This window comes from Thamnophis elegans, chromosome 1 (assembly GCF_009769535.1).
Source record: "Thamnophis elegans isolate rThaEle1 chromosome 1, rThaEle1.pri, whole genome shotgun sequence".
In the NCBI taxonomy this organism is placed as follows: Eukaryota; Metazoa; Chordata; class Lepidosauria; order Squamata; family Colubridae; genus Thamnophis; species Thamnophis elegans.
The window spans coordinates 3,613,457-3,674,404 of record NC_045541.1 but is presented as its reverse complement, the minus strand read 5'-3'; the positions used below and the strand labels follow the sequence as shown (position 1 = coordinate 3,674,404).

The 60,948-nt window shown below is 42.3% G+C and overlaps 1 protein-coding gene across 1 annotated transcript; it reads left to right on the top strand.

The window, feature by feature from the left end:
* Window positions 1-209: 209 nt before the first annotated feature.
* On the top strand, window positions 210-50,749 carry PTH2R (parathyroid hormone 2 receptor). The gene is given in 17 exon segments (XM_032234018.1): window positions 210-380; window positions 681-792; window positions 5,404-5,517; window positions 5,613-5,734; window positions 7,438-7,535; window positions 13,241-13,317; window positions 13,320-13,426; window positions 15,555-15,579; window positions 15,582-15,608; window positions 15,611-15,706; window positions 17,935-17,995; window positions 31,920-31,986; window positions 38,067-38,161; window positions 40,905-41,043; window positions 44,449-44,519; window positions 50,363-50,661; window positions 50,664-50,749. Coding segments are annotated over 17 exon segments (1,767 nt in total).
* Window positions 50,750-60,948: the final 10,199 nt, after the last annotated feature.

The window sequence follows — 60,948 nt, the reverse complement described above, 5'->3', positions numbered from 1 at the left end:
CTGCACCATTCCAGACGGAGAATTTTAAGGGAAACTTGACTCTGATGTTGCTATTAGATCCAGACTGTTATATTTTACATTTTCTCATTTTTTAATAGCTAGAATATCATGGTAAAGGCTACTGGAAACACACACACACACACAAACACACACACACACACACACGACCGAGGCAGCAGTAGACATAGGAGCAAGATCAAGGAGAGGAAATGCCATGGCAAGACAAGAACTCGCTATCAGTCCCTGGAAAGGGTTTTATAAAGACTAAAACAGCAACCTCAGGAAACAAGAAATATGAGAAGCTGGAGAAGTACCAAGGCCGGAGAGATGTACGGGAGAGGATGTGGAAACTAAAGGCCAAAGTGGTTCTAGTAGCAGTAGTAGGCACACTTGAGGGTGCAACTCAACAGATACTATCTCTTTAAAAAGACCATGGGAGTTCTCTGTTCATTTCTGGCTTATAAATGTTTGTTTTAACAGCTTTTTAAAAAAATTATATGTGAATTTTCATCCCTTTTTTAAGAATCTGAAAGATGCCCTTCAAATTTGAAGCAACGTGTAAAGAAAAGCTAAGCTGTGTGTACAACCATTAAAAGCTTTTTTCTTCTTATTTCTATCCCTCTACCCAAAGAATTCTATTCATCGCTCACTTGATTTCCACACTGTTTTTTCTTTATTAGGAAGAATTGGATAATACTGTTACAATGGAGGATCAGATTTATCTCCTTCTGGAGGCCAAAGTTCAATGTGAACAAAATCTCACAGCTCAGGTACAAGAAGAAGAAGAAAGAGGTAAGGGTATTTTAGTCATTTAATTCTCTTCATATTCTGGCCAGGATTTTAAAAATTATTTTAAAATGTAGGCATGGATGGAATGCAAGGAAACATACCCTTAAAGGCTTCTGTGCTGAAAACATGGATGTTTTCATTACCCTCTTGTCTAAAAGGGGGCCTTTTACCAGGTTCGCCTGGTACATCAGTTGCGCCCCTTCCTGGATCAGGATGCTCTGTGCACAGTCACTCATGCCCTCGTCCTTTCTCGCCTGGACTACTGTAACGCTCTCTACATGGGGCTGCCCTTGAAGAGCACCCGGAAGCTTCAACTGGTCCAGAATGCGGCTGCGCGGGTTATCATGGGGGCACCCAGGTGCTCCCATTTTACACCCCTTTTAGGCGGCCTGCACTGGTTGCTGGTTGTCTTCCGGGTGCGATTCAAGGTACTAATTATGACCTTTAAAGCGCTCCATGGCTTAGGCCCAGGGTACCTGCGAGACCACCTACTGCCACCAGTAGCCTCCCATCGTCCAGTGCGATCCCACAGAGTTGGCCTCCTCAGGGTGCCATCGGCCGGACAGTGTTGGCTAGAGACCCCCAGGAGGAGAGCCTTCTCTGTGGGAGCCCCTTCCCTCTGGAGTGAGCTGCCCCCGGAGCTTCGTATAATCCCTGACCTCCGGTCCTTCCGACGCACCCTAAAAAGTTGGCTTTTCCAGCAAGCCAGCCTGGCCTGAACAAAACAAAATAAATTATTGATTACTGTTAATTTTAATTTGAATTCTTTTAAAAAAAATGTGTCATTGTCAATTTTAATTGGGTTTGGGATATCCTGTTTAATTTCTTCTTAACTTTTGTATTATATGTTTCTTTTAATGTTGTACGCCGCCCTGAGTCCTTGGGAGAAGGGCGGCATATAAATCTAATAAACCTAAACCTACAATTCAGGTACAAAGATTGTTTAAAGTTTGCTGATAGCAGGAAATCTCTTTGCCCCAACCATAATATTCTTCTGGCTGCCTACAGCACTGATGTCAAGTTTTAGTCTGGAATGAGCCACTGAACCCTGCACAGTTCAAGAATGATTCAGAAGAGACTTGGGACCTGGTGTAAACACCTTTCTGCTGCTCATGAATTTTTCAGGTTATTCTATACAAGACTGGAAAAAGTAAGGCTACTTTAAGGACTCAGCTTACAATCAGAAAACCTGATTATAAGTGAATCAAAGAAGGGACCACAGCAGAATCATAGCTTCAAACAGAAATTAGAAGGAATGACGGGCTACTTCGATGCAAAAATGCATCGCCAAAAGAAAAAGAGGGAAGAATAGATCTAAATGGATATCTTCCTCTTTCAACTTTGCCCTAAACCAGGGGTGTCAAACTTGTGGCCTGCAGTCTGGATGCATTACGCACTGGCCACCCCACCCCCATTTAAGCAAAAGTGGGGGGGAAGTCACAATATGTCACATGATGACAACGTGAGCTCTAAATAGTTACCTCCCTGCTGGGGTAGGAGAATCCAAGTCTCAACAGAAACACAACGGGAAAAAAAATCGAAAAAGCTATGTTCACTATAATTGCTGATTTAATAAAGCACAAGGAAAGATAGATAAACAAGAAAGAGAAATCAATTTAGATAGATGCCAGGCAGTGAAAGATCTGATCCTGAATTTTTTTTAAAAATCACTGCGATAGCAATGAATAATGCAATTTAGAAACACGAGAGAGCAAAATTTTCGTTTAGTAAAAGAGCTCCCCACACATTTAATTTCCAGATATAGTTCCCTTCTCCACCCCCTTTCTTCTCTGAAGTAATGAAACTGAGGAGACAAAATATATTTTGGTGTTTATTTTTCTGGCTGTGTTTTATCTTCAGCTGTGTGTATCAGTCATGTTGATGCTCCCTCTTCCCCTTCAAACATTGTCTGAGAGATCTGAATGCAGCTGGTGTGTTGGCTGCACTAAAATTACGTTAACTAGGATGGCACTGGGTGGCTCAGATCCAAGACTGCCTAGAGACATATGAGTGGCATGCACAGAAACAGAAATGTGCACTTCATGGAATGGTCACATGAACTCAGGAATCTTAACATAGCAATAGCAATAGCAGTTAGACTTATATACCGCTTCATAGGGCTTTCAGCCCTCTCTAAGCGGTTTACAGAGTCAGCATATCGCCCCCACAGTCTGGGTCCTCATTTCACCCACCTCGGAAGGATGGAAGGCTGAGTCAACCTTGAGCCGGTGAGATTAGAACCGCTGAACTGCAGATAACAGTCAGCTGAAGTGGCCTGCAGTACTGCACCCCTAACCACTGCGCCACCTCAGCTCTTGTCATCTAATATTTTAGCTAGAGCAGTGTCCTGCAGTTGTTTTCGCCCAAAACCAGTGCTTGCTTCCAGTTTTCGGCAAAAAATGCCCCACATTGAACAAGGGGTTTGCTTAACATCTGCAGTTTGCTTAATGACCACAGGTTCACTTAATGACCACGGTGATTTATTTAACAACTTCTACAAAAATTGGTCATAAAATCAAGTTGGTCACACAATGATCCACTTTAAGACTGTCACAACTTACAAACCATAAATGGAAGACTACTGTAAACTGAAGACTACTGGCCGTTATTTCTTAGTCTCCGAATATCTTTGGCCAATTACTTGCTCTCGGCCCAAATCAACAATTTCAGCAAGCCGATTGGATTCTCCGCATCCTCTCATCGTGTATAGATAAGCCTCGTTGTGAGAACTAAACAAGCACACTATAAAATACATGGACCTTGTAACTAAGCGAGAAGAATGCTAAAGAATAACAGCAACAACACCCAGATTAACCAGAGCTGTATTTGTCGGAATGCTGCATTTCGTACGGTGTGGGAGTAGCGGAAGAACGAATAAAGTAGTTGCTTCTTAAAAAGACAAGTAGTTGCTTCTTGCCCTTGCTGAATTCCTTGTCAGATTTAGGGAAAATGTGTGGAAACTACAAAGATGTTAGAATTTCCTTGAAAGTGTATGTTTATTTCCTTCTAAAGAAAGAGTCCTTTTTTTGGAGACTTTGGTCTAAACAAGGTTCTAATCTATTTTCAGAGATGGTATTCTCTGAACACTGACCATTCAATTTGGCACTGAGTCCCAGAGATTTAAGAGAGGGTTTTTTCCCCTAAAATCTGAGCTTAACTGAATGTGCTCTACATGGGGCAGCCCTTGAAGAGCATTCGGAGACTTCAACTCGTCCAGAATGCAGCCGCGCGAGCGATTGTGGGTGTACCTCGATACACCCACGTTACACCTATCCTCCGCGAGCTGCACTGGCTTCCGATCGGTCTCCAGATACGCTTCAAGGTGCTAGTTATCACTTATAAAGCCCTTCATGGTATTGGACCTGGGTACTTGAGAGACCGCCTGCTGCCAATTACCTCCCAAAGACCCATTAGATCACACAGGGTTGGCCTCCTCCGGGTTCCGTCTACTAGCCAATGCCATCTGGCTACTACCCGGGGGAGGGCCTTCTCTGTGGCAGCTCCGGCCCTTTGGAACGAACTCCCCGCAGAGATTCGGACCCTCACCTCTCTCCAGGCCTTCCGAAAAGCCGTTAAAACCTGGCTGTGTCGGCAGGCCTGGGGTTGATGAGCTCCCTTCCCCTCTCGACTTGTGTGGTTGTTGGCTATTTTAAATGCTTGTCTTGTACTTGTGTGTTCTCTTTCCCGCTTGAGTTGTTCGCCGCCCTGAGTCCCGCAGGGAATAGGGCAGCATATAAATAAAAAAAATCTCAATCTCAATCTCTCTCTGCCTCCCTTGAGTAGAGGAGTTGGTATTACATTACACAGAGTTCAAGCAGGAAGGATTTACTTGGTTGTTTTTATACATAGAGCCGAGGTGGCGCAGTGGTTAGGGTGCAGCACTGCAGGCCACTTCAGCTGACTGTTATCTGCAGTTCAGCAGTTCTAATCTCACTGGCTCAAGGTTGACTCAGCCTTCCATCCTTCTGAGGTGGGTGAAATGAGGACCCAGATTGTTGTTGGGGGCGATATGCTGACTCTGTAAACCGCTTAGAGAGGGCTGAAAGCCCCATGAAGCGGTATATAAGTCTAACTGCTCTTGCTATTGCTATTATATTGAATTTGGTGGGATTATTACTCCTAGTTAAGGTAGTCCAGGATTGTGGCTCTAGGACCTAAAAAAATCAGTTCATTCATAAGCAGTAGAGCTGACTTTGAAGTAGAGGGAAATCTTTAGCCCTCCTATTTCACAGAATGGTTGCACTGATGAAGTGATTCTCGGCAAAGTATAGAAATAAGAAATGTGGAAAATAAGCAAGATGGCGTGTTACTTTCCTTGTAGTTTTCAGTTGCAATGGCCTGCTACTACAACAGATAATATGGCTATTCTATAATAAACATACACAAGTGAGTATCACAATTATTCACCAAAATGAGCTAAAGTGCCTGTATTTTGTTCTCGTCTGTTCATAGTTTCAGTTTCTGAAGAGGAAAATATATTCTCTTATTCATCAGTAACATTTCCCAGCTAATTTGGGGAAAATATTCTAAAAAAAATAATAATGTGCTTTTTAGATGAAATTCTTCAAGCGGTTCCCTGGCGTCTCTAGACAACTACTTTCTTTCCTTTTTCAGCAGGAGAGGAGTGCTTTCCCGAATGGGATGGTGTCATCTGCTGGCCCAGGGGGTCAGCAGGAAAAACCTTAGCTGTGCCTTGTCCTTCTTATATCTATGATTTTAATCACCAAGGTATGCTCCTTTTCCTTTTGAATTATTGACCTTACATGGTATCAGGGAGAGAAGAACGGCATCAAACTAATGGAAATATCAATTCTTTCTTACAGGTATGGCCTTCCGACATTGCGATTCAAATGGAACATGGGCTTATGTGCTCAGTTTAAACCGAACATGGTCTAATTATTCTGAGTGCCTCCATTTCCTGCAAACAGAAATCAGTCTGCGAAAGGTATGGGCTCTTAATCCATATAAGGAGGGGAGAAACAAAAAGGGCTGTTGCAGAATAGCAATAGCAGTTAGACTTATATACCTCTTCATAGGGCTTTCAGCCCTCTCTAAGAGGTTTACAGAGTCAGCATATCGCCCTCACAGTCTGGGTCCTCATTTCACCCACCTCGGAAGGATGGAAGGCTGAGTCAACCCTGAGCCTTGGATGGATAGATAATAGATAAGATAGATATAGAAGATAGATAGATGATAGATAGATAGATAGATAGATAGATAGATAGATAGATAGATAGATAGATAGATAAATAGCAATAGCAATAGCAGTTAGACTTATATATCGCTTCATAGGGCTTTCAGCCCTCTCTAAGCGGTTTACAGAGTCAGCATATCGCCCCCACAATCCGGGTCCTCATTTTACCCACCTCGGAAGGATGGAAGGCTGAGTCAACCCTGAGCCGGTGAGATTAGAACCGCTGAACTGCAGATAGCAGTCAGCTGAAGTGCCTGCAGTACTGCACCCTAACCACTGCGCCACCTCGGCTCTCTGCAGTTAGACTTATATACTGCTTCATAGGGCTTTCAGCCCTCTCTAAGAGGTTTTCAGAGTCAGCATATCACCCCCACAGTCTGGGTCCTCATTTCACCCACCTCGGAAGGATGGAAGGCTGAGTCAACCCTGAGCCTTGGATGGATAGATAATAGATAAGATAGATATAGAAGATAGATAGATGATAGATAGATGATAGATAGATAGATAGATAGATAGATAGATAGATAGATAGATAGCAATAGCAATAGCAATAGCAGTTAGACTTATATACCGCTTCATAGGGCTTTCAGCCCTCTCTAAGCGGTTTACAGAGTCAGCATATTGCCCCCACAGTCTGGCTCCTCATTTCATCCACCTCGGAAGGATGGAAGGCTGAGTCAACCCTGAGCCTTGGATGGATAGATAATAGATAAGATAGATATAGAAGATAGATAGATGATAGATAGATAGATAGATAGATAGATAGATAGATAGATAGATAGATAGATAGATAGCAATAGCAATAGCAATAGCAGTTAGACTTATATACCGCTTCATAGGCTTTCAGCCCTCTCTAAGCGGTTTACAGAGTCAGCATATTGCCCCCCACAGTCTGGCTCCTCATTTCATCCACCTCGGAAGGATGGAAGGCTGAGTCAACCCTGAGCCGGTGAGATTTGAACCGCCGAACTGCAGAACTGCAGTCAGCTGAAGTAGCCTGCAGTGCTGCATTTAACCACTGCGCCACCTATATATTGAGCACCTATATATCTCTTATGACACACGATGCTATCCATAAATACGGGACACAAGGAATTTAACTGGTTAGATCTTCTTCTCCATGTCCCTTGGTCATGTTCTCTTTTGTTACAGAAGAGATCTGATGCTCAGAAAAACCAAATAGAAATTAGTTGTCTAACATGCTATTTCCTGAGAAACTTTGCCTTTATGTGGTTCTTTAGAATATGACATCTTTCAATGCGCCATTAGTAGACTAGCTCTGAACATGACAACTGTAGCTGCTGAGTGCGTCCCAGGTTCAGTTCAGTTCCGTAAAAAATACGTGCAAGAAATTATTGATTTTTAAGATGAAACAAATTGAAGATAAAGTCACAGCTAACAATTCTCTACCCGAGTAAAACTGATATTGAGACGTTCTGTTGTTGTTTCTTCAGAGGAAATTCTTTGAAGGTCTCTCTGTCATGTACACAGTGGGATACTCCATTTCCTTCTCCTCTTTGACTGTGGCTATTTTCATCATTAGCTTCTTCAGGTGAGATATTTACTGATCACTTTTGGCAAGCGGAGGTAGGCCAAAGGCTACGTTGTGTGCATTCACAACACACAAACACAAAGACACGTATCTCACCCTAATCCTCATACCACTATCTGGCTGGGTTTAGTCGTCATGTTGAACCAAAACGTGGCTTGCTTTACCTTGATACCAGACTTTGTACTTCTAAGTCATGATTTCTGAACATAATATTTGATGGTGATGGTTTAGAGTTTAGACCAGTAGTCTCCAACCTTGGCAACTTTAAGACCTGTGGATTTCAACTCCCAGAGTTCCTCAGCCAGCAAAGCTGGCTGAGGAACTCTGGGAGTTGAAGTCCACAAGTCTTAAAGTTGCCAAGGTTGGAGACCACTGGTTTAGAGACCATGTTTAAGGCAATCTATGGCTTCATATGATGCAAATCTGGTCTCTTTCTTCCTTTCATTTTATCAAAATATCGCATTTTGGAGAGAAAGAAACCAAAGCTTAAGCCATGTCTTGGAGCAAGCAGAGGTGGTACTGAGTGGGGACCTAATTAGATAACAGAGGGAGATGGGTGTGGTGGTAGAAATGGAAGGAGCAAAGAGGTATTTATTTTATTTTTATTTATAATATCTTTGTATTTATAAAGAAATTATATAGTAGTGTTTCATCCAGATCAGAGTACTAAGAAAATCTAGTGTTAGCTGTACAATTGAGTAGAGCAGAAAGGAATATTAAAAAGTAGAACGTGTGAGCTGGGCATCATCTCAAGCTTATCATGGTCTAAAGCCCAACGGGGAGATAGATAAGTCAGGGGAAGGGCCATAAACAGTGGGGATGAGATGCCTTGAGTGGGATGCACAGGGAGGCTTTCTGAGCTGATTTTGGCTTGCAGGCCACTGATTCATAATTATCTCTTTAAATGAAGTAATTCATTAAATCACCCCCCCCCCCCAATTCATCTGCAATTCATAGTCTTTCCGCTGACAGTGATAAATGAAACAGGATACTAAAATTGAGTTTCATGGCTTAGAATTAAAACCCGTAGCCAACAAAATATCTTCGATGGAAATGCATTTCTCTCTCTTACACACACGCACATATGTGCATGGTAAGTTACAATTTGGAACAGTAAAAAAAAGAACCAGTAAGAAGAAATGAATCAGTGTTTATAGCGAAAGCAATAGCACTTAGACTTAGAGTATATACCGCTTCACAGTGCTTTACAGCCCTCTCTAAGCGGTTTACAGAGTCAGCATATTGCCCCCAACAACAATCTGGGTCCTCATTTTACCCACCTTGGAAGGACGGAAGTCTGAGTGAGCTGGTGAGATTTGAACTGCCGAACTGCAACTTGCAGTTAGCTGAAGTAGCCTGCAGTCTAACCACTGCACCGCCTTGGCTCCTATGAAGATGAGAGCCGAGGTGGCGCAATGGGTAGAGTGCAGTACTGCAGGCCACTTCAGCTGACTGCTATCTGCAGTTCGGCGGTTCAAATCTCACCGGCTCAAGGTTGACTCAGCCTCCATCCTTCCGAGGTGGGTAAAATGAGGACACGGATTGTTGTTGGGGGCAATATGCTGACTCTGTAAACCACTTAGAGAGGCCTGAAAGCCCTATGAAGCGGTAGATAAGTCTTTTAAAAATATATTTTATTCATTTTCACATTCCATTTGCAATCACTTATATACAGGGTATTTACTATTAAAAAAGAAAAAAAAGAAAAAGGGAATAAAACGAACAAATAAAAAGGAAACACAACTCATCATTCACAACCCCACCTAACCCTTCCATCCTCCATACACCCCATCTACCCCCTCCAACTTTCCTTTCTCCCTCTAACACTCCCCTCCTACTTCCCTTTCCCCTCAAACCTTCCTTCTCCCCTTACTCCCCAGACACCCTCCTTACATTCCCCTTACTCCTTCCTTACTCCTCCCTCTTCTTTCCCTCTACCTCCCTCCTTGGTGTATGCCTTTATTCGAGTGTTGTTTGATCTGATAAAAAGTAAAATGAACCAAGGAAAAAAAATAAAAGAAAAAAAAGAACCAACCGTATATAAATACATTCTGTTCTTATTAAGACTATGTTAACACCCCCCCACCCCCCCCACAAATCCCCATCCCCAATCCTCCCGACTTCCCAGGGCCCACACCTGGCACTACCTTCTGTCTAAAATATCTTGTATACATATGGATTAAAAAATAAAGTAATATGTCAAAAGAAAGAAAAACAGAAAAAAAAAGAAGAGAGAAAAGAAAAGAGAAAAGAAAAAAGAAGAAAAGAAAAAAAAAGGAAACCACTCTTTGTGTTGATCTCAGCCCCCATCTTTATCTATGCTTAAATAGTATAAATCATTCTATCTATATTTTATTCTCGTCTCTTACTTCTTTGCTATTTACCCCAACCTTCTGTAGACTCTCCCGTTCCTCTTCCTAAACCTCATGATCCTTCCGATAAGATTTAAGCAACGTGGTTCATGCCACATATTCAAATATGACTTTACAGAAGAGTAATCAAACTTTCCCTTCTAGTAAAATTTAAACAGCGTAAATGATCTTTCTTAACCTCCTTTTCAAACAGTAATTCAAAATAATCTAGCCAAGCTTCCCTTCTTAGTAAAATTAAGCAGCGTAGATCAAATATTACTTTACACAGAATCAATTTCTATCTTAAGATAATTCCAACCGACTTTCTCTTCTAATAGGATTTAAATAACGTAGTTCATTCCACATGCATTTTACCCTCATCCCTTACTTGTCTGATATTTACCACTATCAAATTTATACTAGCATTTGTTTAAAATCTAACTCAAAGCAATTTCAACCAACTTTCCCTTCTAATAAAAGTTAAATAGCATGGATCATTCCACATATTCAAATAATACTTTCAGCAAGAGTCAGTTAACCTTCTGTTTTAAAATAGTCCCTTCTAACAAAGTTTTAAACACCATAAATCAGTCCGCATTCTTTTTACCCTTATCTTAAGATAATCCCAACCGGCTTTCTGTTCTAATAAGCCTTAAACAACGTAAATCATTCCACATATATTTTACCCTCATCCCTTGCTGTCTGATGTTTACCACTATCAAATTTATGCTAACGTTAATTTAAAATCTAGCTAAAAGTAGTTTCACCCAGCTTTCCCTTCTAATAAGAATTAGTCCGCTTTTTCTACCGGAGAGAGGTCTCAAACCCCCATTCAGTCCTCAACTTTGGCGAGTATTTTGAAATGTCTAAATTCTCGATCTCCGTTTTTCTGCTTCTCCGAGGGAGGAAGGGCTACCCCCTCCATCTTGCAGCCACATGGCCTGCCGTTTGCCTTCTCCTTCCACTTGTCTCTCCTCTCTTCCAAGCGAGTCAGGAAGTCCCGCCTTCAGAATCCTGCAATAGAAATCTTGAGCCTCCGAAACAGAGTTAAGACGAAATCTTGAATCTCAAATGTAACCGTGATGCCGGCAGGGGCCTCCCATCTGTATCGAATCTGTTGACTCCTAAGCTCCTTAGTTAAAAAGGTGTAGTCCCTTCTTGCTTTCAGCATCTGGAAAGGAATATCTTTGAAGACAATCAGGTCCTGGTCATCAACTCGGAGACTGTTATTATGAAACTTTTGCACAATCGCATTTCTAGATTCTTTTGTAGAAAAATGTATAATTATGTCCCTCGGGAGCTGTCGCTGTTCCGCTATCAATGAGTTCTGGCGATAGATTTTCCGAATCTGCCAATCAAAGTTAAGTCCCAGGCTTCCCACCGCATAGCTGAAGGCTTCAGCAAAGGTCTGTTTCAAATTCTCTTGCTCCTTTTCACGGAATCCTCTGACTCTTATTGCAAATGCATTCCTATTAAAATTTATCATCATGAGCTGTTCTTCATTGTCTCTAATTTTTGTTGTAAAATTTGAATATTGGTAGTCAATTAAAATTAGCCTTCTCCAAACTTTCCAATTTGTTCTCTATTTCAGCAGAGTAATCTGACAGGCAGACACGGCTGCAAACGTATTCGCCTTCATTTGATTAACTTTAGACTTTAAATCATCATATAGTTCCAATACAAATTCCTTAATTTCTTGTTTAAAGGCATTAAACATTTAAAGAAATATTCCTGTGTTAGAAATTCTCCAGTAGAGGGCATAGGAGACAAAGGCTGTGGTTCCAGTAAAATTCTTTAAATTCTTTAGACACATTTGTAGCAAGACGCTTCTTTGACCTGGGTGCCATAATAAATAAACAAGTAAGCAGCGCTTTGCTCCCCTCTATTTCCAAAGAAGAAGAGTTTATTTTGTTAAGGAGCGGTCTGCAGGAAGGTAAAACCAGCTAAGTACATCCACTATCAATCATCCACGGAGAGAAATCGCCATTTTGAAGTCCATTTAGACAAAGAAGTCTCTAAGACAAATGGTGCTGGTATTTAAGATAGTAATAAAAGCATAAATCTCACAGGGGTGGGACCCGCCCGTATCAATTCTAGCTTGAAAAAACTTTGTTTGTCCTGGGGGGGGCTAGCCTGTCTGGGGCTGCCAAAAAAAAAAAGGCAGCTGAGAAGAACTGGCTGGAGATAAAAGCTCTGCTCCGGCTGGATCTAATCTCTGTCCACAGCCAAAAAAAAAAGAAAAAGGCTGTGGCTTACGAATAGACCCTAGCCTACAGAGCTACTCCCTGCCCCTTTCTTAGCCAAAAAGGGGTGCTATCTATGATCTTATTTAGATATACAGACCAGATCTCTGAGGAGCTCGGTGGAGCCCTCCTCGGCAACAGGCCACGCCCCCCAGGAAGTCCGAAGCGGTAGATAAGTCTAACTGCTATTGCTAAGATGAAATCCTAGGATTTTGAAAAAAAAGAAGTAAAAAAAAAGGATTAAACTTATTCTCCGCTCCTTCTGTGGCTGAAATCCCAGCCTCCCAAACCCTGCTTAGCACCAAACTTCTGCAATTATAAACAATCTGGATTCACCCAATACATTAAATGTTTATTGTCTCAATGGTAGGTTGTTGAATAAATGGGATCACATATCATTCTGAACTCCAAGCCACTATTTACAAACATCGCTGAGTTGAGCCAAAGCAAAATAGGTATAAACTGGAGCATTATGGATTATTCAGCAGAGTGGAGTTTGGGTTTTTTTTTTTTTGGAGATGCTATGCTCTCTGAAAAGGCATCACGACAGAGCTCAAGCTCAAGCCTTCCTCCTTAAATTACATGTGCAAACACATCATTTTACAGCCGAATCGTTTCTGGAAAGCAATGTGAAATAGATAATCCACGAAATAATTCATGGAGAAAATGTTTTTGTGGTAACAGGTATTTTGATTAGAAGGTAGAAAACGTTTTGTCTCAAAGGGCAAAAATAGTTTCTGCTTTTAAAAGCAGGTTCATTGAATTGTATTATGCACATATCCTTATTAGTTGTCCTTGTTCAAAATTGTCATTTTGTCTTTTTTTTGTTAAGATTAATACAGCAACTTCACACGCACAAGAGTTTTGATGCTTATTGAGTTGGCTCTTTAAAAAAAAAATCCAAATTCAAGAGGAAATTAAATAATGTCTCATAGCTATTTATTAAGATATCAAAAAGGAACTACTGTGTTCAGAAAGAGTGCACCTTTAAGCAATAGATACCAGAGACCAAAAATAAGGGAGAATTTTAGTTTCACTTTTCACATGGAAAGCGACACTAAACAATATGATCCTTCTATGACCCCTTAAAAAGTTTTTTTCCCCCAACTAGGAGGCTCCACTGCACCCGGAATTGTATACATCTGCATTTGTTTGTCTCTTTCATGCTCAGAGCTACCAGCATTTTTATTAAGATAAAGTTGTTCATCCTCATTTTGGAGACAAAGATTTTGACTCACTACTCAAAAGTGACCTACAAAATATTAATCAGACTCCAGTAATGGACAGATCTCAGTATGTAAGTATTGCTCCTCTTGTTTTTCAACTCTAGAATTTCCCCAGCCATAAAACTATTAATTTCAGGCTCAATGTCTGTTCCTTGACCATTTCAGTCCCAAACTCATTTCTGGTCCTTTAAGTGATGCATTTCAGCAGACCCAAAACCAGTAGCCATTGGTTTCCATCCATGTGCTGAATATTTCTGTGTAAATACTGCCTTTGTTTAAAGTAATTTGGAATAATAAACTTTAATGGCAATATCTGAGAATATGTATTAATTTAGATTGCTTCCCATTGAAAAAAAACAACAGGGATGGGCGTATAATTAACCAGGATGGGTGAAAGTAGAAGATATCTTTTCTTGATTACATATTACATAGATTAGAAATGCCATTTGGCCTATAGTATTTTTAACTCCGGTTTACCTGCTGGAGCATCTGAGGGAATGGTAAGAGTCTTGGGCCCACCTTTGGAACAATAGCAAAAACCCTTTCTTTGCATGTAGCTAATCTGTCCATTTTACACAAATCTTATACTGGTATTTCTGTTGGCAACACTTTTTGGCAAGAGAGTAGAAGAAGACCAATTTCATGAAATGGATATATACAATACAGGATAGTTGTTTGAATTTACACTGTTCAGAAACAAGACTAGTTAGTTAGTTAGACTTATATACCGCTTCATAGGGCTTTCAGCCCTCTCTAAGCGGTTTACAGAGTCAGCATATTGCCCCCAACAACAATCCGGGTCCTCATTTTACCCACCTCGGAAGAATGGAAGGCTGAGTCAACCTTCAGCCAGTGAGATTAGAACCGCTGAACTGCAGATAATAATAGCAATAGCAATAGCAATAGCAGTTAGACTTACATACCGCTTCATAGGGCTTTCAGCCCTCTCTAAGCGGTTTACAGAGTCAGCATATTGCCCCCAACAACAATCCGGGTCCTCATTTTACCCCCCTCGGAAGGATGGAAGGCTGAGTCAACCTTGAGCCGGTGAGATTTGAACCGCCGAACTGCAGAACTGCAGTCAGCTGAAGTAGCCTGCAGTGCTGCATTTACCACTGCGCCATCTCGGCTCTTATGAGGTCTATGAGGTCAGCTTTGCTTGATTGGGCTATCATGTTATAAAACATTAAGGAGTTCAGTGCTTGTGTTGGACTATATAGAAAGCTACTTCACATTGGCCACATTTGGTTCACCGACAAATGCATGCTTGACAAAAGCGCGCTGACAAAACTGCGGCGAGAAAAGAGTGAAGTCTAAATCGGGCCCACAGAAGCACGCCGATAATGCGCGGCGACGAAAGCGCACTATCAACAAACCACGCGAAAACAAGGTAATAACCCTAACCCTAACCCTAACCCTTAGGATTATTACCTTGTTTTCACGTGGTTTGTTGATAGCGCACTTTCGTCGGTGCGCATTTATCGGTGCGCTTCTGTGGGCGTCATTTAGACTTTGCTCTTTTCTCGCTGTAGTTTTGTCGGCGCGCTTTTGTCGAGTGCGCATTTGACGGGTCACGCCACACTTCTCCCCAGATCATTATTGATGAACCGAGCTTTGTCTGCTTGTTTGTGAACTTCAACTTCTCAATAGATATTTGTTTTTGAAGGAAACATCTCTGAATCAGATAGATAGATAGATAGATAGATAGATAGATAGATAGATAGGGAGAGGAGGGAGGGAGGGAGGGAGGAGGGAGGGAGGGTAGGGACAGATAGACAGACAGACAGACAAATATTTGCCTTCCAAATATTTTGAGCTGTATTTCTCACTTTTTTGGCTATCTGGGATAAATGGAAGTTGGTACAACACAATTTAATTGCTCATTATACTGCAGTACCCCAGTGAACTATCTCAGACAGCAACATTGATATAAAAAAAAGTTAATATAAGACAGGCAGCATTTAAATATTTGGCAGTAACTGAATGGGGTTGTTTTTCCTATTGAATTCCTTTACTGTCACAAATTTTAAGTATGTCTCAGAAAACAATAAAAAATGTTGAAAAGTATGATGAGCAGCTCTACTCTTAGTTTAAGTTCTATCTATTTAATGTTTTTTTTGACAATGATGTTAGTATACTGTTACATTTAATTTCTTTCCCCAATACAGCTGCTGGATATTTTTTGTTTTTGATCAATAGGTGTGGTGCAAGATTACTGTGGTTATGTTATTTACTTCTTGGCAACAAATTACTATTGATCTTGGTCGAAGGTCTCTATCTACACAGCTTAATATTTGTGGCCTTCTTTTCGGAAACGAAGTACCTATGGGGTTTTATCTTAATAGGCTGGGGTAAGATACATTGTTTTTCATTCAAGAATTGGTTTTCTTCTTAAAACTGAGACAATACTATACCCACTCTCATTTATTGGAAAGGTATATCATTATATTGACCTTAATTATTAATGTATCCAGAAAACAAAGGTTGGAATCAATCATTAATGTATTCTAGATTAATGTTGTACTCTACCGTGTTTCCCCGAAAATACAACCTGTCCTGAAACGCAGGCCTTGCCACATTTTTTGTGTGGCCATAAATATGAGCCCCCCCCTGAAAATAAGCCCCCTGGACAACCCCCTTCCAGCCAGGCAGAGCACCGCTCACTGACTTAGCGGTATCCCGAAGGTGCTAAGCTGTGGGAGTAGGTGGTGGGAAGGCGCTCATGTTGCTTGCCGCCTTCAGGATACCGCTAGGTGGGGAGTGGTGTTCTGCCTGGCCAGAGGGGGGAGTTACTGGGCAGCTGCTCCCTTGCGAGCGGGCTCCTGAAGAGCTGGGCATAGCCTCAGGGGCGAAGCAGCCATGAGGTGACCATGCTCATGAGCAGCCACCTGGCAACCCTCCTCTCTAGCTGGACAGAGTGCCATTCACTGACCTAGGGCTATCCCTAAGATGCCAGCCATGTGGTGCTCTGCCCGCCCCCACAGCTCCCACGGCTTGGCGCCTGTTCCGCCCCCAGCTCAAATGCCTCCCAGCCTCACCATGCCCTGGCCCAGTTCTCTCTGCAGAGCCAGGGCACTGCCGCTGCACTCTGAGCATAACTTCTTTTCTGGCTCTATGGTTGTGGGCCCTATGGCAGTGGCCCACAACCAGAGAGCCACTCTAGAGCGCTGCTGCTGGAAGAATCAGAAGTCGAGTTCTGGAGTTTGGAAGCCAGAGAAGTTATGCTTGAAGTGCGGCGGCAGTGGTGCCTTGGCCCTGCAGGAGAGCTGGGCCAGGGCATGGTGAGGCGGGAGGCATGCGAGCTGGGGGGCAGAACAGGCGCTCGCGCAATCACCCTCTCTAGCCAGTAGAACTCCATGCACTGACCTAGGGGTATCCCAATGTGCCAAGCTGAAGGAGCTGGGGAGCGGGCAGAGCACCACGTGGCTTGACACCTTAGGGATACCCCCTAGGTCAGTGAATGGCACTCTGCCCAGCTGCAGAGGGCTTTGCCGGGCGGCTGCTCATGAGCTTGGTCACCCCTGAGGCTGTGCCCGGCTCTTCGGGAGCCCGCTCACAAGGGAGCAGCCTCCCGGCAACCCCAACACAATAAGCCCTCCCCTGATAATAAGGCCAAGCCATATTTGTGGGTCAAAAGAAAATAAGACCCTGTCTTATTTTCAGGAAAACACGGTATTTAGGTAATTTAATTTTGTACAGTCACTCAAATCAATCTGTCAAGTCAGAAGCCTAAATTAGTTTTACTTAGGTTCCATTGAAATTTAAAAAACTCTCAGCAATATCCCATTAATCTAAATGTGTATAAGCTCCTATAGGATTGCATTTTAGACTTTAATATTTGCTTCATCTCATTTTGAATATAAGCTTTTACTGGATGTGGGGTTTCGATGGCCTCTGAGTTTGGTAGTTTTCGTGCAGATATTACATTACCTGGTTAGGTAATATCTTTTGTGTGCACCAATGATGCCACCCTAGCCAGAAAAGAGAATGTTTTCAAGGAAATAATCAAGCTCAGGGAGCACCAAGAACCAAAGAATACAATTCTGAGCTTCTTAGATTGTTTTCTACTGGATATTCTTTTGTCACAGAGGGTGCTTGTCTCACAACTATTTCATAAAAGAACATCACTATCACTTACGTAATGTACCTATTGATTTTATTAAAAGAATGAATCCAAGTAAGCAATGACTTCCATCTCAAGATTCTATAAAGTTATTTTTGCCATTATGGTCTGGCCGAGTGATGAGAATTCATTTTAACCGTGATGGGCTAATCTCTTTTGTTTTCGCTCGCATTTGGTAAGCTAATACAAAAATCACTGCAACTATTACAGAATAAAGTTTTATCAATTATGCCTGCTATTAAGATTTTGCTAGCCCTTTCACCTTTTTTTCTAACAAAAAAAAGAGAAATAATATATCTTCCCATCCTTCCTACAGCTGGCCTATACAGGTTAATAACTATTTTTGGGTGTGTCTGGGTTCCATACGTCAAACCACACTGTTAAGAAAACGCCTATGTTTTATTTAGTTTCTCAAGAGAAATCTTAACAGTAAGCAATCCATTTTCATATTTATAGGTTTCCCAGCTCTCTTTGTAGCGGCCTGGGTAGCAGTCAGAGCAGCCACGGCAGATACAAGGTAAGTGGACATAAAGCAGAGGTTTCCTTAATTTTTATTTCAGTGGAAGGACAATAGCTATGTTACTGGTCTAACTACCACCTACAGTCTCTTAGATAACATCCACGAATGTGTGATCACAATCATGAATTTTTTAAAAAAGATATATGAGTTATTACAGGTCTGAATAGAGGAACTTACCGTGTTTCCCCCCAAATAAGACATGTCCTGCTAATAGCCCAGGACTGGTTTTTGTCGGGGTTTTGAGGTGGGGTGTAATATACTCCCTCCCCCAAAAAATAAGCCCTATGGAAAGAGTGCCGTGGCGATTACAGGAGGAAGCCTGTCAGCTTCTGCCTTGCTGCTGTTTCAGCTGTCATGACGGGGAGGGAGGTTGGTATGTGGGAGGGGTAATTTCGAGTGTGCTGGAGGAATCTTCTAGTATGTACCAGATGTTGGATTGCGCATGCGTGAGTGCTTCCCGCCTGGACTAACGGCTCGACATTCCATCTTCGTGATGCCTTTGGAGTTTATCTCACACCTGACAATTGAAGGATTTGATTGGCCTGAGGCTATGATCCCAAGGGGTGGGGAATGGACTATTCTTATATCAATTGCTTTTCCCGCGCCTAATAAGCAGACTTTGCTTCGCAACTGCTACGCTTACCATTTGTAATTAGTAAAAGTACTTTTGATTTCCAACACATGGAATCTCTAGCCTTTCTTTCCTAATTATTAATGGAGTGATGCTGAAGAAGCCTTCCCTTCCCGGTCATCTCAGCGCTTCTCGCTCCTTAATCGGATCAGGTGAGCGATCTGCTGCCATTAAAAAACAGCTAATTGAGGGTGCTGTTCAGGCTGTGGCCGCCAGCAAGTCAGCTGTTTTTTCCTCGATTACGGCCACAAAGGCAGCAGGAGGCCAAGTGATGCACCCCCACGCGCCTTGCACCGGGCTTCCAAAGGGTACTGTAGCAGCAGTTATCCACAATTGTTTTAATCATTATTTCGTCCCGACCCACGTGGCCCAATGAGCCACGTGGATCTGGACAAGATAAGGTTTATGTATCAATACCTGACTAAAATGCCTGAGTTAATATGAATTATGATTGATGGCTATGGAAGAGATGCACGAAAGTATTTTTGTAACCAACGGATACACTTTCTACAGTATGTAAAAAGGAGGATTCTTTGTGTTGTGTTTGTTTGAAAATTAAAAATAAAAATAAAAAAATATTTTAAAAAAAGGTTCTTACCGGCATACCAGGTGCAGAACGAGCGCATAAGCTGCCTCCTGGTCGGGTTATTTGATACTGGAGAGGTCTGAAAAAAACGGGCTGGAGAGAAATTCAAGGGAGAGTCCTGACCTGACAGTGGATTGAACCCACATCTGAAGTGGAAAGATCCCAATGATCAGCAAAATATGCCAAGCGTCCCCTGATGGGAGGGGAGCATGGCCCGGAATTAGACCCGACAGTAGGAGTGGCCACCACTGCCCCCACGAAATGGCTGTTTCTGTTGCTGATCCCTTTGCTGCTGGTCTGGTTGGAACCTCTGTTTAGGTGTGAAACCCCTTGATACTGTCTGAACCTGGCCCCACAAAATCAGACCCCCGAAAGGAAGACCCATAGTCCTGACCCCGAAAGGATGACCCATATTCTTCGGGGCGAAAGGAAGACTGGCGATGGGTACAGAGTTGCCGGAAGTTGCCCTTTTGTGGAGCTGTGGGGAGAACCTTCTGTTGTCCTTGCCCTCCACCAGGAAGGGGTCAAGAGCAGTGCCAAATAAAGACTGTCCAGTGAAGGGCGCTGAAGCCAAACGCCATTTGTGGTGTACATCCGCCTGCCACTGATGTAGCCAAAGCAGTCTATGGGACGCCACAGATGACACTATAGCCCTAGAGGCAAAGCTGGCCACTGACAAGGTGGCATCCGATGAGAATTGTATGGCTGCTACTAGCTTGTTAATGTCCTGATGATCCCTGTCATCCACAGTAGGCACCCGCTGCTGTAGATTCTGTAACCAAAGCAGACAAGAGCAGTTAAAAAAGAGGTAGTCGTGGCTGCTCTCACTGCCCAGGCTACCGCCTGATGACCCCTTTGTAGCATGAGGTCCGCCTTCTTGTCCTCTGGCTTCCGTGCGTCTTTAGGTGCCCCTGGCATATTCGCAGATGTATATAAAGCAGTCACTGGGGCATCAATGGAAGGCAGTAGAAGCACCTGAGACATTGCCTTATCTACGTTGAAAAAAGTCTTATCATTAGAATTCGGCATGGGCCCTGAAGTGGGGGATGTCCACTGTCTTTTGACAAGATCGAGAAAGATTTTTGGAGTGGGCACTGTCTCTGCCTCAATGGCCTGCTCAGCAAATATAGTCTCTGCTGACATCCCTTGAGTTTGAGCAGACATGTCTGGGGGTTTGTCACCAAATTTGCCTTCGCCTTAAATAAGATAGATTTAAATAGAGACGGCTGAAAAAGGCCAGAAAATGTAGGCTCGGCCGGGGACATGCCTTCATCCTCACAGAGGTTTTTCCTCTCTAATTTCGCCTTCCTCAGAATCTGAGTCCTGTTCCTCCTGTGACTGAGCAGGACAGAAAGACGGATCCTCTTCCTGTATATCAACTACCTCTGGTGCTCTAGGAGTTACCACATTTTGAGACTGATTCTGAGGTTGCTGAAAGGCAACAGCCAAACATTGCTGAAAGGCCCTGGTCATCATGTCCTGGAAATTGGGGACACGCATGGTGAACATCTGCTCAGGGTGCAAGCCGGTGGAAGTGGATGGAATCACCTGCTCTGGCTGGCCAGATGTGGGGTGCTGAATGGAGGAGACTGCCAGTCCTGGGTAGAATCCCAAAGTTCTGAGCTCGAATTTGGAACTGCTCTTGGAGGGTTTTTTGCTCCTGGGTGAATTGGAGACATGCTTAGTCTTGCGGCTGGCTTTTCGCCCCCCCACCTTTGGAGGTGCCTTTGTCAAGGTGCCAGAAGCAGGTGCGGGGGTCTCCTGACGCTCATTAAGGCTGATGGCCACAGTGGTGAGGACCTGCCTCCTCTCAGTGTCCACGCTGTCATTTGCGGCCGCCATTTTGACTTGCGGCTTGAATTAGGCTCAGGGTATGAACAACTAACTTGATACTAGATGCTTTTTCAACCACCTAGGAAGTCTCTACATGTGGAGTTGAGCCTCGAATAGAATATTGAAAGAAGAGCATTTTAGAGTAGAACAAAGAAAGCTTTATTTCTTCTTTGTACTATATTACTGTTAAAAAGAAAGAAAATTGTTCAAGAAATAAATCTACTGTTAATAACTTTAGCTAAATTAGTCAGAATTTTAGCAGCTAAGTGCTGCTCTACATGAATAATCATCTTTTTTTCCTGTGGATCATCTAATGGACCATCTTTTTTCATATCACTAAAATCATGCATTAGAGTGATTCAGCCTGAAAGTGACAACAGCACGATTCATTATGTTTAATTTTTTCCTATCCAGCGTTGGTATAGCTGATGAATCAACCATAGCTGATACACAATACTTTGAGCCTCCAAAGGTACCTGGACTTGAAATGTCAACATTGGAGTAGGGAAAATAAATTTGTACAATATTCATTCAGGAACAGAAAGCAAATGCAAACTTGCAAGTTGAAGGATAATTGGAACAGAAATTATGATCATTGTGAAAAAGTTCTAGAATTCTTCCGGATCAGGGAACAGAATATTGACTCAATGATTTGACTGCAAAACAGACACCCACATTTTGGCTGTACCCATAGAAAAAAATGTCTGGATTATGGCCAATAATAATTCTGCTTCACTCTGCATTGGTCATACTCCATTTCTTGGCATTGCACTGGAAAAAGATCAGTCAAACTGGAAAAGATTTTGAGCTGGACGATGAGGACAATCTGAAGACTAGAAATAGCCTACGGTAGCCTTCCATCGTCCAGTGCGATCCCACAGAGTTGGCCTCCTCAGGGTGCCGTCGGCCAGACAGTGTCGGCTAGTGACCCCCGGGGGGAGAGCCTTCTCTGTGGGAGCCCCTTCCCTCTGGAATGAGCTGCCCCCGGAGCTTCGTATAATCCCCGACCTCCGGTCCTTCCAATGCGCCCTAAAAAGTTGACTTTTCCAGCAAGCCAGCCTGGCCTGAACAAAACAAATTATTGATCACTGTTAATTTTAATTGATTTTTTTTTTTAAAAAATGTCATTGTCAATTTTAATTGGGTTTGGGATATTCTATTTAATTTTTAAAAAACTTTTGTATTATGTGTTTCTTTTAATGTTGTACGCCGCCCTGAGTCCTTGGGAGAAGGGCGGATATAAATCTAATAAACCTAAACCTAAACCTAGAAATAAATCCTAAAGAGAGATTGAAAGAATGATGAAGACTTAGTCTTGGAAAGATAAATCTGAGAAGTATATGATATTTGTCTTTCTTGAAGAAGGTTGCAAAGTTTATTCTTCTGGAGTATGCAATATGGTGTATTTGTATAAGTATATTTATATTACATTCCTGTGAATCTAGGTGGCTCTGAAGTCAATAAAAGATTTAAATTAAGAATCAGATCCCTTCTAATGGTCTAACTAAATGTAGAAGAAAATTATAATAGTAAGGGAACTTGAAGAGAGCCGAGGTGGCGCAGTGGTTAGGGTGCAGTACTGCAGGCCACTTCAGCTGACTGTTATCTGCAGTTCGGCGGTTCTAATCTCACCGGCTCAAGGTTGACTCAGCCTTCCATCCTTCCGAGGTGGGTGAAATGAGGACCCAGACTGTGGGGGCGATATGCTGACTCTGTAAACCGCTTAGAGAGGGCTGAAAGCCCTATGAAGCGGTATATAAGTCTAAGTGCTATTGCTATTGAACAGTAGAACCAGTTGTCCAGAGAGTTAAGGGATTACCCTTCAGTGCAACTGTTTAGGCAGAGGATAGGCAGTCACGCAGTTATGTCTCACCGGACCTCTGCACTGAGCTAAAAGTTGAATTCACTGCCCTCAATTCTCTGTATGAACTCTGTTGAAATAATGCCCAACTGTAACACCTGCTCTTTGAGGGGAGATGTAACCTAGCCACCCAAAACAATTTTTGAAAAAAGAAACACACACACAAAAAAACATCTACTCAGACCACTACAGTCTTATCAAGCTTGAATTTCACTTTAATCCATCCTATTGCAGTGTTTAATCCAGTGGTGGGTTTCAAAAATTGTTTGAACCTACTCTGTGGGTGTGGCCTCCTTTGTGGGAGTGGCTTGCCGCCCATGTGACCGGTTGGGAGTGGCTTGCTGCCCATGTGACCGGATATGAAGATGCCGACGACACTTGTCAGAACCACCTTAAATTACCTCCCACACAGCACTGGCATGCATAAGAATAGGATGTCAACTTGTTTTTTAAAAGGCATCTTCGGTTTGCGTTGAAACAATTTCAACACACGCAATGTTCTGATTGCACCACAAACGCAGTAGTCATCCTTACCTTCCACAGAGGCACCGAGTTTTATAAATATGAGCTGATAGTGTAGAATAATCATCCAAGGCCCAGTGGTGGGTTTCAAAAAAGTTTGGAGCCTCTTCTGTAGGTGTGGCCTGCTTTCCGGGTCCACTGGTGGAACCTCTTCTAACTGGTTCGGTAGATCTGACGAACCAGTTCTACCGAATAGGTGCGGACTGGTAGGAACCCACCTCTGATTTAATCCATCCTATTACACAGTGTTTACACTAGTTCATCATCCTCATCTAACTCACGTGCCTGATAGGTGTACAGTTGGATCTTGCAGAAGACTGATAACCCTTCAGCCAGTCTAAAACCTTTGGCTGATCTCATCCAAAGGCTTCATATAGGTTTTTAAGAATGTGGGACATAGGATAGAATGTCACAGGAATCCACAAAAAAGGTTCTGTAGAAACGGTCATTAATTCTGCCTTTTGAAACTTCCTCCTAAAGATCAGAGTGAAATAATTGTGTCCTGCCTTCACTCATAGCTCACTAATGATGCTATCGATGCCCTGCAGCCAGAGCCATCAAAGGTGATGATAGGCCTTGGAGAACCTTCAAAACTGCAATTTCCTTACTTAATAGAGATCTTCGATCAGAGAAAACCAGGCTATTTTGGTACCAAGCCTAGATAAAAAAATTACGAATCGATGTAATTTGCTTCGTTAAAAAAGTACTGGAAAAAAGAAAGAACTTGAGATGGATAATAGTTACAGTCTAGACCAGTGTTTCTCAACCTTGTCAACTTGAAGATGTCTGGGGAATTCTGGGAGTTGAAGTCCAGACATCTTCAAGTTGACAAGGTTGAGAAACACTGGTCTAGAATTTCTTAAGGTATGGTGGCTAAGGTGCTGGCCTAGAAACCAGGAGGCTGTGAATTCTAGTCCTACCTTAAGCATGAAAGCCAGCCAGTCCTTGCTCAGCACATCCTTTCTCACTTCACAGGGTTGCTGCGGGGAAAATAGGAGAAGGAAGGAGTATTATGTATGTTCACTGCGTTGAGTTACTTACCGTATTTTCCGCGCCTTAAGATGCACCTGACCATATTAGCAATAGCAATAGCAGTTAGACTTAAAACCGCTTCATAGGGCTTTTAGCCCTCTCTAAGCCGAGGTGGCGCAGTGGTTAAATGCAGCACTGCAGGCTACTTCAGCTGACTGCAGTTCTGCAGTTCGGCTCTTCAAATCTCACCGGCTCAGGGTTGACTCAGCCTTCCATCCTTCCGAGGTGGGTAAAATGAGGACTTGGATTGTTGTTGGGGGCAATATGCTGACTCTGTAAACCGCTTAGAGAGGGCTGAAAGTCCTATGAAGCGGTATATAAGTCTAACTGCTATTGCTATTGCTAAGCGGTTTACAGATCAGCATATCACCCCCACAGTCTGGGTCCTCATTTCACCCACCTCGGAGGGAGATGGAAGGCTGAGTCAACCTTGAGCCGGTGAGATTAGAACCGCTGAACTGCAGATAACAGTCAGCTGAAGTGGCCTGCAGTATTGCACCCTAACCACTGCGCCACCTCGGCTCTTTCATAAGTCTCACCTAGGTTTAGAGGAGGAAAACAAGAAAAAAATACCAGGTGGAGCCTGAGAGGACCACAGATAGGTGTCCTTTCATGTGCCAGCTCTGCCTATTGACTGCGGAAAAGAGACAGACGAGGCAGGCATTGACAAAGACAGAAAAGGCAGGGGGTTCAGTACTATAAAAGGACCCAGCCGCTGCGACCCGGCTGCTATTCACCAAAGGACTGGCGCCACTTTTGGGTGGCGGTGAGGGAAAGTGTCTTATGGAGCGAAAAATATGGAATAAAAGTAATAAGGATAGGATTTTTTTAATTTTTTTTAATAAAACTGCCAGTTTTAAAGCATCTGGACCCATTCCACATTGCAAAACAGCATCTATAAGTCTATTCAGTCAGTCTGTCTGGTTTAGTGAAAGTTACTGGAATGGTTATGGATAAAACTATAGGTGGCTTAATCTTATTTAATCCAAATGTATTGTTTACGTTCCCTGCCGTCATCAACTGAAACTAATATGACATGTTCTTCAGAATCGTGACCCGTCAAAACCGCGCTCGACTAAGCCGCGCCCGATTAAAGTGCGTCGCTGACGTCATCAACAGGGCGACAACAGCAAGCGCAGAGAAAGAAGGGCGCTTTAAATAGCGCTTTGAAAGCAAGCCGATTCAACTTAAGGTAAGGGTTAGGTTTAGGGTTAGCTTTAGGGTTAGGTTAAGGGTTAGGTTAGGTTAAGGGTTAGGATTAGGTTAGGGTTAGGTTTAGGGTTAGGTTAAGGATTAGGTTTAGGGGGTTAGGTTTAGGTGTTAATTTTAGGTTTAGCATTTACAGCGTGCTTCTGTCTCCGCGCTGTTGTCGCCCTGTTGATGACGTCAGCTACGCGGTTTCGTCGAGCACAGTTTAGTCGAACGCGGTTTTGTGGTGGAACCCTTCAGAATAGCATCAAAACAATTTTAAAGACTCACTACAAAAAGTGCAAATAGGTCAGAATTAAGGACTATGGAGACCAAATCTATTCATTTACTGCACACAAATTATGAAATTGAAGGCAAGTGCATTGTCCATTTCCTCACCACCTCTGATGATTACCCAGGATTGCTTAGTTTCAGAAAAGGGATTGCATTTTTTTCCACTTGGGTACTTGAGAGACCGCCTACTGCCGATCACCTCCACACGACCCATCAGATCTCATCGTTTAGGCCTCCTCCGAGTTCCATCCGCTGGCCAATGCCGACTGGCCACCACACGGAGGAGAGCCTTCTCGGTGGTAGCCCCGACCCAATGGAACGATCTCCCCGTGGAGATTCGTACCCTCACCACCCTCCAGACCTTCCGCACAGCCCTTAAAATCTGGCTATCCCGTCAGGCCTGGGGCTAAAGATTGTAACCCGCCCGAATGGTATGAATGTTGCGTTTTAATCTTGTATTGTCTTATATGTAAAAGTTTGTCTTCCCCCCCCTTGGATTGTGAGCCGCCCTGAGTCCCCCCAGGGAAAAGGGCGGCATACAAATAAATAAATACCAAATACCAAATACCACTTAGGCTGATCACCATTATTTTCAGGATGAATAAGTACATATTGTTAACACTTCTTCCAGTGGAATAGTACTTTAGAAATGTTCCATATGTCTCACTTCTCACTTTACACCTTTAAGGCTTATCAAAATTATCAAAATGCTATCAGGAGAAAAAGTTGGAATGCACAGTTTTCTAAAAATAAAAAAAAAGGAATTAAAAAGGATTAACTCCTATCATGATACATTTCTTTCAGGAAGGAAAATGCCAGTTAAATAATTTATTGCTCTTTAAAAAAGCATGTGGGAGGATGATTTTTTGTCATGTATAGCTTTCCACTAGGACTGGAGTTTAGCATCTCTTTGTCCATCACCCACTACAGTGGTGGGATTCAGCCAGTTCGCACCTATTCGGGAGAACCGGTTGGTAACTTTCTAAGCAGTTTGGAGAACCGGTTGTTGGAAGAAATCTCATTTTGTTTTTCCCCACTTTACGGGGCTAATCCTGTAAGGAAGGCAGGAAGGAAACATTCTGGTGTTGTTTCTGGCCTAATCTTTATTCCTGCTTACAGAAACTGCCTCTCCGGTTAACCCTTATTACCATTGTAACAACTAAGGCGAAGTGCCCAACGACGCGAGTGACCTTGAGTTGGCCTGCCATCCAGTCACATGACCACCAAGCCCACCTACCCAGATGGTCATTAGGGCAGAGAACGGTTGTTAAATTATTTGAATCCCACCACGGTTCCACTACCATCCATATTTCCTCATCCTAAAGAGGAGAAAGCTCCTAGTAAAATGCCACCACCAGCTTTCTATGGTTTTTTTGGTCTCCTATCTGGCACTTTTAAAGGGAGAGGATTTTGCACCTGGGCAACAGCCAGGATTTTGTAGAAGTTTTTTCCTTTCAACATTGTAATGAGAGGAACGGCCACTGCTCTGATAGTGACACAATTGTGCTCAGTTAAAAAAGAGATTTAAAACAAACTATCTCTCCCTCAATGATTAAATGGATTTTAAATTATCCTATCTAAGCCTTGTCCTAATGGTGTCTTATTTGGGGAGGAGGGAGAAAGTAAACTTCTGAAATGCTAAAAGAATCGAAGTTGTGTTTTTGATCTTAAATATGGGCAATTATTAGCTTCATGCTATTTGTGGATGCTGGAGATATGCTGCATTTTCTTGCAACCCAATTATACGAAAAGGAGTTCGGTGGCGCAGTGGTTAGAATGCAGTAGTGCAAGCTACGGCTGTTGACTCCCGGCTGCCAGCAGTTTGAGTCTCACCAGCTCAAGGTTGACTCAGCCTTCCATCCTTCCAAGGTTGGTAAAATGAGGACTCTGATTGTTGGGGGCAATATGCCAACTCTCTAAACACTGAGAGGGCTGTAAGTCTAAGTGCTATTGTTGCTGTTCTTTATACTACACTGAGCAGAAAACAGTTGGTTTCGACATCCATCTATCTCATCCTAATTCTGAAGACAAGTTGAGTTTCAAAGAATCTGGGTTGCTAAAGGTGCATTTCCTTTATAAGAAATGTGCACCCCCTCCCAGGGCTGGATTTAGATGAAAAGAGTCCCTAGGTTATTCCACTTATGAGGCCCTTTCACCTCCCATTTTTAAGTTTGTAAATTACATGAGAGATAATAAAATACATCATTACTGTGATATATATCAATATATCAATATATATAGCTGGCCTCCCGACGGAGGGCGGCTCTGCTCTGCGGCAAAGGCAGCGAGGCCAGCCGCCTCCCCTGCTGCGCTCAGCTGCCCGGCTCGGCCGCCTCGCCCTCACCTGGCCGCTGGTGGGCTCCGCGTCGACAGGGCGGCTACTGGGAGCGGCCGCGCCTCTCGCCCGACCGCCAGTGCCGGGAACGTGGGCGGGCTCCCCAACTGCCGTGGCGCTGGAACAATCTTAACCAATACATTTTTCTGTTTGTTTATTAGTCATCTGTGTAGAATTTCTCCTTATTTTCGGTTCAGTGATTTAGTGTTCACTGTTTTTAGAATAGTGTAATTTTAATTTTGCTAACAATTTGAATGTAGGCCCCTCTTGATCTTGAGGCCCTAGGCTGAAGCCTAGTTAGCCTATAGGAAAATCCGGCCCTGACCCCCCCCCCCTAAAATTAGATTGATAGATTGTGATTTCAGAATATCCTGAATTTTACCCTAGGAGGCGTTACACTAAGACTCAGAGAACTGGAAGGAAGCCAGTTGCTGCACATTAATAATCTCTCTTACCTTAGTGTTAATGTTGCTGTAAAAAAATTAATGCTTCTAAGAGTATTGAAATGCCAGACAGCTATTTGCTACAGCTGTTCTCTTTCATTATGTGGTAGCAGAATAAGTTGTAAAATCCATATAGGCATCGAATGCTTTAATCAGCATAAAATAAAACAGCCCAAACTAACAAGCAAACTTCCAGGTTCGCCAGAACTCTCCCACCCACCCAACAGATGTTAAATTCCCTCTCACTTTCAGTAGCTTGTTAGGAAGGAGAAATGAAGTAGAGGACATGCTACGAAGCCTTAATGAGGTACATCTGCCTATACAAAATAGCTTGTGGTGTTTCTTGTGCATTGAAAGAGTCTTCTTAGAGACCAGCTTCTACGATGAAGTGGAAAGTGTAAGTGGCTCTGTAAAAGGAGAGTACATAAAAAAAGAAAAAAATGTGATAGTTCCTATACTGTTGAACATTGGGAATTTGAAGTAATTGAAGCAGATATCACTGTCTCAATTTTAATGGTGTTGGATGCCTTCCACACTCTTTTGTTGCCTGAGGCTGTAGGCAATTAAACCTCACAGAATCTCCAGGTCCAAATAATACAGGTCAGTGTAAGCAACAAGAGGAGCAACTTCACCTGGGATGTCCATATCTAAATAGGGCAGCTTTATTAATGGAACCAGGATGCTCACATTTTACCACCCAACTTCAAATAGTCACCTCATTTCTAAAAGACATTGATTTATTCAAAGTGTCTATTCTAATCTCAATCTTTTCCAGAACTGTCTTTTCAGTTATGTTCTTTTTTGTGAAAACAATAGCAATAGCAATAGCAGTTAGACTTATATGCTTTATAGGGCTTTCAGCCCTCTCTAAGCGGTTTACAGAGTCAGCATATTGCCCCCAACAATCCAGGTCCTTGTTTACCCACCTCGGAAGGATGGAAGGCTGAGTCAACCTTGAGCCGGTGAGATTAGAACCGCTGAACTGCAGCTAACAGTCAGCTGAAGTGGCTGCAGTATTACACTCTAACCACTGCGCCACCTCGGCTCCAAAGCAGTTAGACTTATATACTGCTTCATAGGGCTTTCAGCCCTCTCTAAGTGGTTTACAGAGTCAGCATATCACCCCCACAGTCTGGGTCCTCATTTCACCCACCTCGGAAGGATGGAAGGCTGAGTCAACCTTGAGCCGGTGAGATTAGAACCGCTGAACTGCAGATAACAGTCAGCTGAAGTGGCCTCCAGTACTGCACCCTAACCACTGCGCCACCTCAGCTCTCAACGTAATCTCAAGGTAAGGTTTTAAGATCCAAACTATCTGAAGATTATTTTTATTAGATTTTATCCCACCTTTATTTTATGAGTAATTCAAGGCAGTAAACATACTTAATACTCCTTCCTCCTCCTATTTTCTGCACAACAACCCTGTGAAGTCAGTTAGGCTGAGAGACAGCGACTGGCCCAAACGCACCCAATTGGCTTTCATGATTAAGTCAGAATTGGAACTCTAGTCCCCTGGTTTCTTGCCCAGAACCTTAACCACTAGACCAAAATGGTTCTCAGTGCGCTTAAATAGCCCCTCACAGCATCCAGAGGTTAAAAATAAAGTGTGGATGATACCAGTTTCAGCTACAACTTTTATTACTTGAAATAAAATAGCTGAGCTGAACTTGAGGGATTTCACGAAAATGTACTGATTTTCTATTCTCGAGCCGTCTGTACGATATGTTTAACCCTTTCTTTCCAACTGCCTTTTGCTGCTGCATGTAATGGCTCCTCTCCTAACTTGAGAAAGTAAAGACTCTTGAAACGGATTATTTCAAAAGGAACCTTTAATCAAGCAGGATGGAAACCATTAGAAGCAGAGCAGCATCTGAAAACCTTTAGGCCATGCAAATGGGATTAAGCTGATAATGACCCCTCCCCTTTCTCCAAATGCAGATTCCGACCAATACACAAGTGTTGAAGATGCTTCCTTAACTCTTCTGCCCTGGGAGTCAATAAACACATATTCCCATGGCTATCTCTAGTTAGATATTAAAGTAAGCTATCCCACATGGCTATCATAAACATCCCTCCAGAGATGTGACTTATGACCCACAAAAATGGCTTGGGCCTTATTATCAGGGGAGGGCTTATTGTTTTGGGGCAGCTGTTTTCTTGCGTGTTTCAAATGTCAGAGTTTCTGAGCCAACATGTTGGTTGCTAAGCACGAGCGTTGTTAAGTGAGTTTCAACACATTTACAAGTTGGCCATGCCCACCCAGTCACATGACTGCCAAGCCACTCCCAGAAAGTAGGCTACACCTACAGAAGAGGTTCTAAAAAATTTTGAAACCCACCATTGGCACACACATTCCTCCACACATATTTTTTTCAGACTTTCTCTGGACATTCCGATATTTGAACCTTCCATTTCCATCTCAATACTAGTTCAACTAAGAAAAAGAGTTTTATTATTTTATTACCGGTATTTCTGAAAATTGCATCATTTTCTTATTTTTCCAGACTCAAAACAAACATGGGACTTGACATATTTATTTATTCTTCTCCAGAAACCTGCCTTGGTTTATTAAGGATGAAAGAACCCAAAATCATCTTTAAAATCCTGAAACTTATTCTGTACATTCTCCAGAATGAATCTAATCTAACCAAAAGTAATTATACATTGAGAGTGTTAGGTAAGCTCCCCGTTAGGAGAGCGAGTGCGTTCAGAGAAGCGTTGTGAGAGTTGTGTTGGAGAATACACAAACCAGCATACAGAGACACTGAAGTTTAAATAGGCTTTTACTTTCGTGGAAATAGAGGTATCAGAGTCCATCAAACAGTCCAAGTCATACACGGATAAGACAGTCAGTCATCAATGTCTTTCAGTTAAGGGATAATCCAAATAATCATACAAACAGTTGCTAGCAGTTGCAAAACTTACAACAGCTCACAGCACTTTCTAACAGCCAGCTTCCAAAACACTCAGATCTGATCAGCCCAGCATCTAATTAAAGAGAGCTAACAGTCATTCTGGCTCCCTCTTATGGCCGATTGAGGAAAACAGCAACCAATCATATTTCAGTATGATTTAAAGAAACAGGTATAGCATTGTTACATGATTTATATATTGCCAACCAACCGTTGGATTGTTTTCCTAACAGAGACTGTTTATGTTTACTCTGTTTATTAAAAATAGAATCTTGATTTCACAGATGCTGGGAGCTTAATGCTGGAAATATAAAATGGATATACCAAACTCCAATTTTAGTGGCTATTGGGGTAAGAATACTCATATTATGTATCTAGTAAACATTGAACTCGGGGGGGTGGGGTGTCCGGCCGGCTTTACTGCCAGTTTGCTCGTGTGCAAGCTTCGCTCGTGCGTGTGCTGGATGTGCGCTGCGCGCGCATGCACAATTAAAATTAAAATTGTTCTGTGCATGCAAGAACTAAAAAAAAGATGGCGGCAGTGATGGCGGTAACTGGGGAACTGGCTCAGAGGCATGGCAGGCCTGGGTTGTTGCCGATTCCAGTGACCCAGGCCACCATACCACTACTGGTTCGATCGAACTGGACCAAACCGGTAGGAACCCACCTCTGATTGAACCTTGTTGTCCTATCCTATCCTATCCTATCCTATCCTATCCTATCCTATCCTATCCTATCCTATCCTATCCTATCCTATTCTATTGATATAGAAAATGACATCTCTTTCTTACCATCTAATGATTATTCATATTTTTTGCAGATTTCAATTTCAATTTTCAATTTATTGACATTTGTATGCCGCCCACTCCCTTGGGACTCTGGGCGGCTTCCAGGCAAGAGAACACGAACACGAACACACAACACACACACACACACACACACACATTTTTTTAAACTAAAGATACATGTATTAAAATTACAACAACATGCATACAGTTGGAGTGGGGCTGGATACTAATCAACAGCCCCAGGCCTGCCGGAACAGCCAGGTCTTAGCAGCTTTACGGAAGGCCGGAAGAGTAGTGAGGGTCCGGATCTCAACGGGAAGATCGTTCCATAGGGCCGGAGCAGCTACAGAGAAGGCCCTCCCCCGGGGAGCCGCCAACCGACATTGACCGGCCGATGGCACCCGGAGGAGGCCCAATCTGTGTGATCTTATTGGTCGTTGGGAGGTAAATGGCAGGAGGCGGTCCCTCAGGTAGATATTAGTTATGATAACCCTAGTATTTATCTATACACAATTGCAAAAGAATGTTACGTATAAAATGAGATTAGCATCTCTATCCTCTTCTGCTTTAGTGACTATGAGAGACCAACAAGGTTTTGACACTATCCCACATCATCCCATATCACCGATCATCCTTATTTGTTATTTTTTTGCATATTGTTTTTAACAACACAGATTGTGACGTAGAAGGTAGACACCAATCATTCCCCATCACTTCATCATTCAGCATATTCCAACCCATATTTCAATAGTTTGAATGTCGCTATGCTATTCTTTCAAGCTTGCTGAGTCCCATAATTATTTACCCATTAGAGAGGGGACTTGTAGTTCAGTGTTTAGATGCTTCTTATGCAAATCTTAGCCTCAGTTCTTGCTTTCCCAGATTGGGAAAATGCCTCCATCAGCAGGCAGACAATAATTCCGAGTGAGAACATCTGACTTCACTTAAAGGTAGTTTTCTATGTTCTTATTTTCAAAGAAAGACTGAAAGTTGAAGCCCTTTCTCTTTTTCCAGTCTTTCGAGGGAAAGGAGAGGAGAGTGGCTTGAAAGTATAGCTCTATTACAATCAGATCTGTTCTTCAGCTACAGTATTGCTACTTTATTTTTTAATCTAGGAGCATGCTCTCATTTGATAATTCCTCTTCCGTACCCCTGGACAGTTTTTCTCTGTGCAAGAAAGCATTTTGGCTGGCAAAGAACTGAACAATCACTTTTATTGATGCTTTTCTTTTGTTGTACTTTATGGAGCAGGAGATGACATTTTATGCCACAATCATGAGTGAGATGCTGTGACTGCTTTTGAAATGTGAGAACAAAACACCCCATTCTTGGCATACTTGCCAAGTTGTCGCACTGCTTTTTTATTCTTTTGAGCAGCTTGAATTATTTCAACGCTGAACTCTACCTCCTTTCAAAGCCGCCACTTTAAATTGCCTATTGAAAGATAAAATTACATTTCCCCTTTTAAAATACGTTGTTAAAGTCCTATTCTGTACTTTAATCAGCAAGGTACATTGCTTGTGGTGCATCTCTTGGGATGAATCCTGTTTCACCATCACCCTTCTAGGACAATTCGCTGTGTCTAACTCGCCACAACCGACTCACTCTGGCTGATTCACCCCGGAAAACTCATCTCGGGATAACGCAAGAGAGAGACAAGTGAATTGCAGCAGGCCTTGTGATGCTTTAGGTTTCAGCCTTCTCAAGTTAGAAGTCCTCAAGGCTGGTGTGAGCTGCAATTCTACTTCTCCCACTCTTTAGTCATCCCGTGCTGAATTGTGCTGCAGTGAGTTGGCCTGTGGTGAGTTGGTCACAGGGAGATATCCCATTCCGACCCCGATGTGCCAGTTTCTGGTCTGGCTCACTTAGACAGCAGGATAACTCAATACTGTTGGCATTACTTTCTTGCAATTAGTTGCAAATGGAAGTGTAAATATACTGGGTTTTTAAAAAAACCAAGCTGTAATACAATGATGCATCATTTATTTTTTTCATACGTCTGTTCTAGCTTTGCTACTTTCCAGTGCTCAGTGTGAAGTTCAGAAAAGAGGTATTTTGGCAACTACCGTGTTTCCCCGAAAATAAGACAGGGTCTTATTTTCTTATGACCCACAAAATATGGCTTGGGCCTTAAGCAGGGGAGGGCTTATTGTTTGGGGTTGCCGGGCGGCTGCTCCCTTTAAATTATTTTTTATTTTCATTTCATACACTCACATGTATACTGTACATAGCCAACGCCATACAGCATAAAACAATAATTGCATCAATTCCTCTTGTCAACAATGCCCCAGAAAATCAAAACCCAATGTAACTCTTCCGCTCTCCATACACCTCTTTCTTCCACCACCCTCCAACTTTCTATCTTCCCTCCATCATCCCCCTCTACCCTACTTCCCCTCCCCTCTACCACTCTTCTCTCCACATCCCTCCCCCCATCCTTCTCACCTCCCCCCTCTCTCCCCTCCTCTCTCCCATCTTTCTTCTTTCCTACTCCTCCCTCCTTGGTGTATTTCCGCTAAATGTCAATATACTTGGCCTATCCTATTTTTAAAGAAAAATTAAAAAAGAACAGTATGCATGTGAAGTCACATTACATTGATATCTAACACATCTTGTCTAACCTAATATATTCCCTCCCCCCACCCGACCCCTCCCCCCACATCCTTCCCCCTCCGACTTCCCAGAACCCGTACACGGTATAGATTTTAACAAACACAGTCTAAAATATATTGAGAAAAAAAGAATAAGAAATTAATAACATCTCTACATTGAGCTTAGCTCCTTCTTGCTAAACTAGCTTTAAACAACTTAAATCATTCCTGGTCTTAAGCATAGGATATCTGGAATTTCTTGGTCCCATATTTATTTTGTATATAGTCAATCCATTTTTTCCAGTCTCGTTTAAATCTCTCATTTGAGTGATCTTTAAGATATGCCGATATTTTAGCCATCTCGGCTAAATTTGTGACTTTCAATGTCCATTCTTGGATTGTAGGCAAGTCTTCCTTCTTCCAGTATTGCGCCACCAACAGTCTTGCTCAGGCAGCTGCTCTCTTGTGTGCGGGACCCCAAACAGCTGGGCACAGCCTCAGGGGCGAACGGCTGTGTTGCGCTGTCGCAGCAGTGCAACACAGCAGCCAGAAGCGACCATGCTCACGAGCAGCCACCCAGCAAACCCCATTTCCAGCTGGGCACGGCACCGTTCACTGACCTAGGTATTGCCAAGCCGCGTGAGCGCCTGTTTGCCGTCGCCCGGCTCCCGCTTGACGCCTTAGAAATGCTAGTGAATGGCGCTCTGGATGGCTGGAGAGGTGGGTTGCATGAGCAGCTGTTCCACTTCCCTGCGCGCCTCCCAGCTCAAGATGCCCTGGCTCAGCTCTCCCTGCAGAGCCAGAGCACCTCCGCTGCCACCGCCGATGCCATCCCAGCATGGCTTTTTCGGCGGCTTCCAAACTGAGTCTTCCGGCAATGGCTGGTTACCTGGGAGACCGCCTCCTGCCAATTACCTCCCAAAGACCGATTAGATCGCACAGAGTAGGCCTTCTCCGGATTCCATCCGCCAGCCAATGTCGGCTGGCGACACCCCGGGGGAGGTCCTTCTCTGTTGCAGCTCCGGCCCTCTGGAATGATCTCCCCGTTGATGTCCGGACCCTCACTACCTTCCGGCCTTCCGCAAAGCGACTAAGACCTGGCTGTTCCGGCAGGCCTGGGGCTGTTGAGTTGTCCAGCCCCACTTCAGGTTTGTGAGTGTTGTGTAATTTTAAACTGTTGTTTATTTTTATATATCCTCCTCCCTTTTATTGTAAGCCGCCCTGAGTCTCTTGAGAGTGGACGGCATACAAAATTTAATAAATAAATAATAATAAATAAATAAATAAATAAATCCCAGCATGGCTTTTTCGGCGGCTTCCAAATCGAGTCTTCTGGCAGTGCTGCTCTGGGCATACGCTCTATGGTTGTACGCTCTTGAAGAATGTTGGGCACAGCACCGCTCACAACCTAGCAGTATTCCAAAGGCACCAAGCAATGCAATCACCTTTGTCCTCCCGCCCCCCGGTTCCTGTGGCTTGGCACCTTCGGGATACCGCTAGGTTGGTGAGCAGCACTCTGCCTGGCCAGAGGGGGGGCATTGTCCAGGGGGCTTGTTTTTGGGGGGAGGGCTTATATTTTTGCCCACCTGAAAATGTGGCATGGTCTTATTATCAGGACATGTCATATTTTGCGGGAAACAAGGTATATTTATTTTTAATATAGAGATCAGAGACTTAATAAAGGAATCAGTCTAAAAAGCAGTTAAATAAATGTGGCTGTCACTTTCTCGGCCAGTTTTATTCAAAAATAAAAGTCATGTATTTTTCAAGTAGTTTCTCAGAAGCTGTGCAGTAGCATAGATCAAAATTAAAGAGTTTCCTAGATAGGTGAGATAAATTCAACAAATGTACTAATATTGGAAGTAACTCTGGACTTTTTATACTAGTTCAGCTCTGTTGCCTGTTCATCTTGACAGTATTATGTTCCAGATAAAAGTGTTGAAATTACTGCATTACTGCTTCAGATAGGAAGGCAGCGCAGAGAGTGGTGAGGATGGCAAAAAAAAAAATCATTAGTAGATCACTCCCTTCCATCCAGGACATGGCATATAAGAGTAGGGTACCTAGTATTATCTGGGATGCTATACATCCTCTTCACGATTTGTTTTTCCTGATCTGATTCCCTCTCCTCTGGGAGGAGGCTTCATGGTATCCGAAGCAGAACATTTAGATTCAGTCATAGTTTCGTTCCATTTAGTATCAACCTTGTGAACTGTCAAGTTTCCTCTTTCCGGTGTGTGTGTGTGTGTGTGTGTTTGTATATGTGTGTATGTATGGGTGTAGGTATATATATGTACATAGATTTTCACGGGTGTAGGTATACTGATATATATATATAGGTATATAGGTATAGGTATGTAGGTATATACATATTAAGCAGTGGTTAACACAACTGCTTAATATGTAATACTGCCCAGGTTCAAATCCCAGTAAGGGTATGGCTAGCTGATGAGAGCTAAATAGCTTGAAATATTTCTATATTAGTCTCCCTTTATTTATTTATTTATCAGCACAAATGCAACATATATATTATGACCTTCCTCCCATATTTGGGCATACCAGGGGTTGTGACTTTATATATATATATATGTGTGTGTGTGTGTGTGTGTGTGTGTGTGTTTTATTTGTGCTGATAAATAATAAAGGGAGACTAGTATAGACAGTCTGTGCTGTATTGCATCTTAGGCAAACGTCTTAGCCATTATGCTAGGCAACAGTAAAAATATTGGGTTTCTGTCATGATGGACTCTTGTGACGAGCTGATTGACAGAGATGGAAGCAGTTAGCTTCCTCCCATAATTGGGGCTTACCAGGGGTTGTGACAATATATATATAGTGTGTGTGTGTGTGTGTGTGTGTGTTTGTGGTGTGTGTGTTGTGGTGTGTGATGTATATGTTCTCTTGAGAGCAAGCAACAGAATTTCATTTTTAATGTGGGCCAGTGTGTTCACAGTAAAAAAAACATGATAATAACAGTTATCTAAATATGTCTTCAAAACATTCCAAAACATACCTCTAAAAGATGATGAAATAAAACAATTCTGTTTTACAGCTGAACTTTGTCCTGTTCCTGAATACTGTGAGGGTGCTGGCCACAAAAATTTGGGAAACCAATGCTGTTGGCTACGATGTCAGAAAGCAATACAGGTATGATGTATTCCCAGAAGCAGTCTCTACTAGAACTGATTTGATCAGATACGATGTTTTTTTTTTACTTGTAATGAAGAAGTCTTCTGTTTGGAAATACTCTGGTGATCTTTTGCCAGGAGAAAAGCCAGGTTGGACTCCTGAAGGACTGGTTGTATAAAAAAGGCCAAAGATAATTTCCCTACTTTCATAGATGGCTGGACTATATAATGAGCTCAAGGTATAGGAGGATTAATTTAGTTAGCATTAGGAAAAGCTTGTTTAAGATAATAGATCAGCCTCAGTTATGGATGTCCTCAGGCAGAAGACAGGCAAACATCTTCCCTGAATTTTCTACATCATCTAAAAGGCTGAATTAGATGATCTAGATCACAGTTTTTCAAGCTTCTTTGAAGCCTAGCTCTGGGAAAAATGCACACACAATATCTGTGTCTGTATGCATCACCATGTTTTCTATTGGATTTAAAAGGCCATGTAGTCAAATTGCTCGTGACTCGTCAAAACCGCGGTCCACTAAAGCGCGCCCGATTAAAGCGCGTACCTGACGTCATCAGCAGCGCGACAAATAAAATTAAAAATAAATTAAATTAAAATTAAAATAAAATTAAAGCAAGCCGATTCTCATAAAGGTAAGGGTTAGGTTTAGGGTTAGGGTTAGGGTTAGGTTAAGGGTTAGGATTAGGGTTAGGGTTACGTTAAGCGTTAGGGTTAGGTTTAGGGTTACGTTAAGGGTTAGCGTTAGGTTTAGCATTAGGTTAAGGGTTAGGTTTAGGGTTAGGTTTAGGGTTAGGTAAGGGTTAGGCTTAAGGTTAGGTTTAGGGTTAGGTTTGGGGGGGTTAGGGTAAGGTTTTTTGCTTTAATTTTAAATTTACTGCTCACAGCGTGCTGTTTTCGTCGCGCTGTGATGACGTCACGTACGCGCTTTCATCGAGCGCGCTTTAGTCTACCGTGGATTTGTGGTGGAACCATATAGATCAGCCTCAGTTATGGATGTTCTCAGACAGAAGACAGGCAAACATCTTCCCTGAATTTTCTACATCATCTAAAAAGCTGAATTAGATGATCTACATCACAGTTTTCAAGCTTCTTTGAAGCCTAGCTCTGGGAAAATATGCACACACAATATCTGTGTCTGTATGCATCACCATGTTTTCTATTGGATTTCAAAGGCCATTTAGTCAAATTGCTAGCAGGTTTTGAACACCAAGCTCTGTATGAATTTAAACTTAAAGAAAGTGTCGATGTTTGGGGATGTGGAATCATTTCTGACTACTGGTGTTGTCTGCAGAATTTGATTTAAATCTAGACATTTCAATGTTTGACAGACTTCTTTCTGATTTGGTCTTTTCTAAAAATTATTACAGGAACGAGTAACACAGTGAACCATATATTCTATAATCGATTTATCTTTCATTCATTGGCTGGCTCACCAATTGCCCCGCCCGCCTCTAAGAGTCCTATCTAAACCTTAAAGTCTTAAAGCTGTCAAGTTTGAACATCCCTGGGTGTTTTTTTCTAAAGGGTTAGGGGTGCAAGGGTCTTGTAACTTGACAGCTTGAAGACTTGCACACTTCAATGCCAGAGTTCCTGAGCCAACATGACTGGAGGAGGATTCTGAGAGTTGAAGTCCACAAGTCTTAAAGCTGTCAAGTTTGAACGCCCCTGGGTTCTTTTTCTAAAGGGTTAGGGATGCAAGGGTCTTGTAACTTGACAGCTTTAAGACTTCAATGCCAGAGTTTCTGAGCCAACATGACTGGAGGAGGAATTCTGAGAGTTGAAGTCCACAAGTCTTAAAGCTGTCAAGTTTGAACACCCCAGGGTTTTTTTTCCTAAAGGGTTAGGGGTGCAAGGCTCTTGTAACTTCAGGGGTATGTACTGTACAGGAAGAGATAGTCATGAGATTATAGCAATAGGAAGAATGGCAAGCATCATAACAAACAACTCCAGAAATATTCTTTCAGCATAAAATTGAAGAATAGCACATCTTTAGTCTCTGGTTTAACCAGATAAATAAATTTCTAGGCTCCGAGTGAGATCAGCAACTACTCCAGGTAGAGCAGGAGTCCCCAGTCCCTGGGCCGCAGCTCACTACCAGGCCTTGAGCCTTTAAGAGCTGGGCTGCGGAAGTGGGAGGGTGAGCACATGAGCATAGCAATAGCAATAGCAATAGGAGTTAGACTTATATACCGCTTCATAGGGCTTTCAGCCCTCTCTAAGCGGTTTACAGAGTCAGCATATCGCCCCCACAGTCTGGGTCCTCATTTCACCCACCTCGGAAGGATGGAAGGCTGAGTCAACCTTGAGCCGGTGAGATTAGAACTGCTGAACTGCAGATCACAGTCAGCTGAGGTGGCCTGAAGTACTGCACCCTAACCACTGCGCCACCTCAGCTCCTTAACTTGCACAAGCAGCATGTGAACATGCTCCATTTGTGCGTGTGGCAGGCACAGTGCCTGGTGCTCATGCAAATGAGTTGTGCATGTGCTTGCCCACCACACGCAGAACCATCCCCTCCCTCCACCACCCCCACCCCCACCCACTTGTCCACAAAATCAAAAAGGGGGAACTGAGGTAGAGCTTCCACAGAAGTGACTCTGCTTTGTCCAAACTTACACATTGCCGTTTGGCAAATACCCTTCAAAGCTAAGAAACTTGGAATGTGTAAGATTGCTGTTTATGTCATGTTCATCATATGCAGCATCTGATAGTCTCCTAATTATAATTTCTCTTAACTTTCTTCCAGAAAACTAGCAAAATCCACTTTAATTTTGACCTTCGTCTTTGGTGTGCATTACATTGTCTTTGTGTGCCTACCTCACACCTTCACTGGGTTGGGCTGGGAGATCCGGATGCACTGTGAACTCTTCTTCAACTCATTCCAGGTCTGGTGGCATGGTACTACTACTACCTATCACTTACGAACCACTCAAATGTTCAGTTACAAAACTGGCCACACTGCCATATTTCTTGCTGCAAGAGATAACCAATGAAAAGGAACGGCATGTTCCAAAATTCAGCAATAATTGAAAAGCAAATTATACTTCGGTATATTGTAAGCATGCAATTTAGTCTGCACACATTTCTTAAACTCTGAAAAGAGCCGAGGTGGCGCAGTGGTTAAATGCAGCACTGCAGGCTACTGCTAGATCAGCAGTTCAGCGGTTCAAATCTCACCGGCTCAGGGTTGACTCAGCCTTCCATCCTTCCGAGGTGGGTGAAATGAGGACCCGGATTGTTGGGGGCAATATGCTGACTCTCTGTAAACCGCTTAGAGAGGGCTGAAAGCCCTATGAAGTGGTATATAAGTCTAACTGCTATTGCTATTGCTATTGAAAAGCAATCCTAAAGTCCTCTGGATAAGACTAGGAAGAGAGATGATTCCAAGGGCTTCTTCCTCTTTTCTGCTCAAGATGCTGCATAAATAAGCACCAGATCCCCCATAGTTCTCCAGATGTAGCTAGCTTTTGATCTTTCAGTTTGACTGAGGTGGCAGGCTGAACTAAGGTAGGCCTTAAGCCTGAACCAAACTAGGGTTTCATGATATTACGCTTTTAACTGTTCACATATAGAAATTGCAAAGGTTTGCTTTTAGGACATGGTGCGGTTAGACCCGGGTTAGAGGCACATGAAACCTGCTGAAGCAAAGTCTCTATTTTAATGTATTTGCTGGCTTGACTGTCTGGAAGACACATTTAACTTCCTCAAAATACGAGCTACTCTGCTCCGTTAGCTGACTATGCATTATAACTTCCTGTAGACATAATATTGCTGTAACCCAAGGGCAAATCTTGAGGGGTTTTCCAAAACTAACGGATGGCTTTATCTGAACATAAACTATATAAGGGATTTCCTGCCTGGTCACTCAGGGTTCAGGCCTTTGTCTCTGAACTTGTGCAATAAACTATTCCTTCCCTGAAGAGCTGGCTTGTGTGTCCTGTTTTTTCTACAACATGACCACAGGAGTTGGTATGCAATTGTAGCAAAATTGATTGCCGTTCTCAAATCCCATGTCATAAGAAATCTGTTTGCTTCTAAAGCTCCACAATAGCCTTCTGTTGTTTTCTCAAAGGATTGGCACAAGAAAGCCCTGAAAAAATATTTATCGGTGGAGTTTATTTTAAAAAAAATCTTTTATATGCACTGTATGACGATCCAAGATTCTTTAGCAGTATTTGCACTTAAAATCTTTTGCATTAAAGATGTGAAGTGAGCACTGAGCCTACTTTATGAAACAATATAGTCCTTGGGGCAAAGCAAATGAAATACAGCCTCAGCACAGTGATCATGCCATAACATTTATTGCCTTCCAATCTCTGTTGCATGAATGAAAAATGCAACAATCCTGGAGGAATAGAACAGAATAGAATAACTTTATTGTCACCTTGTACACTAATCAGCATATGTTAAAATGAAATTTTGTTGCATACAGCTCTCAGAGAGTCACCACCTCCAATATACGTTACATGCATAAGGCAAAAAATACAAACATATGTATGTATTTAGTGTCACAACCCCTGGTATGCCCAAATATGGGAGAAAGCCTACTGCTTCCTATCTCTGTCTATCGGCTCGTCACAAGAGACCATCCAGACAGAAACCCAATATTTTTTTACTGTTGCCTTTGTTGTATTTGTGTTGTATTTATGCTGATAAATAAATAAAGGGAGACTAGTATAGATCTATTTCAAGCTATTTAGCTCTCATCAGCTAGCCATACCTTTACTGGGATTAGAACTGTGCTGTATTACATTAGGCAATTGTGTTAACCACTAAGCCACAAGGTTCTCCTCCTTTATCAGCTGAGCCAGGGAAATAGGTATGTATTTAGTGTCACAAATTTGGGCATACCAGGGGTTGTGACACTAAATACATACCGATTTCCCTGGCTCAGCTGATAAAGGAGGAGAACCTTGTGGCTTAGTGGTTAACACATCTGCCTAAAATGTAATACAGCACAGGTTCTAATCCCAGTAAGGGTATGGCTAGCTGATGAGAGCTAAATATCTTGAAATAGATCTATACTAGTCTCCCTTTATTTATTTATCAGCATAAATACAACACAAACTATGTATATACCCACATATATTATATGACATAGAAATTATGCTCCATCAAAATCTGCTAATTAAATTTATTTTGAAATGAAATGTATTTATAACATTTCAGAATCTCCTCTTCTGTTTCCTCTACACTTTTTCCATTGCATCACCTGATCATTGAAGATCACTGTAAAATTATTTCTAGACTGACAGAGTGGAATGGTATCTTTAAGAAGATACCTTTTACGGATAAAGCTATATTCTTGCTGTGGGTTTTAACAAATCTAAGAACTAATAGTAACACATTGCAAATCTTGTACACATTCTTTCTTAAAAGAATGAGATTATGTGCTTGCATTATACTACAAAATTTATTGAGTCTAGTTTCCCCAGGGCATTTATAAAGCCAAAACCAATCTTAAATCTTTCACAAACTCTTTCTATTAATGTTTGATCATTATACATTCAAAAATAAATAAAACCCAGCCAGGCAAGGTGATAGGAGTCTGTTACCCACACAACGAAAATGTTAAATTTACATTATAAAGCCATTACTAAATCAATCTTAAAACTATTTTTAACACTAACAGCAGAACTAACCGTAAAACTCTACTGCTACCTTAATACCTAACCCTTAACCCTAACCCTAACCTTAATAAGGTAGTAAACATGAACCCTAACACCAATATTATCCAACCCTTAATTTAGTACTATTTTAAACCTTGCCAAACTGTAACACTAATTAATAGATTTTGTTAGCATTTGGCTAATGCTCATTCCAATATTGCTCTAACTACACGCAACAATCTAGCACTAAATCTAAACCTTACCAAACTATTTAATCCTATTCCTATCCACCTAATCCTATCTCCTACTGAGCCAAACCTAATCCTAATTCGACCCTAAAATTGGCCATAAAAACAAAAATAAGCCTTAAACCTTATATAAACTAAGCACCTAACCTGAACTGTAACTTAACCTTGCTGTCAATACTAACTATAAACTTTAATATTCACCTTAGCTATAACTTTTTATAATCTGTACAATAATGCCTAATGGTAGTCGTAGTCCAGATTCTTGAATCCTTATAACAATAATAACCTTAACTCTAACTCTAATCCTGTCACCATAAACCTGGTCCATGCTATAGGTATAGATTTTTATTGTGAAATATATTCATTTGGTTTTTGGGTCAAGGTAACGATAATTACGTTCCTTTTTAAATTCTTATTCCAATTCCTCCTTCAGGGATTTTTTGTCTCTATCATCTATTGCTACTGTAATGGAGAGGTAAGTTTCTAGTGGATAATGGAGGTGCAGTTGGAATGTGTGTGTGTGTGTATGTATTTTCATACTTGTGCACAGGGATTGCCCCTCTGTCTCTCTCTCTCTCCCCCCCCCCAATGTTCACTCTCCCAACAGTCTTTTCTACGGAGAAAAATTGTTTGTATCTCCTAATTTCAAGGTGATGTTCATGGAAAACTACCTCTGTTTGTGGCTAGATAGCCTTTCTGTGGCTAGCAGAGTAGCTGGGATGTACAGTAGGTTAAATTTGCTATCAAAATGGGCATGCTGAGCCTTAGAAATATGCCTTGCTTAATGTTAAGATCAAGGAGCTAATGATTGGAAGAAAGGGAAAAGGAAATTACCTTAAAAAAACCTTTGGGACGTAATTCATAAATTCATTTTCCAGGCATAAAAAAGGAGGATGGCTTAGAACAAAACAGGTTATTTACAGAATAGAGTTGGAAGGGAAACCTTGGAGGTCTTCTAGTCCAATCTCCCTATACCTGTGATGGCGAACCTATGGCATGCGTGCCACAGGTGGCACACAGAGCCATTTCTGAGGGCACATGAGGCACCATGCGCACACTCGGCAGCTGATTTTCCGCCTTGATTTTCAGCCATTTTCTGCCCTCCGGAGGGTGAAAACCACCTAATATGCTAACCGGAAGTTCGGGAACGGATTTATGGTTTGCGCATTGGGCTGCTTTTTGCCCTCCCAGCCTCCGGAGGGAGGAAAAACGGGCAACCTGGAAGTCACTTCCAAAACTTCCAGTTTGCGTGTTGGGACGTTTTTTGCCCTCACCAGGCTCCTAGGAAAGCCTCTATAGCTTGGGGAACGCAAAAAAAAATGGACCTACGGGGCCCACCGGAAGTCAGAAAATGGGCTGTTTCCATCCTCTGGAGGGCCTGGGGGGGGGGCGTTTTTGCCCTCCCCAGTCTCCAAGGAAGCTGTGTGCACATGTGTGGGGCAGTGGGGGGCATCATGCATGCATGCGCAGGAGGCATGGTGGTGTGTGTGGGGCCATTAAATTATGGGGTGGGTATGTGAGTTCGCACAATAGCGCATGCACATATTTTTGGTACCCGAGGTGAAAAAGGTTTCCCATCACTGCCCTATACCATACCCCAGATAAAACCTCCAGTGATCAAGCATCCACAACTTCTGAAGGCAAAAGCTGTGCCACTGGTGGTTTTCACTGTGGCAGCCCCTTAAATACTGGAACACTGCCGTCATGTCACCTGTTTCTGACCCCCCCTCCTCCGTCCAGGAACGAAAAGCCAAATGTAAAAGAGGCAAACCAATTCTCCAAGTTGGTTTCTCTGAATCGTGAATGTTGACTTCTGCAAAAGGGCGTTGGCACAAGCAGTTTCTTTTATAATCAGGAGAGGATTTTAATAAGCAACAGCTGAGCGTAATTATCTCGTATAATTACGCAGTTTTTCTTGCCGCCGGAGTAGCCCTTCGATGGGCGTGCATCCCGAAACAACTCACAATTTCTGGATCACTCCCTCTGATCCAAGGCTCCGGTGCCACCTGGTGACCAACCAGTCTCTCCTCGCCCTGCTCGTAGTCGGCACCCTGTACAGAGTCCTTCACTCCTCCAGGGCTGACTCATAAGACCCCCGCTGTGGAGTCTGGCGGCAGCTCCAACGGCTCCTGCCGGGCCACAACAGTCACCCTTAGTCCTTCTTTTCAGTAGACTAACCATACCCAATTCTGCAAACTGTTCTTCCTATGTTTTAGTCTCCAGTCCTTTAATTGTCTTAGTTGTTTTTCTCTGCACTTTTTCCAAAGTCTTAATATCTTTTTTGTAATGTGGTGACCAAAACTGAATGCATTATTCCAGGTGGTCCTTACTAAGGTTTTTATAAAGCAGTACTATACTTTGGATTTGGATTTAACTTTATTTGTATGCCGCCCTTTTCCCTGAGGGGACTCAGGGCGGCTCACAATTCAGGGGGAGGGAGGACAAAACAAGTTATACACATGAAGACATACATAGTTAAAAAGCACAACAGTCATACTATTTGGGTGGGGTTGAAGTCTTTAGCCCCAGGCCTGTCGGGACAGCCAGGTTTTTAAGGGCTACGCGGAAGATCTGAAGGATGATAACCTAATACTTCATGTTATCTTAGTTTACGCAACCAGGATTGCATTCACTTTTTGGCTGTTTGACTCATGTTTAAGCGATTATCCATTAGTACTCCAAGGTCCCTCTCAGAGTTACTTTTTTTTTGAGCCAGGTTTCGATTAATCTGTACTTGTACCTTTGGATTTTCCTGCCTAAGTGTAAAATTTTGCTTTTGTCCACTTTAAATTTCATATTGTTGGATAGGGCCCATTGTCTAGTAAGGAAACAACGTCACGAAAGAAACTAGAAAAAGCCAAGGTTCAACATTTGATGGATACCTGCTTCTTTCTGATTCTCCACACTCTCTCCAAATTGGGATGGATTTCTTACCTGGTTGAAGGCAATCAGGGAACAAATACCATCTCCTCCAGAAGAGGGCAGCAAAAGAATAAAGGCAAAACAAAGCTAGTCTTTTCCAAAAGCTCACCTGGAGAAGAGAACCTTTCTGCTCCCAACTGATTGCCTGGAATGAGAGTTCTGGAACGAGCTCCCTGTTGAGATCCGGACCCTTACTACCCTCCCGGCCTTCCGCAAAGCCACCAAGTCCTGGCTGTTCCAGCAGGCTGGGGGGAGCTGAGAAGCATCTACCTCCACGGAATTGTGAATGTTGGTTTTGTTTTTAATATGTGTCTTTGTCTCGTTTCCCCCCTTTCCCTTGTCTTTTGTGAGCCGCCTGGAGTCCTCCGGGAGTGGGCGGCATACAAGACAAATAAATAAATAAATAAATAAATAAATAAATAAATAAATAAATAAATAAATAGTTCCCTGGGTAATTACTACAAATATCTCTTTTATTGGTTTCCTGGGTTTTGCTTGTCTCTGCCCAGTCTCTAGACAAACAGATTTAGATTTCATCTTTCACTTCAGATTCTTCGGATGTTTCCTCCTCCTTTGCTGCAGAATATATTATTTACCTGAAATAAATCTCTTCCTTCCTAGCTGTAGAACAGTAAGCAGAAGCAACTATATCATTTGTCTCTGTTGTAATGGGTTGTATATACGCATGTTCATGTCTGAAGAAGCAAATAATTACAGGTTCAGAATAGGTTTTCCATAATTGTATTATTTATTTATTTATTTATTTATTATTAAAATTTATATGCCGTCCAATCCCGAAGGACCTCCGGGCGGTTTACAAAAGAAGAAAGAAGAAAAAGAAAATAAGAAAATCACAACACATGCATTCATTCTAATCGTGGCTGGACCTCAACACTGAGGTCACAGCCCCAGGCCTGCCGGAACAGCCAGGTTTTAACAGCTTCCTGAAGGCCATGAGAGTGGGTAAGGTCCGGATCTTTGGGGGCAGCTGATTCCAAAGAGTCGGAGCAGCCACGGAGAAGGCTCTCCTCCGGGGGCCCGCCAGCCAACACTGTCTGGCTGACGGCATCTGAAGGAGGCCCAATCTGTGGGATCTTACCGGCCGTTGGGGAGGTATGTGGCAATAGGCGGTCTCGCAGTACGCTGCTCCTAAGCCTGTAGGGCTTTAAAGGTAATACCAACACCTTGAATTGCGTCTGGAGACCAATTGGTAGCCAGTGCAGCTCGCGGAGGTCAGGTGTAACTTGGGGTACCTCGGTACACCCAATATTGCTCGCGCGGCCGCATTCTGGACTAGCTGCAGTCTCCGAACGCTTTTCAAGGGTAGCCCCATGTAGAGCGCGTTGCAGTAATCCAGCCTTGAGGTGACAAGGGCGTGAGTGACTGTTTGAAGTGCCTCCTGATCCAAATAGGGCCGCAATTGGTGCACCAGGTGAACCTGGGCAAAGGCCCCCCTGGTCACAGCCGACAGATGGTGTTCCAGTGTCAGCTGCGAATCCATGAGGACCCCCAAATTGCGGGCCCTCTCCGAGGGGTGTAAATTTTCACCCCCCAGGGGGTTAAGGATGGACTGTCTAAGCTGTCCTTTGGGGGCAGCATCCAAAAGCCACTCAGTCTTATCGGGATTTAGCACAAGTTTGTTCCCCCCCACATCCAGAACCCCGACAGCTTCCAGGCATCGGCACATCACGTCCGCCGCTACACTGAGCTGGCACAGGGCAGGTAGATACAGTTTAAATCCAAATTTATTCAGGTTTAGAGTACATTTATTTAATCAATGGGATTTGTTGGTTACAAGTTACATAATGGGAGCTGTCTTTGATTAATGTCAACTGGAACTTTCTCTGCGTGAGAGAGAGATTATATGGGTTGCCCTGACTCCTAGCATTTTATTTGTGATATGTGCTCAAGGAAAGGTTGCCATGGAAGGTGATAGCATGTTTGTGTAAGTAGGTATTATTGGATCCTGTTTTACAAAAAAAAAACACCAAAACAATTTAAGTAATAAAAGTGATGATGTCCATCTTAACTGAGTGGTCAAGTAGAAGAAGAAGTGGGATGCAAAAGTATGCATAGAATCTTGCTTATGATTTCAGCTCTCCCTTTTAATATACCTGTTCAACTTGGTTAATTGTCTCTTTCAGATTTATTTTTGGTATAGAACAGGAAGTTGAGAGGTCTGACTAATACATTAACTACTAGTTCTTAGCATTTGCACAGAACACAAAAATTTATTCTTTTGAAGACTTGTAATTTTCACAGTCACTAGAACCAATATATACATGCAACTTTTACTCTGGAGCATTTCTTGTTTTGCTTAAAATCAATTCTAATCCTCATGACAATGGGAATAGAATTGAAAACTAATTCTGTCAGCAAAGCTGTGCTCCTAGTGACCCCCTTGTTTTCCCCATGATATGTGCTGTAGTACTGCTACTCCATATTCTTTTAGACATAGTCCCCTACTCACTATCTATTATTTATTTTTAATTATAATGTATTTATTATCTCCCATATTTCCTCTACAGAAATGGGTCAGTAAATACACTCTTCCAATTCATCTGCAACAATAAACTCTGTGGGATTATTGGCTAAGAAGTGATAGTAACTTCTCTAAAATCATCCAGATAATGTTTTGGTTGGGGGGGGGGGACCTGAAACTGGCCTCCCTTAGTCCCAATCCAATACCTTAAACAGTGTGCTAGTAAAACTGTTGTGGCCCAACAGAAGCCATTGGAGCTGCCACCAGACTCCGACAGCGAGGGGCCCTATGAGTCAGCTCTGGAGGATGTGGAGGATCCTGGACAGGGCGCAGAGAGACTGGTTGGCCACCAGGAGGCACCTGAGCCTTGCAGCAGTGGGAGGAGACAAGGGAGTGTGCTCCTGATTGTCATGCATTGGAGCAGTGGGAAGGAGACACGGTAGTTGGTCTTGGATGCCTGGCAATGGAGAGCTAATAGGCGTAAAGAACAGTTATGCAGTTACAGGAGATAATTGCACTCAGCTGGTGGTAATTAGGCTCCTCTCAAGACTATAAAAGGAATGATTGTGCACACGCCCTTTGCAGGAGTCAACCGTATTCACTAGAGCTGGAGAACTCTCGTTGCTAGCTTGGCAGGCTGGATTGCTGCCAAGGTTAGTCTGTGCTGGATTGCTGCCAACATCTTGTCTGTGCTGGATTGCTGCCAACGTCTTGTCTGGTGTGTAATAAATCCTTGAAAGTATCTTTGTCTCGGCGTGGTTTGATGTAGGATGAGGGGGGTCAGAACAGTAAACTATACATTTTTGTGGCAGAATGCACTATATTCAGTTGAAAATATAATATTAAAGGAAAAACTTAATTCTAAGCAAAAGTGAGATAAGCTTCTTCCTAGCATTTTTGATGTGGACATTTTCTATTTCCTTAGGTGCAGGCTGAACTCAAGAAGGACATGGGCTAAGTGGCACTTGGCCATGGACTGGAAGAGGACTGTTCCTTGTGGGAATTCTCACTGTGGCTCTGTCCTCACTAACGTGACTCAGAGCACCAGCAGCCACGCTCACATGTGTGCCAGCTCCCGCATGAGGCTGGTTTCCAGCAAGGCATGCAGGAATGGCCCAGGGCAGAACGATGCCCATATAAACTTGCCTGGGTATGTTAGAAGCAACTCTGAACATGACTGCATTCCCCAGTGGGCTCAGGAAGAGGCTGATGAAGAGGAAGAGAAGAGGCTGGATGGTATTTCTCTCAAAAACCTTCTAGACTTCAGAACAATCGTGCATGTTTTCTTGAGGAAGAAGCGAACCAAGTGGAAATAGAGGCATCGCTTTAAAAGTTCAGGGCACAGACAAAGGATTACAAATGTGAAAATGTCATCACAACTTTTATTTCGACTCACCTAATCCAGACCCATGTACAGATTTCTTAGCCAGAGACTTCTTTCTCCAACCAGTAATGTATCCAAAATCATGTTGAGTGGAGATTATGGTTCTTCAACATCTGAACTCTGGTCTCTTCATAATGACTTTTTGTTGCATGATATTTGTGTGTTAGCAAGAAGCAAAGGTTCTTACAATGATAACATTTAGATACCGTTATTTTGAGTCAACTGACATTTAAAAAGAATTTGGAAACAAAAAGAAACTATATTCATCAGCGATGTTGAGTAATAAGTCCTAAATCTTAATATAATTTGACTTGAAGACTTTTCCTCTCAAAGTAAGTATACAAATCCACACATATCTATATTATAGTCAGAACCTAGCATGGATGACATTTTGACTGTATAAAAGCCCTGAAATATTTTTTAAATTTTACATTTTTGTGTTATGAGGTACCTGGTATCACCAGGTTGAGTTGGGTGACCAGACAAATTTTATAAATAATATAAACACGACTAGAAAATTGGAATATAGACCCCAAGTGGCAATTAATATAGAAATAATAAATAATAAAACCAGAAAATTCCGCAAAGTATTTTTTGTTGGCAAAATTCATTTAGGATCTTATTATCCAGCTAAAAACTATGGTGGCATAAATGGTCCTTTTTTCTTTCAAAAAGTAATTCAAGTATACTTCTTTGACTACTGCAGTGTTCTCAACCTTGGCAACTTGAAGATGTCCGGACTTCAACTCCTAGAATTCCCCAGCCAGCATTCGCATTCGCTGGCTGGGGAATTCTGGGAGTTGAAGTCCGGACATCTTCAAGTTGCCAAGGTTGAGAAACACTGGACTAGTGCCTTTGATTTTTCAAATAGGCAGACATTTTAAACTCATTTCTCTAATAAGAAAAGAAGCAAAATCTGAAATTCAGTGCCATTATAATGTCAAACAAATTGAGGACTAACTATATGAATTATTTTGCCCTACATAAAGTTAGGTCTTGCTTTCAGTAAAACAAAAACTTTACAGGAATGGTCTCATAGATTTCAATTACCTTCATTCAAAATGTACAACGATTTGCCTGAAATGGTCTAGGATTTCCTGCTTGAGCAGAAGGTGGATTAGAAGACCTCCAAGGTCCCTTCCAACTCTGTATGTCTGTTATTAATCTTATCAAGATTGCTCAGAATGCACTTTAGCTCTAATCTGTGTCAGTCCACTGGGATGAGAGGTTTAGTCTTCCGAGCTTTCAGATTTATTTATCTTCAGGGAACTCTCTAGCAGAATGTGTCTTTTTGGGCTATTCTCTGTGTGGTATTGATATGGTGCCTGTTCTGTGTGTGGCTTTTTTAGATGTTGATTTGGGTATTGACGGCTAGCTATTAAGTCATTGGCTGTTGTTCCTTGTGCTACCAAGCCCTCACCTCCTAAGTACTTGATAAGCTGGTGGTAAATCAGCACTCCTGTGACTGACAAGAGGGCCGTTTTCCAGGCTTCATTTCCCTGGTTATTTTTTGTACCTGCCCATCCAACAATCTTAGTAGCTGCAAAATTGAATTGATTCCTTGTTCAGTGCAATGTGAGATTACCAATGAGTTAGCATGTGTCTGAAACTTCAGAAGACTAAACCGCCGGACCCAGTGACCGATCCAGATTGGATCCCGCAAGATGATCCTGGGACATGGATATTTGCCTTCATTCGTAAAACTTTAGCTCTATTCGCAGAAATCTCTTGTACAAGAATTATAGAATTGAAACAATCTTTGATGCCTTCTTAACCAACGTAAAGCCAATCTAAAGCCAAAGTAAATATTTGGCAGCACGTTTTACCACTGAGAATGTAAGATGCCGTTAAAACCTGGCTGTTCCGGCAAGCCTAGGGCTGTTGACCTTAGTGTTAAGGTCCAGCCCCGATTAGAACATATGTGTGTTGTGAATTTTAAACTATTGTTTTTACTTATTTTCTTTTTCTTTTTTTTCTTCTTTCATTGTAAGCCATCCGGAGTCCTCCGGGATTGGGCGGCCTATAAATTTAATAAATGAATGAACAAGGAGCTGGAAAGGGGAACAATAGGTGAATAACAGTTACTATATTTTTCGCAGTACAAGATGCACTCCCCCCACTCCCCAAATGGGTGGAAATGTCTGTCCTCTTATAGAGCGAATATTGCGGTGGGTGAGGGGAGTTCACTGCCACCACTGCTGCCACTATTCGTGGCTGCTGGGGAACGCCGGAGCTTTGCTGCCAAGCAGCTGATCGGTGGTTAGATCGACCTCTCGGAATACCACTGATCAGCTGTTTTAGGCAGTGGCAATCCCATCGCCTAGAACAGCTGATCGGCAGTATTTCAGGAGGCCAATCCAACTGCTTGGCAGCGAAGGGCTCCAGTGTTCCCTGGTAGTGGCGGCGGCGGCAGCTCAGCTCCGTTGACCAGTGGTGGGTGCAACGGAGCGGAACCTGATGAGCCACGTGCTGGGGCTGCGATAATGTGCTGAAGCTGACCCAGGGTATTTGCTGTTTCCTGCAAGAACACTAGCCAGATAAATACCGGATGGATGCTGGGAGGCAGAGGCAAACTTTTGTTTTCTTGTTTTCCTCCTCTAAAGCTAAAGCTTATAGTCTTCAGCGTCTTCTAGTCCGAAAAATACAGTACTTAATCCTTCTTCTGCTTGCTGCTTCTCTATACCTCTTGAATCGCCAGCCTTACTTTTTGAATGACCCCCAAAAGAAGTGCAGGGGAAAGTAACGAACTAATGCAAAAACTGATTTCCTGTTTGCAAGTTGTCTCTTTTATATCGCCTTCTCACTCGGCTGCCTTTCGTTCATATTTCTCTCATATTTTGGTGGGGTGAGGCAAACCATTCAACAATGATAACATAATATTCAAATCAGTGCTATTTGAAAAGTGTTTGATTTTTGCATGTTTAAATCGATTACTGGTTTTTCTGTGGTTGGATTATTTATTTATTTCAGAATTGTAGAACTGAATAGGCTGCTGATGAATGCATTAAAATGATTGAATATTGTCAAATGGTCTGTCATATACATAAATCATTGTGTTTGTAAAGTTTTCCTTCTTTTTTCTTGTCTAATTAAAGTACTGAGTGTTGCAGGGGTGGGTTTCAACCGGTTCGTGGCAGTCCCTGCGAACCAGTTGGTCGCCGAACCCGGAAGTAAGTAACCAATTGTTGGAAGAAATCTCCTTTTGTTTTTTCCCACTTTACAGGGCTAATCCTGTAAGGAAACAGGAAGGAAACATTCTGGTGCTGTTTCTAGCCTCATCTTTATTGACCTGCTTACAGAAACTGCCTCTCTGGTTAACCCCTATTACATTGTAATAGCTAAGGCAAAGCGCCCATCGACTTGAATAATGTTGAGTTAGCCAACGCCCACATGGTCACATGACCACTAAGCCCTGCCTACCCACCTGGTCATTAGGACAGAGAACCGGTCGATAATTATTTGAATCCCACCACTGCTCCTTACCCTCTTTCCCTGGACTGTCTGAGCACCTCTTCCCTCGACTTGTGAATGGCCCAAATTGGATCTCGTAGGGCCTTTGCCATTCCCTGCTATACCCCTATACCCCTTACCTGAGATTCCCTTGCTTCCTGCTTAACAACCCACATGTCTTGGGTTGTGAATGGGTGACCCCTGGGACTACCTGGATTGCCATCAGTAGATGATGTGCTCATGTGACTTCATGCTTTACAATCATGTCATTAGCAATGGCAGTCCTGGTCCCAATTGCAGTCACATTCCACCTGTATCACAGTTTCATCAATTTTTTAATTGATCTTTTTCATTTACAAATTTCGTTACAAATTATTTACAAATTTTATTATAAGTCTTTCTTCCGTTCTCCCTTCAAGTATAGTCAGATCCCTTAATTGATACAATGATTGGTGCAGTTGCAGATTCAGTCACTTCTGCTGTGATATTCTTCCCAAGCTGGTCAAACATCTTTTAAATCTCTGAACTAATCCTTTGTCTGTAATTTGCTTTATAAATGATCTTCCATTTTCTCTAATTTCTACTGATTTTCAGGTAGTGGCCATTTTTTTTATTGTAATCCCAAAAGAGAAGGGAAATATGAAAGAGCATTCTCATTCTCTCTGTCATATATGTACATGTGTATATGTGTAATCTTTTACAACTCCCTGTCTCCTTATCTATTTGTTTAATGAAATGTCAATTGCCCTTCTTAACAGGTTTTAACAATCCTCTTTGCTATGGAGGTATGTATTGTTTCTTTGATAAACTTCAACATATTTTAAAATAAACAATAACCCAAATTCAACTACGCACTTAAAACCTTTTGCTTCTGATTCTTTTATTCGTTATTTCTTTACTTTAATCCTGCTCACAGAATGAAGAAACGCTTACAGAGTAGTTTAGGTAATCTGCTGCTGAGAAGATCTCTATAATTATTAGAATTTTTCTGTTCCAAATGTGCACTCAATGACTCTGAACTTCCTTGGATACACTGCTGAAGTTTCCCTCCCAGTGATGCTAAATATCTTCCTATCTACTTCATGGGAAATTGTATGTAGAGCCGAGGTGGCGCAGTGGTTAAATGCAGCACTGCAGGCTACTTCAGCTGACTGCAGTTCTGCAGGTTCGGCTGTTCAAATCTCACCGGGTCAAGGTTGACTCAGCCTTCTATCCTTCTGAGGTGGATAAAATGAGGACCCGGATTGTTAGGGGGCAATATGCTGACTCTGTAAACCGCTTAGAGAGGGCTGAAAGCCCTATGAAGCGGTATATAAGTCTAACTGCTATTGCTATTGCTATTGCTAATATAGTTAGACTAGGAGGAGAAAGCCAAACCCAATTAACAATTGGCTATGGCCATCTCATCTGTTCTGGCAGTAGGCTCCCCAACCTGCTGTTCTCCATGGTTTGAAGGACTCTGAGTCAGGGCCCTTGATTCAGCTAAATGATGACTATTACTAATCTAGTATTCTAGATGCAGGGCCAAGGGCAATTCCAATAGTTCCAGTGCTGCAGGGGTGGGTTTCTCGCCCCGTTCCAACCGGTTCGGTTGGAACGAGGCCGGCGGCGTCCTCGCGCACGCACGCGGCGTCCTCGCGCACGCAAGCAGCGCGCGCATACTAGCATCTGCGCGATGCTCCAGCTGCTCCTGGAGGATCGCGCAGGCGCTGTATGCGTTCTGCGCATGCGTAGAAGCGCAGAATTCCGTAAAAACGGGTAAGGAGCGGGCTCGGGTGTGCGGGCGCGCGCGGGCGCGGGGGGGGGGCTTCGCTGTTCCCGGAAGTTACTTACTTCCGGGTTGGCGACCAACCGGATCGCAGGGACGGTGCGAACCGGTCGAAACCCACCCCTGCAGTGCTGATAGAACTAACCAACAAAACCTGAACTTTCTTTATTTTTTCATGCATTTCCATCAACCTTTTGCTATCAACTTGTCTTACTGCACTTCAAAAAAACCCAGTGGAGTCTATGTTGTCCTTCTGCTAGATGTTTGATGTGAACTGTTTAAAATTATATAGTTTTCAAATATCAATCTGCAACACACCCTACTCTTCTGTTTCTGAAGCCAAACTAGTCAGATGCAATATTTAGAATCTGTAGGTAGAAATGTTTGACTGTTTGCCATCGGCTGATACTATTAACACTTTTAAAAATATTTTCGACAGTTCATCCTGAAACTGAAGACATTGCCTGTTCTTGTTCTTGAAATATGGATGTTTTTATACATTCGTCGAGTGAACTCAAAATAGCTCTGAAAACTGCTTGACAGCTATGCTAGAACACACTGTTCCTGATCCAAGGAAACCTAATCGGTCCTTTAATCTGTAATATTACAGGTTTTTTTTGTTGATGATGATATTTGAACGTTCATAACAATTATCAATGTCCCTATTAACTAGCATTATGGCAAAAATCTTTATACACAATAAATGGGAATAAATCTAAATAACTTGTCAAAATATTTCTATGGAAATATGATTTAAAAAGTTGTTTTCACATTCTGTTAAATATGTTGGGATGATTATTTTGTGGATTTGAATACTTCACATTGTCTAATGCAACTTAATGGTGACATTACTAAATGGTTGAAAGTACCCGTGAATCTCTTGGGAAAAATAAATGTTATAAAAAGAAAATAACTTAAGAATTGCTATTATTAGGTTACTGTAAATTAAATTAATGATTAAGTTTGAATACAAATATCCAAACATAGTTATGAGAATGAAATGGGCAGCCATATACATTGTTCGGAGAAACTCCCAATTTTTCTCTTTAAAAGTTGCTACTTTCAAATGAATATTTAAAAAAGCATTGAGAAAATCTATTAATCTCCTACTCAAATGAAGATGACATTGATTATATACTGTTGTACTGGCTACATTGAAGAACTATTACTTGTCTCCACTGAAATCTTGACAAGAGATTGCTTCCTCAATACTAAAAGTGTCCAGATCTCATTGGACAATGTTGGTAAGAAATGAAAAAGTAATTCTTATTTTCATGAGAGATTGATTCTTGGGAATAATCTTTGTTGTAAAATGATGGGTTACCCTTAATTAACTAATCAGTTAATCAATTTTAAATGTATAATTTGTTTTAGAAGAATTACAAAAATATTTGTCAAAACTAGCCTATTTGACTTGTGATTTTGAATGTTTTAGAGAAATATTTTTTAGAAGTTACAAAAATATTTTTATTGACAATTACTTCAATGGATGGATATGAATGGAAGTTTTTAAAAGGTGGGTTCTTGTAATGGGATTGTAATAATAATAGAATAGAATAGAATAGAATAGAATAACAGAATTGGAGGTCTCTAGTCCAACCCACTGCCTAGGAAGGAAACCCTACACCACTTCAGACAAAATAGCTATCCAACATCTTCTTAAAGACTTCCAGTGTTGGGGCATTCACAACTTCTGGAGGCAACTTCTGTTCCACTGATTAATTGTTCTAACTGTCAGGAAATTTCTCCTCAGTTCTAAGTTGCTCCTCTCCTTGATTAGTTTCCACCCATTGCTTCTTGTTTTACCCTCAGGTGCTTTGGAGAATAGTTTGACTCCCTCTTCTTTGGGGCGACCCCTGAGATATTGGAACATTGCTATCATGTCTCCCTTAGTCCTCCTTTTCATTAAACTAGACATATCCAGTTCCTGCAACTGTTCTTCATATGTTTTAGCCTCCAGTCCCCTAAATCATCTTTGTTGCTCTTCTCTGCACTCTTTCTAGAGTCTCCACATCTTTTCTACATCGTGGCGACCAAACTGAATGCAGTATTCCAAGTGTGGCCTTACCAAGGCATTATAAAGTGGTATTAACACTTCACATGATCTTGATTCTATCCCTCTGTTTATGTAGAACTGTGCTGGCTTTTTTGGTAGCTGCTGCACACTGCAGGCTCATATTTAAATAGTTGTCCACTAGGACTCCAAGATCCCTCTCACAGTTACTACTATTGAGGAAGGTACCACCTATACTGTACGTGCATTTTGTTTTTCTTGCCTAAATGTAGAACCTTAACTCTTTTCACCATTGAATTTCATTTTATTAGATAGTGCCCAATGTTCAAGTTTGTCAAGATCCTTCTGTAACTTGACCCTGTCTTCTGGAGTGTTGGCTATTTCTGCCAGCTTGGTGTCATCTGCAAATTTGATGAGTTCCCCATTTATCCCCTCATCCAAATCATTGATGAAGATGTTGAAGAGTACTGGGACTAAAACAAAGCCTTGGGGTACTGAACTGCATACTTCCCTCCCTGGGTTTTTGATAGGTTGGACTGTTTTTTCCCTTTGTGTTAAGGGAAAGTAATACATTTGAAGTTATGTTAGTGCATATATTTGGTAATGCTCCTTCATCACGTCTCATGGGCCGAATACTCTTACCATGGTGACCGGGTTCTTGGGAGTTAAGATTTAAAATGCTGTTAAACCGTATTCCAAAATTTTGGAAATTGATTAAACATTTTTGGATTAACTGTGTTTGTATTCATATTAAAAAAGATTATCATGTGATCCTAGAAAGACAAAACACCAGAATCAACTATTTTATATGTTATTTGTACTCATTTTTTGTTTTTTAATTATATAATCCAGTAAAATAAAAAGCTCTCTTTTCATGATTTCCTATGTTTGTATGACCATCAATCCCAACCATATCTAAATTGATCCAACAACAGCATCAAATTATACCTTAAAGTCTGTGAGCACTGCTAAATAGAAAATGGAATGACTTTACATTCAGATATTTCCCAACCTCAAAAGTGGCAGGCAATTCAAAGAGATAGAATAACATTGCATTTCTTCAAATTACAAAAACAAAACCTCAAAACCTCTGCTTAATATTTTCTGGGTAATGCTTCATGCTTCATCAATTTTGAGCCAAATAATAAGAGCGCAACTGCTTTTTCCAATGCAGCCAAAGATTCCCTTCTGTGCACACAGTTACCTGGGAAACTATCTAGAACGACGGTGTGAAATAGTTCAACTCATCCAGAGGGCAATGGTTAGGGAAAATTGCAAATCTAAGTTGCTGAAATTTGAGTCAGATAATTTACTGGAGTACCGTTCCTTGTCTCAACATCAACTATAAACAGGTCAGCCATTTTCGCAAACAAACTTGGATTTATTGAAGATTTCAGAAGGAGCTTGAGTGGTAGCATTAGGAGTTATTCAAATTACAATTTTTAATATAGTTATTAACCAGGATCTTTAAATACTAACACAGTGCATACAGATTAAGCTTGCCTTTGCAGTCTGGCCCTTGCCGGCCTTAATTCTAGAATGTGGAGATTTATTTGCATCCTTTCCAGTTTAATCACTAGTCACTCACGCCCTTGTTACCTCAAGGCTTGACTACTGTAACGCGCTCTACATGGGGCTGCCCCTGAAAAGTTTCGGAGACTACAGCTAGTCCAGAATGCAGCCGCGCGAACGATATTGGGTGTACCAAGGTAAACACACATTACACCTATCCTCCGCGAGCTGCACTGGCTTCCTATTGGTCTTTGGGCGCAATTCAAGGTGCTGGTCATTACCTTTAAAGCCCTATATGGCCTAGGACCCGGATATCTGTGAGACCGTCTTCTGCCACATACTTCCCAACGACCGATAAGATCGCACAGGGTGGGCCTTCTCCGGGTGCCGTCAGCCAGACAATGTCGGCTGGCAACCACCTGGGGGAGGGCCTTCTCTGTAGCCTCTCCGACCCTATGGAATGAACTGCCCCCAGAGATCCGGACCCTACCCACTCTCATGGCCTTCCAAAAGGCTATTAAGACCTGGCTATTCCAGCAGGCCCCGGGCTGTTGAACTCATGATTGAGTTCCAGCTCCGATTAGACTGGGTGTATGTTGTGGTCTTTTTTAATCTATGTTTCTGGGTTTTAAACTTTTTTTTATTTTTAAATGCATTGTTGTAAGCCGCCCGGAGTCCTTCAGGATTGGGCGGCCTATAAATTTATTAAACATCAAATTTATTATTAAACATCAAACATAATCAGAAAGTTAAGAATTTATTCAAAAGCATCCAGAGATGCTTATAACACACCCTCCCCAACACCAAAGACCAAATTCTATCTTAAGCTGCTTTATTAGGCATTGTCAAAAAGCTGCTTCTTCCAATCTTTTTTTTTTGCATAGAAATTTTTTTTTTTTCCATTTTCATAGCATATAATCACATGTATACTCTTACATAGTCAATATCATGTTGTGTTATTAAGTAGGTACATCAATTCATCTTATCATCAACTACCAAAGGAAAAAAAAGCCAGTTATTGGCTCTTCTGCTCTCCATACACCATATTTATACCTTATCCGACACTTTCTTCCCCCCTCTCTCCTTCCGCTTTCTACCTCCTTTCTTCCCTCCATCATTTTCTACTCTACTTCCCCTTCCTTTCTCCTTCTCCTCTCTCCCCTTACCACTCCTCCTTATAGACCTCATCTTCCCCCTTCACCCTCTCTGCTATCCCTCTCTTCCTATCTTTCTTCTCTCCTCTGCTTCCCACTCTTCTACATCCTGTCTTCCCTCCATCCTTTTCTACTCTACTTCCCCTTCCTTTCTCCTTCTCCTCTCTCCCCTTACCACTCCTCCTTATACACCTCATCTCCCCCCCTCACCCTCTCTCCTATCCCTCTCTTCCTATCTTTCTTCTCC